The sequence below is a fragment of the Anas platyrhynchos genome, chromosome 9, assembly GCF_047663525.1.
Source record: "Anas platyrhynchos isolate ZD024472 breed Pekin duck chromosome 9, IASCAAS_PekinDuck_T2T, whole genome shotgun sequence".
NCBI lineage: Eukaryota > Metazoa > Chordata > Aves > Anseriformes > Anatidae > Anas > Anas platyrhynchos.
Window position 1 is genome coordinate 1,494,212 of NC_092595.1, and position 65,773 is coordinate 1,559,984.

Sequence of the window (65,773 nt, forward strand, 5' to 3'; positions counted from 1 at the left end):
CCTTTCTGCCCCGCTGCCAGTACCCTGCTTCCTTGTGCTGCCCCTGATTTTATCGTTTCCATGCTGCTTTGGAGAGTTTCCGTCCTGTTAGGGCTTTGCACCTCCTGACCCTGGCTCCCAGGTAGCCTTCACCTTCAAATCCCTCCTCCAGACATCCTTTCCCTGAGACTGCTCTCCCAGGACGATCTCGTCCTTGTGACATTGATAAAGGGGAGGGGGGGGGGGGGAGCAAACCAAACAAACCTCGCAAACAATGTGTCTTGAAAACAGGAACTAACACGCTGTGCACGCAGCACCAGAAATAACCTCGCTGCCGCGTGCGGTGCAAACCCTGTCCTTCCCCTGACCCCTCCCTGCACGTCTCCTGCCATCTCTCCTCGCCGTCAGCCGCCGCCGCTCTCCTCCCGGGCTCTGGGCACGGCTCCCGGTGCCCGTGCCCGCGGCTCGGTGGCACTGAGCGGCCGAGCTCGGTCCTGCCACAACTCCCAGCAGCTTCCCCGGGGGTTCTCAGGCAGCGCTGCGAAACCGCCTCGCTGCGCTGCTCTTTGTACCGAGCACACGAAAGGGCAGCCCGAAACTAGAGGGCTAGGATAAAAATACCGCTTTGCTTTTAATCGGGACGCTGGGTTAACCGGGAGACGGTGCAGGCGCTGGCAGAGCTGTTCACCCTTGCACTCGGTGCCCGGGTCCTGCTTTGTGCAGAGGGTGCTCGTGTTTATTAGCCTTTTTCCCTGGCTGCCCGCCGCCGTGGACTTTGCTCCTCCGGGTTGGGATTTGCAGGCAGCGGGAGGCTTTCCACGTGTGTTTGAGAAGGTACAAAGCCTGCAGGAAAACAATGGAAATAGCTGGCTGATGACTGCTGCGTGTCACGCACTCGTTTCTTGCCCGGCGGTTTGTCCTTGGAGCTGCTCACGCCGCCTGGAACCTGCTCTGCAGCGGCGGCGGTGATGATGGGGGCTGGTGCTGGGGGCTGGCACGCACACCGCACCGCCGCCACGCCACGTGGGGAGCGGGCCCGCTGCCCCCGCAGCCATCGCACACCCCACGGGGCCAGGCCGGGGGATTGGGGGTCTGGGGGGGATTTTGGGGTGGCCTCAGAGCAGAGCGAGGCGGGGGCTGCCTGTCCGGTGCTGCGTTTCTCTGCAGGGCCCCCTGACTTTGAGCAGCCGGGGCTGGGGGCAGTGAAGCCCCTGGCAGGCTCCCCTCATCCCCCATGACAGCCTTTTCACGGCACCCCCACATCGGTCCCCTTGCAGATCCCATGTCAGTTTCCCCACAGACCCCATGTCAGTTTCCTCACATCCCTTCATCTCAGCTCCTTCAACCCCATATCAGCCCCCTCATCCCCATATCAGCCCCCCAGCCATGTACCAGCCCCCCCAGCCCCATATCACCCCCCCAGTCCCATATCACCCTCCCATCCCTATATCACCCCCCCATCCCCATACAACCCCCCCCAGACCCATATCACCTCCCCCATCCCCATATCACCCCCCCATCCCCATATCCCCCCCATCCCCATATCACCCCCCCAGCCCCATATCACCCCCCCATCCCCATATCCCCCCCATCCCCATATCACCCCCCCAGCCCCATATCACCCCCCCATCCCCATATCACCTCCCCCATCCCCATATCACCCCCCCATCCCCATATCCCCCCCATCCCCATATCACCCCCCCAGCCCCACATCACCTCCCCCATCCCCATATCACCCCCCCAGCCCCATATCACCTCCCCCATCCCCACATCGCCCCCCCAGCCCCATACCACCCCCCCAGCCCCATATCACCCTATATCACCTCCCCCATCCCCATATCACCCCATATCACCCCCCCCATCCCCCACATCAGCCCCCCCAGCCCCACTCCCGTCCCCTCACCCCCCCGGGGCCGTGCAGGGAGCGGCGGGGCGGTGCTGCCCGCCCCGTTGCGTGCCTGCCCCGTTTCCCAAGCAGCGCGGGCTCGGCACGGCAGGGCCCGGCTCGGCACGCCACGGGCGGCCCTCGCGTGCGATCCGCCGGCCCCGCCGCCGCCCCCCCGCCGCTCCGGCGGCACGCAGCGCCCAGCTGCCGGGGAGGCGCCGCCGGGACCGCACCGACACGCGGGGGGATGCTGCACCACGCCGCCTGTGGGCAGAGCTTGGGAAGGGGGGCACACCGGGACACGGGGGGCACCGGGGGGCACACACCGGGACACACCGGGGCACCCCGGGACACCCCGGGGCCGTTTCCCCCCCGCTGGGGCTGTGCCTCCCCCCGGGGGCTCCGCGCATCCCCGCACCACCCCCGGACCCCCACCGGGGGCTCGGCGAGCCCGGTGCCCCCCCCCCGGCTTCCCCAAGGCACCGGGGGAGGGGGGGAGAACGGAGAGAACCGAGAGAACCGAGCCCCCCCCCCCCCAACATCCCCCAGCGCGCTCCCGTTGTCACCCGCGCGGGGGCGCGCCCGGTGGCCGTGCCCGCGCCGTTGCCGCGGTGACAGCGCCGGGGCCCGGCGAGGAAATGGCGGCGGCCACGGAGCGGCCCGGGGCAATGCACCCCCTGCCCAGGGGCATCCGAGAGGTACGGGATGGGGGGGGGGGGGGCACTGCCGGGGGGGCTCAGCCCCAGATAAATGCCCCTCAGGGCTGCTGGGAGCTGGGGATTCAGGGAAAACCAAAGCACCGGGAATTTAAAAAAGAGCAAAAATAGCAAAAAGCGTGCGAGTCCCGCAAAAGGAAAGGGCGATGGGAGTGGGTTTGCGTGCTGAAGGCACACTGATAACAGTCACACGTTGTCCTGTGTCTGCAGCCTGACATTCACCTCATCCTCACCTCATCCTCACCTCATCCTCACCCTTCTCATCTTGCTTTTTACCCCAGACGCAGGTTACGGAGCACTGGAGCAGTCCCCACGTTCCTGTCCAAGGCATCGACAGGCCAAGATTTTGGGACCGGTTGCTCATGGCTTCACACATCCTTTGCTGCTGCTCATTTCTTCACCCAGCTGGCTTGCCCTGTAGCTGCAGGACAGTTGCAGGATCCTGGGCTTGGTTACAAGCCATTCTCACAATCTGTCCTGGTATTTTCCACCTTTTATGTGGACATGCTCTTATTCCCTTCGCATTCTCTGCTTCTTGGGTTTTATAGCATCTCTTTTGCAATCTTGCTTTTAGTTTGCTCCTAGCATAAGCAGGACGTGTGCCAGCTCAGCTGTATGTTGTTCTGCCGAGCGGAGCACATGCTCCCGACACGAGCACGAGCACCCAGGGGGAATACGCTGAGCATCGTGATCCCAGCACCCAGCACTCAGCACTCGCGGTTCCACAGCCGCTTCCAGCTGCCTTGCTGGGCTGGGCTGTAGGGCTCAGAGCGGGGCAAAGCAGAGGATGCAGGACGGAGCTGTCACCGTTCTGCTCTGCTCTGGAGGATGGAGCTTCAAAAGCTGCTGGTTGGTATTTAGGGAGTGACATTGCTGCCTCCAGAGCTGTGCTCCTATAAAGATGTCACAGGGAAAGGGCAGGGAGCGTCAGCCTGGAGCAGCCTGTCCTGCACTGTGAAGCCATGGCCAAGTCCTGTGTTTCAGTTTCTGTCTCCCTTTCAATGTACCTGGACGGGAAGGTGCAGGTTTGCCAGGAAGATCTTAGCAAAGCGGGAAGCAGAGCAGCAGCCACCTCCAGAAGAGCCAAGTGACACCCTGAGTCCTCCAAGTAGCAAACAAGGTTACGCCTAATTGTATATTTTATTTGGCAAACAAATGACCCTTGCTTAATACAGATCACATAATTAATTGGGCACAAGACATCCTTACACGTTAGTAGTTCTCTCACCCTAGGAGCTTAAGAAAGCGAGCAGTGCAGGAACTTGGAAGCTGAGTTACACATCGGGGCAGAATGTGCCGTGGTGTTTGACCATCCACCAAACACCACGTACATTGCTAGCAGCAAATGGTACTCGTTAGATTTGCCACATGGGCTACAGATTGAGCACACAAAGGTAACTTTATAAGCACATTATGGTAACTTTCTGTGTTGTCTTTGGACCTGGGATTATTTTCCTTTACGTAGATTCTTACATAGTGTCAGTCTCTTTAATTAGCTGAAGAATCTGTCCTGCCAACAGAGACTTTCCTTGTAGATGTGAGCCGTACCCAGGGTCATTATGCATACACTGCTTGCAGTGTTAATACCAATTTATAAGCAGCAGGATTTCTGCCTGTGCCTCTGGATGTGCACGGTAGCACTGACACGCGGAGTGGCAGGAGGTCCTGTTGTCTCGTACTTTACGAATGCTTCTTAAGATGGTGTTCACAGGTTGTGACATCTCTGTGTTCACAGCGATTTTCAGAACTTAGCTAAAGGATTTTTGCCATTTTGATTTCATCGGGATGCCAAGCTCCAGCTACGTGAGTGTTCTCAGTGCTTTGGAGATGTTGGAAGGTATCTGCCCATTGCAGTCTGAGCCCACGCAGTGCAGGCTGAAGAGCTGGGAAGCTCTCAGTGCCATGGGCCTGTGGTTGATTTGGGATAACCAGATAAACACTCCGTAGCCAATAACTCAGGCTCAGGCGAGGATCCCAGTGAAGCAGTAATTTATTTGGGATTGCATGGTGGGCGCCCCACAAGCAGGAGAGCGCCCCTCCTAGCTCCAAAACACAGTTTGTATGCTTCTTGCTGACAGGACCCTCCCCTGTTTCCCCACGGAGTGGGTAATGCAGGTTCACAATCTGATGCTTCACAGACGATTCATGGCCTTCAGCTGCCAGCCTGTTACATTTCACATTTCTTTTGACGTTTTTACTGCTGGAAGTGGTAACGTTGCTTCACTCCTCTGACTTAACACCGTGATTTTCACCTAGTTGTCCTAAGGAGCCTGGTTGTCTGCATTTTACAAGGTCGCCTGCTAAGCTTTCTTATCACTGCAAGCATATCTCGGTACCACATTCCTTCCCTCTAAACAATGCAACTCTGCAAAAACAACATTTCTATTCCCACACCGCCGTTTGTCAGGGTGCTGGGGGCTTTGTGAGAGCAGATCCCAATGCAGGCAGTGATGGTCGGTTCTGAGAGTCCTGGTGTCGGTGATCGCCAAGGGCAGCGAGGCATTTTCATCTCGTGCTGTGCTCAGAGGGCTGGGGCTGTGCTCACGAGGTGTGAGCTTTTTGGTATCCCTTCTGCAGCCAGTGTCCATGTACCTTGCCAGGAGTTTGAGGGTGTGCACAATCTCTTGCACCTCAAGCGTTCAGGTTGTAGCTAGGAGGGGCTTCCCAGTGGTTGCAACTGCAGGTGTCAAATCAATATCGTCAGACGAACAAAAGGTTAATGAGGGCTAGAGCATCAGTCCTCTCACAGGTGCCACGTTTCGTTGCGATACACCGGGTCAGTTATAGGAATTCTCTGCTCTGTGTTGCACCAGGAGCTGGCACAGCACAGCCCAGCCCCAAGGAGCTCGGGAGCAGCAGTGAGGTCTGCGTGGCACGCCGGACACATGCTGGATGTTAGCAGGGCTCGTGTGTGCAGTCAGCAGCAGTGCAGCACGCTCTCTTATGATTCATTAGTCTGCTTTAAACACAGGCAGGAAAAAATTAAAGCTACCTGAAAGCCGAGTATTACTTCCTGCTGTGGCAAACGGATTCTTTTGGGGCATGTTTTGAATGGGATACTTGAGAGCAGGGCATTCTGGTTTTACTGCAAGGCTTTTCCTATGTTATTCAGATGTATTCAAAGCAAGTATTGTTATTTTTTATTTTGCAACTGCTTTTTTTTTTTATGGAAGCTGAACAAATAATTATGTATGCAGAGTGGCTTAGCATTGCAGCCTGCATTGCTCTCTGACTGAAAACTCTGCTCACAATAAACTTTTTTTAAGAAGTGAAAATTCTACTGGGACTCTTAAAATATTTCAGTGAAAAAAATAGATAATTTCAATCAACTAACTCTTCGGTTTTGCACATACAGTGGAAAACTCCACTTTCTTCCTAGAATATCATTTGTGTGGCTTGAGTAACCATTTCTCTTCGTTTAACAGGGATTAGGCAGTGTGCTAGAAGAGGGAAAACAGCACAAGAGAAATGGAAGTAGTATGGTAGAAGAGGAGTAAAATGAGAAGAAAATGCATTCAGATAATCAGGTAGAGGCAGAATGAAACAATCAATACACAGAAATAATATAAGAGCACCCAGCTTAGTACAATGACATTTTATTTTCTGGATTATTGTGTTCTGCTAGGAGTGTAGGTTGGACAAATGCAGTGGTGGTTTTTGTTGTTGTTTTGGCTTGTTTTTTTTGTGCAGTCCTTGCTAAAGCAGGCTCGGCGTGATGGAGCAAGTGGAGGGGGAGCACGAGCTGTTACTGCTGTACCATGCCCCCGAGGGGCACGGGGTGGTGCAGGGAGGATGGTGAGTGCCCCAGTTCCTCCCCTGCACTGCACAAGGAACGTACGTGGAGTACATCTGTGTTCACGGCTCTGTTTTTATTTCGGTGGTGCACAGAAACATGTTGAAAACTTTTTAAAACAATCTCATTAATTGTGGACTTGAGGTCTGGCTTCTAAGAGTCGTGGCCATTTATTAGTTTCTTGGTACTGTCTGCTTCCAGAATCGGTGACCCGTATTCTGGGTGTCTTAACAACAAGGCACTGCTAAGTGCATAACTGCTTTTCTTTTAACCAGAACTTAGCTCTTTATTATTGTGAGGTTTGCCAGTGGAATTTGAAATACTAGCGGAGGCGAATGCAGTGCCCAAGTCAGCGTTCCCTGTCATTATTTGGTCAAGTAGAAATTATGTAAATACCTGTCACGTCATATTTCAGAAGCTTGGAGAGAAATTTGTTATTCAGAAAGCTGAAAACGGGACAGACCACTGGTCTTTTTTTTTCTTTTTCCATATAACGTGTGCTGTGCATATGCTTACAGCATCGAGTCAGACAGACCCAGCCATCCTGGCTCAGACCTCCACTTGTCCTTGGTAGCTAAAGGTAACCCTGGAATAATATTAGTTCTTCCAAAACTGAACGCAGCTCAGAGCTGAAACTGCTCCCACAGCTGCTGGAACATGGTAGTTAGAAATATTGCCTTGCGAAGTGATTTGTTCTGCACATAGCTCTGTCCTTCCTATCAGAACTGCAGCTCAAAACCTCACGGATCAAATTCATTTTTAGCTTATACACTTTGTCCTTATGAGTTGCTTTTATTTTCTTTTCGTCTTGCTAACTCAACTAGCAGGCTTTTTTTAGGATCTTTGTTTTCTCTGTTCCCTGTATCTCCGTTATCTTTTCGTTCCTTGTTTTCCCTGAGTTTCTCTGTCCAGGATGACCAAAACCACAATATTAAGTTACATTTCTTTTTAAAAATTCCTAATTTATTTTTTTTTCTATTCACTGCTTATCCTCCCAGTCACTTTTCTAGTTACAGTTCTTCATTTTCTGGTCCTTCCAAATGGCGTTTCTTCCCTTATTTTTTTCCTGTTTGCATTTGAGATGATGGCAACAGTCTTCTGATCAACTGTAAACAGGGAAAAATAGAATCTGAAAGTGCAAATGGCCATGCCCGTAATACACACTCTTAGCAGTTCCTCAGTACTCCTCTTCCAGAAAAGGTAGCTTTGTAAGCAGAGAACTAATGAAAATTTGCTTCCTGTGTATTTGTATGTAATGATCGATCAACTTTGGTGCCTCAGATGCAAGGAGAGGGGTCTGGTTCACAAATCTTTGAAGGATGGCAACAGAGAAACACACGAAAATTAATACTATTTCCCTTAGAAATTGTTCCACTCTGAAAAACATTTCGTGCGTGAGTAATTTTCAAAGCTATAAAATACTGTCTGGCTCTGACCTTTGAATTGGTGCAGCCTTAAGATGAGTGTTGTTATTTTGGCTGAGTGCAGCCAGCATCTGCAGCCTGGCAGCGCTGCTCTGCACCTGTCTGCGGGCACTGCAGCAGCTCCTGCAGGCGGTCCTGCGGCTTCAGGAGATGCTCTCGGTGCCAGCGAGGAGCTCGTGGGGCTGCTGACACTGACAAAACACAGAGATTGAGAAAGTCTTGCTGTGATTTGACCACTGTGGGCACGAAGCCAGACTCTTGAATTTAGGATGAGAATGCAGGTTCGTGTGCCCCTTCCTCTGCTTTTTTCAAGCCTTTTGGGGCTATTTGCTGTCACCTGGGTCCGTCCTGGGCAATGTGTCCCCTTCCCTCCTCCTATCAACTTAGGAATGGGTGTGAGGGAGAACAGGAGCCTTTTCCTGTTAAGTTGGGGTGTATATTGTTCATTGTGCTGTGACATGATTTATTTTTAGGCTCAGCAGCAAAATTAAAGTTGAAAACTGAAAAGTTTTAGTACTTCCATATATTTTTTTTTATTTTTTTAAATCGTAGCACCCAGTGGAATTTCTATAACTGTTTATCTGAAAGACAACAGTGGTGGTGCTACAAGAGAGCACAGTGTTCTTTTTGGGACAAGAGCCACCTTTCTGTCCTCCTAATAACAGCTCATTTTGTCCTTTTTCATTATAGTAATTTCAGTGCTTTGGAACCTTATGGTATTTATCCTGAGTAACAGTTTCATATTTCCAGGCACAGTTTGCAGCTGCCAGGAAAAATAAACTTGACTATTCAGTTCATTCAGAGCAACTGTAGCTAAGAGTATTTTAAACTGGGGCAAAACTTAGAAATCGGAAAGTAAAGTTTGGCCTGGTAATTCCAGGGCATCCTGAAATATCATTTTTATCAAGCTATATTTAAAATGCTAAAGGTTATTGAATCATGGATAATGAACCTTTTTTATTTTATTATATTTTTTTTTTGAAAGCTGTTTTCCTTCACCTAAGTATTTATGATTTTTGTAAGTCATTTTATTATAAGCCTTGTAACTGTTGGTAATTGTAAGAAAGGTTAAAGCACACTCTAAGCTTTTGGTACACAAAGACCACGCTGCCAGCTGCCACCCGCTTCCCATCTTTCATGTCTCGAAGCTTGCCAATAGCGTTTTATATTTGTTGCTTTGAGGTTGTATTTTCAGCTGTGTGCTGCGTGTCCTCTGATGTAGCCGTAATTCTCATCATTCCCTCTCAAATGCATCAGTGCTGGGATGCTCCAAGAATGGGGTAAAACCTCACATTTTCAAGGGTCATAGAATAGCCCAGGGCCCAAGGGACCTCCAAAGCTCATCTGGTCCAACCCTTCATGGGAAGGGGAGCCTAGGTGAGATCATCTAGCCCCGGTCCCGTTGCGTCCCGTTGGTCTGTGCTGGTAAGCAGGTGCTTGCGTGTCCTCTGTGGAAGTGTCAGACCTTCAGCAGAGGTCTGGTGAACTTGTTTACTCAATATCCATTTCTTGTGCAGGCTCAGTTCCATATCACTTGTAAACTGAGCATTGCTTTCTGGAAGGGAAGAAGATGAAAATACATAGGAATGATACACTGAGTAACAAGAATGTCCTGAAGTCAGGGCACATCTATCTGTTCATTTTTATGAAGCTTTGCATGCTGAAAAGCTTAGTGATTTGATCAATTACAAAAGTATTGTTCCCAATTTAATCAACTGTCTTTCAGTTCGATATCTATTACTTTGTGTTTTTAATCAGTGATGAATATTTCATACCCAGCAAACTGCGTACATTTTCCACCCCACTCAAGTGCCATACACGCTACATCACAATAACGTTCCCATCTTGAATTATTTTTGTAAAGATGACTGAATTATGTCACTCTAGTCTCTTTTCATCTTGCCTGCTTAATTGGATGTGACTTGTCAAAAACACAGTAGGTAACATTTTTCTGGCTCACACAATCAGAAATTTCTTTAAGGATACAGTTTTGTAAAACACAGAATGGCTCATTTTATTTGAAAGTAGTACATCAAGCATAACGCGGGGGTACTTCAGTTTGTAATTCCAGTGGAAGTTCATACATAGCTAATTGCATAATTGATCTGCCTTGGGAAGTTTCTGGTAAGCAAAGGTACTGCTATAGTTTGTCATTTTCCTGATGTTGAATTTTCTTTATTATTGTAATTACAGATTTGATCATAAATGTTCCAGCACATTAAATAGTTTAAACTGTTTGGAATAGAAACCAGTCATTCATTTTTCGTGTTGTGCAACTTGTTTCTCACATACAGTCTTAAAATTGTATCTCTTTCTAGATGTCTCGGGAGGAGACTGTGTGCAAATACTGTGGCGTCAGCTATTTGATCCTTCATGAATTTAAGGCGATGGAAGAAAAAGTGAAAGCATTGGAAAAGCAGATTACATTTTATGAAGGAAGTATAGAACGGGAAAAAAGACTTCAAGAAGAATTGCAGTCTCTTTACCTAGACCTTGAACACTGTCGAGCTGACAGGGAATCAAAAACAGAAAGGTCAGAGCATGTTATCTCGTCTGATGTCATTTTGCGTGTGTATGTATTAGGTAATGCTGTTCCAAAGAAGTTAAAACTACAAATGAGATTTGGCTGTCTTTTATCAAATGTAGCGTATAATGTCATGTGTAAATCCTATTTTGTAGTATTCTGCAGAAATGAGTTTTTCATTCCTTAACAGTTTAAAAACAGCCAATATATTTAAAGTGAAAGAAAGGCCTGAAGGCATTTCAGAGGTATTTCCCCCCTACACTACACAAAGGGGAAATGATCAAATATTTAATCTTATCATTTTTGTAATAAAAAATACTTCAAAAAAAAAATTCCATGATACTGGGGGTTTCACCATTCTGAAGCTTGTACTTACTGTCTCCTATCAACACTCTTTCCCTAAGAAGCTTGCAGTTCACTATCAGTATGATGATAGAGAATGCTCAATCAGTCACTTGGGTGCTGCTTGTGGCTTTCTTCCTCAGAAACGGGAGCCAGCAAATGCTGACTGGCGGTATGTGAAGGCCCATGTTAATGGGGGAAGTGTGCATTCCTCAGACCTCTGGTATGGCAAATTATATCTGTGGCTCTGTTCACGTTGACTACTGTTAGAATGATGAAGTGTAAGCAAGGGAATCGGAAACTTCTCGGTAATTCCTTGTTCATCTGAGTCAAACAGTTTGCCAGAAGCTTTTTACAGGAGCAATATTATGATTTTAGTATTGGGACAGTCCTTTTGATTCTAAAGACTCCCAGTTGGGGTGTTTTTGCACGACTGACTCACACCCAGTAGCAACTGGTCTAGGCCTGAAAACATGGAGCTTTTGGGGTAGGAAGGTACTCTCCCGAGAGACTGGAAGCTTTAGAGAAGAAACTACGGGTTGTGTGTAGGTGAAGCACTTGCACCCATTTACTTTTTGTTTTGTGAATCATTCAAATACTGTAACAGTTTAGCATAACTATTATTACGTTTAGTTAGGGTGTTTTGGTGTTTGTTAATGTAGCCAATGAAGAGTTCATTTCGACACACAAGTTCACCTAAGGTTGAACAAAATGTATATTTTGTGGATCACCCTGCTCGTACTGTACTTCAGGATCTTATTTTCACTGGCACCAAAACCTCCCTCCTCCCCTGTCCCCAGGAGGATTTCTTTGGTGTAACAGCACATTTCTGAAGAGCGCGTTCACTCCTTGTTCCTTTAATGGCTCTGGGTAGCAATTATAGTGGCAGCATTCGGTGTGTTAGCAGATACAGTGACAGCATGTTCTTCTTGCTGAGGATCATTTGCCAGAGGAAGACGTACGTTTTCATTTAGCTGACTTTTTGTAGCAAAGCTGGAAGAGTTAATGAAAATTTAATCTCTGCACTTTTTCCCCCTCAGGCTTGGCTTGATTCAAAACCTGCTGAAATCAAATGGAATACTTTCAGGAGGCTTTCATTCAGCCCATAAATCAACCATTGTGCTTTGTTAAATCAGCTGTATAAATATTCCTTATCTCCTCTCTACTATTTTGGGTCTCTCGTTACCCTGTGCCATTGGCATGAACCGACTTACTCAGTGTACTGTCTTTCTCCTGGTTCTTGCATGGTTGACAAATCGTTCTTCCCAAACTGCAAGTTTTTATCAGAAGCCAAATAAGCCCCTTTTCATCTTTGGTAGACCAAGAGATTTAATCCTTCTCGATAGGTGCAAACTCTCTCATTTTTATATTCCTTTTTGGTTAAAGTATTGCTATTGCTCCTACCTGTGGTTAACATTGAAAGCAACCTGGGAGCTTCAGCTGTTGTGGAACTCAGTTACCTGCCCTTCTGGAATTTGATCAGAAGAAGGGGAGCTGACCGTCCTGCAGGTAACTATCCTGATTCAATCTAACACAGCGCCGTGTGTTTCACCCCTGTAGTAAGAAAACCTTGTTACTGTTTGAAGAGATCGCTAACGTTACCAGAGCATCTTTGCTCACGTCTGCATGGAAGCTCACGTACTTGCATCTTTCTGAAGATTCATGCTTAAATCCACTCAGTCCTTTAAATGATGCTCACAGTTTTCCTTGCTATGGCAGACAGTCTAGCCACATAACTTGTTATGATAACTTTGTCTTGATTTAAACTTAAACTGCATAGCTTAGAAGGATACTAACCTGGCTAAATATCCTAAACAGTGTAGGTCACTGTATAAAACCTTCCCATGAGGATGCTTCTTTTTGTTTTCACCTTCAGATTTTCGGTGTGCAGTACTTTTGTGTGTCAGTGCCTTTCGAGCATCAATAGCAGTAAGACGGATGGAAACCCTTCCCACACACTTATCCCTCCACTTTCTATGCCTCCTCCCACCCCACTGCCCCAATAAAGGGAAAACAAAGAACCCAAAATCCCAGCGTGATGTTCAGGTTTGTGGTTTCATCAGAGAAATCTTGTGTTACATGGCCCTTGGGAATTTTGGAGTTCCTTTTTCATCTAGTCACTTTGGATATTGAACTGTTTGTTTAAAGATTCATTCTCCCCACGTGGTCTTATCAGGCCTGGTTTCTTATAAAATTCCAGGATTATGAGGACTATTGCAGCTATAAAGAGACCTTCCTCAAGGAGTTTACGCTTCAGAGAGGACCTTTAGATACTCCCAGGTTTTTCATTTGTCCTAATTTCATCTCTTTATCAGTGTTCTCCAGTCATTAACTAGTCTAACTGCAGTGGGTGTGCACTTTCTTGTTTCTGTTTTCCATTTGTCAGAACTCTGTTTGTTGTGTCACTATGGAGTGGTGGGAAGAAAGAAGGATTTAATCAGTGATTATGTCATTAATTAAGAAATAGAATTACGTTGAACTCCTCCCATTTTCAAGCTAGGAGCATGGTATGAAAGATGCGTTTACAATATCCTTGACGTTTCCAAATCACTTGGAAAACATAAAAAGCTCTATTAGAAATGCATAGTTTTAAAAAAAGTATCAAATATAGTTTGGGTTATGCAGTCAGTTATTCTTTTTACATGTTATTTTATCTGGGTAACTTGGGAGTCTTGTTCTTCTTTTCACTGTTTTAGGAAGCATGGCTAACTGCAGATCTGTCAGGTACTTTCAGAATATTGGAATATCATTTATCTGAAAAGAAATCAATTCATAAAGTAGTAGATGAGTACTTCACCACACTACGGGTGTTCTGGGTGAGTCTTTGGGTGCATGCTCCTTCAGGGCTTGGTGGAAAGAGGCGAGTAAATACAACAAGAGGCACTGGGTGAACAGGGGCTTCAGCAAGTCCCCACGTTTTGCACAGAGCTTTTCCCAGCAAAAGGAAATAATGTATTGTTTTTTGTATTGTAAGGGGAATACAGAGCACAGAAGTGCTGGATTTTGTCTGGCTCTTTCTGCATTAAATTCTACTTTTAGACAGCTCAAATTGCAGCATACAGAAGTAAGAGCACAAGAGCTGTTTTGTACTGGGAAGTGCCAAGTGCGTGCGAGTTTTTTCTGAAGAGAGGATATGAAATTTAATCAGGGGCTGCCTTCAACATATTTAATTGTATTTGTTTTATAGTGCAACAGTACATACTTCTTCAATTAGCCACATGATAATTTTAGGGTGTACTTATTAACCAGGAAAAAGCAGAATTTTGTATAATGCCAAAGTGTTTTAATATGTTCCCTTCAGTGCTTGCAAACTGATCTGTATATTCTGTCCTGATGGTGTCATCAGGATGACTCAGGTATTGCTCAGGCTTGTGCAGAGAGCAAGCAAAAACCTGATAAAGTTTAAGAGAGATCTTGTGTTCGCCATCTGTAAAAGCAGTGAATTTCACCTTTATATTTAAAAACAAACAAACAAGAATGGGAAAAAAAAAACCACTGACAAAGCTTGTTACAGTCTCAGAAAGCTGATCACCACTGCGCTTTGGGGAAGTGACCTCTTGCTGTTGGACTCTTGTGTTAGGGATGTTGAAGCCAGTGACTTCCCTATACAAAACATCCTCTTTGCTGACTGGTGGTAGCTCAGTCCTTGTGTCAGAGCTGTGATTGTTCTAGTTTTGTCAAATTTTCTCTATTAACATCATTAGCTGCCAAGATCAATTACTAATAAACGAAACAAGCGTGGTCACTAAGGTAGTCCGAAAGCCTGATTCACAAAGCACAAAACTCTGTGATAAGGTTTAATCTTCTCCCAGATTCCTGATAAAAGGAACTGTGAGACAGAATTCCCTATCTGGAAGAGACAGCAGTCAGTGGAAAATGCAAAAGGTAACATGAAATCTGCATTTTTGCTTCCGTGTGTTCTTTTCATAAATATTTCATTTAAAATATTTTTGTATTTAATAAGTAAAATTAAAATTTAGATTAAAAAGCAGAGATATTTGTATCTGAGAATGGTGCCACATAATGCTAAAAAGGCCTTAATAGCTGTAAAATGATTCTGGACATAATTATAAGGCTTTAAATGGTTTCTTTCAGTTCATACTCAGGCAGAAAGACTCACTAAAATCCACAGGGCTTCTGCTTCTTTATCTGTCAGAGTGAAATTGGAAAGCTCTGTGGTTATTTGCTGATCGAGGTTAACACATTTCGTGCATGTGCTTGTAGGACAAGGTGTTATTTTCTGGTGTTTTCTTTGATTACATAGGAATGAAACTCGGATGGGACCAGGATGAACTCTGGCTAATCCTTGAATACCTCTGCCCTGTGCTGAGAGGCCTATTTTTACTTTGGCCTTTGACTTGCTCTTGAACTTGACGCTGCTTTGGCGACTGCAGAAGGGGAAGGTGGCTGCCCAGGATGCGGGGTGAAAGGGGACGCCTAGTTTGGGGGGGAGAAACACCAAATGCATAAAATGCAATATATTTCTAGTTGGCTAAATTTGTGTTATGTTAGGGAAACACAAAGTATCGTCTTTTTCTCTGTAATTATGTGGTCTCTACTGTACCTGCAAGGTCTAGAAAATTTCTGGTTAAAAAGTATACACTTACTCATGTGCCTTGAGAAACTTCCCTTGAAATATGCAGGTGCAAATATATAGTATAAGTAAAAAGTCACCTATAAATTTGCCTTAACTCCATTTCTTTTCTTACGCAATTATCAAATTACTCATAACTGTAATCTCATTTATTAATCTGTTGAGTCAGATAATTCTACTGATTTATAAGAAGTTATTCCTGAATAACACTGCTGTGACAGAGACCATGTAAATTGCAGCTGAGGATGAAATCGGCAGCTGGGGTGGTAGCTCTGAGAAATAAAACCTTAGGTTTCTTCAGAGATGAATTTTGACCTGGTTGTGACAAGGCAGTCATCTTTCTGTCACTGTTTTCCCGACCTGTTCCAGAGTTTTACCTTTGCTTAACAAAAATAATCTAGGTTGTCTTCTCAGCATGCTTTTTATCTTTTTATCTATCTATCTGTCTATATTTATATATATATTTATATTTACGTTGTGTTAATAAAATAGCAATTAATGCAAGATTTGAAGTGACTGTCAGCTTACATGAGACTCGACAGAGACCTTCACGAAAAGCCTACAGATTGGTAGCCAGAGAAAACTTCCACCTGCAGTCAGTGGGCCATCTGCTAACCTGCAGTCCACAGGTGAATGATCCTGTAGTGGCAAACAAAATCTGTGAAATAGCCTGGTCTTAACTTGAATGGTCTTAAATGGTCTGATCAGAGTCGTAAAGGCGCTGTGTGCCACATAGCCTGCAAGAGGGTTGCTTTTTCAAATCTTAGCTTCTGAGAAATGCAGCTTCTTAAATTTGAACAGTCGTGGTAATTGTCATTACTTTTAGGACACTGAATATTATCTGTTTGCTGGCAAGAATCCCTTGCAACTACTTCTTTATTTTCTCTGGTATTCTTTTCATTGCCAGCACTGGTGGTTAACGTGTTATAACTCAACTCCCACTCTGTGCAGGCTTCCTCCTGTGTTCACCAAGTCTGCTGCCTGCAAAGATGGGAAGTTGATTTTCACAGTTCACACAAAATGCAGGACAGAGGACAAGACCACTGTGTTCTCACACTTCTCTTTTAATTGTGTCATCTAATGATCTATTGAATTCTTTCCTTTGTGCTAAATATCACCAAAATAATATGCTTATTTTTTTTCCTCTTGGTGATGAGAGTAGACAGTGCAACTTTCTTGCATTGTCCACATATCTTTTTGTGTGCAAACAATGGGAAAATACCAATAATGTCCCTTTGCACTTTGAAGCTGCAATTCTATGCTAACCTCACTAAATCAAATGTTTGGAGTGGGGGAAAAAAAAGTCTGCTTATTTGGAAGTTTTATTTTAAAACTATAATCCCAAGAAATTTACACGTAGGTATGGGTTAATTTTCCTAGCAAGGTAATGCTAGAATTTTTTTAAAGTTATTTTTAAAGTTATTTTTATTTTATTTCATTTCAGTGATCACAGTTGAGCCCAGACAACTTTTTAATTACCAGTTATGGTGTAACTAAAGTTCAGTTCAGTTATGGTTTTGGCAGAGCTCTGCAGATCCAAGTTTCTTTATCAGGACTCCTATTTTTTAAGTTTGCATTTTGGTGCAAATGTGTTGTAGATGATCCATCTGATAACATTAGCTGACGCACAGGAAAACAACAGGCTTTGTTGTTTATTTTTAAGCTATAAATCATTTTCATTTTCGTTTTTAAATTGAAGCAAATGCTAATGTAATGCTTGTGCCATCCTTTGGTTTTGTAAAATACTTGTGTATTCAAGTATTATTTATTTACTAGTGACAGTAAGTCACTAGTAGACAAATACACCATTTACTTTTACGGTTAATCTAGTGTGAGTAGTGTTGAAAAGGACTAGTTTTTAAATTACATGTCCCTGTCATTGTGCTTTCAGGGATAGAAGAATATACTATAATAACTGCAACTGAAAATAACAAAACCTAGTGTAAACTGCTAATGAATGTTGTACGTGATATTCTCTTTGCACATTACACAGGCAGATAGCTGGGCTCAGCTATCTGATGTTCCTGCATGGTCCCATTCATTTCATTGCAGTTGTGGGAATAACCCAGGAGTCACTGAAAGAACAATATTTTCAATTTTATTTACACTGCTAAAGTTATGCTTGACAAATACACAGGTCAGAACCACTGCTGTAATGAAGAAGTTCAAAAGGTAAATTTTAGAGGCCAAGGGGAATGCATAGGTCAGTTTATCCGTTCCTTTGGGCTGGCTGCCTGTGTTTGCTGGGGCACGAGGATGGGTCATGTCCTGTGCGTGCTACAGACCTGCACCTGGAGCTGTGCACAGCCCGAGGGGCCGCCCACCTGCAAGCAAGTGGTGGTGGAAAAGAAATGCTGGGTTGGTTCTCCTGCATCGTGGGCCCGTTTTATTTCAATATATATATATATACAGAACTATAAGCAAGTTATATAAGAACTGTAAGAACTAAAGGAGAAAGGCACATGAAGGTTGTTCAGCTACACGTCTTCCATAGCTTAGAGACGGTGTTAATTTGTAGACATCCACTGAGTGGCTTTAAAAAATAAGTACAAAAAAGTGAAAAAAAACACAAACAACAGTGTTAGCAAATAAACTGAATGGCTGTAACACATCTCTGTGTGTTTCCAGGGGCTGCAGGAAGCTGCACAGCTCAGCCCCTGCTCTGCCCGCTGCGTCCCGTGCCGCACGGAAAGGGGAAGGCTGGGAAGTCCCGCGGGCAGGGAAAGCCCCCGCCGGCCCGGTGTGCTCAGCAGAGAGGCGGCTGGTTTCGTTCCCACTTCTTCAGGTGGGAAGGGTGGTGAGGATGGGGCGCAGCCCCTCTCCCGGCTGGGTGTCACGGCTGGGTGAGCTGCTGCTGCTCTGCGGCGCTGGGCGTGGGGTTTCATCACCTTATCGGGCACCTCAGCTTGAATACTCCTGTGCCTAACCATCATCTCTGGTGTCAGATTTGATGGAAAAGCTCAAAGCACAACCCACACTGCAATTTCAAAGTCTGTTGCACGCTGTTGTGACGATGCAGGAGAAGACTTTTCGGTCTATTTAAGGCAAATACTTAAAATGTGCTGTGACAGCGTCTGCTTCGATCCTCTGCTGTGGGGATGCTGCACCCTGCCAGCATCTGTCAGATGGAGCAGCCACACCGTGGCCTTCCCACCCCAGCTTGTGGCCAGGAGCTTTCTCAGCCCAAACGCTGCTGATGTATTTTATTTTTATTTTACTTCCTGGAAGGAAGAGGGGGAGTGAAGAGAAATAAACGCAGACTGTCTCTGGTATATCATTAATCTAGCTGGGAACGTAGAAACCTAGCTCTAGCCCAGAGCTTAACTCTTCCCAAAGGAAAATACAGGAAGGGGATCCCACTGACGGGATGTTGTAGATCAGTTTGATACCAGTGTGATTGCTTGAGGACGTACAAGTAACACGTGGTGAGCACATCTTTGTGAAAAGCTTCTCTTTAAACAGAATATATTGTGTGCATTTTTGCATGATTATTTGCTGAGCACCGTTGGTTCAGCAGTACACGAGAACCAGAATGTGAAACGAGACAAAAGCAGACGAGCAGTTGGGATTCGTGTTTCGCAAACGCCTGAAACCGCGAAATAGGTGAACGATCAGAATGGAAAAAAAAAATGACAGTGCCGGTAACAAAAAGCTTGGTATTTCCTGCTGGTTGGCTTTTGGCACGTCCCCCTGCAGCCTGGAGGAGCTCGCTGTTTGCCTTCGCTGCACGCCTGCCCTGCATCGCCTGCAGGGACGAGGTGCCTGCTTGCTGGGCATCGCAGCACCAAACCCTGTTGTAAAAAAAGTGTGTGCTTGTGGAGGATGGGCAACAAGCACTGATCTGGGGGCTGATACCTCCATATGTTGGAAATGGTGTATTTTTTCAGAAACAGTTACTTTTGATATACACACCTTAATTTTAGAATGAAAATCAGCTGTGTTTTTCATAAAACATCTTCTTTCACGCCCTTGAGATTAAAAACATGAAAGTAAAAATGTGACTGTGATTTAAACAACTGAGTAGCTCTGTGTGGCCTCTGTGGATAACACCGGATTCATTAATGTATTTGTAACAGCCCCTGAGCTGATCCTGTGTGCTTCCATGTTACCGTGCAAGCATCTTTTGGGCATTATTTGGAGGGAGAGTGTTGCTGAAGCATCAGCACAGTGGGCTGAAGTTAGATTTTCTCCATTCGAAGGTCTGATACATCAATCTGAAAAGGCAATTGCCATAGGAAGGACGTTACGTACAGTGGAAACAAAAGCTGCAGGTTGGTTAATAGTGTGAGTAATACTTGGCTTTATTTGAATCTATAGAATAACAAACCTCACAAAGGAACTAAAAGCCAAACAAGATGAATTAAAAAATGTGAAGGAAGATCTGCGGTATTTCCAAGAAGAAAAGGAAGCTGCCTATAAGCAATCACAAGTGCTCAGGTAAGAACCCAAACAGAAATGCTGGAGTTGTGTCTCCTGTGGTGTGCAGCCCATTGAGGGGATTCACACTGTACGGTCACCAGAGGTAACCAGAAAGCATCACTCCTGATTGCTGATGCTGTTAGCAACAGGCTGAGTTCTTCACAAATTTCAAATCATTAGTGGCTCTTAAAAGCAAGTGTGTGCCACTTTTAACACGGTGGAGATACGGTATTTCTTACACAGGTTGTCTGTGAGAATTCAGCAAAAGCCTGGATATATAGGATTTATGAAATATTGCTCTGATTTCTCAATAAAAAGTAATTGTACAATTTCATTTTTACATATAAGTTTAAAAAGAACATTTAGAAGGGTGAAATTTCTTACAAATTCAATGTTCAACATACTTCATTCACTGAATTGTTGTAACTCAATATACTATAAAATATCACATAACAGAAAAGTAGTTATCTGGTTTACAAATAATTAAGATATTTTGTCACGTATATTTGCTTTTAAAAATGTGTGTCTGGTATTACTTCTCTGTCTTGCAGAAATACATTGGAGCACCATTGCTCAACTCTGAACAAGGCTGTCTCACTGTTTCCCTTTATCAGAAGTGAACTAGAAAATATTAAAGAGGTCGTGTCCAGTAATCTAGAGAGCTGGGCTGCCCTGAAAGAAGAAATTTTTGTCCAGATAAAAACTGTTAGCAAAGAAGCTTTGACAGGTAAATTATCACATTGCAATAACTGGTCAAGGTGAAATATTTTTTGGTAGTTGAGTGGACCACAGTAAATTCGAAGGTAAAATCAATTAGATAATTTCTAATTCTAACATTTAATTTGGGCAGAAGCAAAGTAGTACAAAATGTCACGGCACTGGGAATGGCACTGAGCTAGTCTGGCTCCTGCAGGATTAGTGTGGTGTGCTGCTCGCTGGGGGCTGACACAGAGGTAATATAAATACCACGAATGCTTGGATATGGAACATAAATAATGTAAGTTCTTATTGTGTGTAGATGGGATTGCAGTGCAAAGGCGCAGAGATATTTAATTTGCTGTGTGTTTCCTGCTGCCAGTTTTCTTCACATCTCTTCCCTTGAGCAAGCCACTGGTGTAGGCATTGGGTGGGCTCCAGAACCGGGACCACTGCAGGGAACAAACCTGCACCTGGCACCTACCGACTGCCTCCTGCTGTGCCCAAATAACAGCATCTAATCCCCAAATACCACTCTTTATCTGAGGGGACTTTGGAACTGAAAGGGGCATGGAGCAGCCCATGGGCTGAGAATAATTCGGTTGGCCCACAGCCTGCTTCCTGCTCAGACAAGGGCAGCCTTCAGGAGGAGAGAAGCTGGGAGCAAGTCACAACTGGTGGCTTGCTCAGGAAGGTCGTACCCAGCCCTCGGGCTGGCGGTTGGACTTGAGAGCTCAGATTTATCCTTGAAAACCGTTTTTGCTCTGCCTCGGCTAAGAGATTAGTTTTGCTGAAAAAATTATGCATTAGTGTAATGACAGACTGCACCATCCAGAGCATCCCAAAAGGCCATGTGTTGGCTTTTGCAGCTTTAATGGTCTTTGGACATAATTTCCATGTACGTGTTCCTGTCCCTACAGTTTTTCAGTGTGTTCTGTATTAGCTGATAAACCAGTATTTGGTCTGGAGCTTAGTTTTATCGGGGTTTTAAGGTAGGCAAAGGAGCAGGTGAGCTGACATCACCCTTTCTGTCCTTGTGAGAAGGACTGTGAGGTCACGGTGGGCAATGTGCATCTCCCAAATCTCTGTGCTGGTGAAACTGTCTGCACCCTGTTGTAAATGCATAGCTTAGGTGACACCTACACGCACGGAGTGTCTCAGAAAATAGGCAGCACCATTTTAAATAAGAGCTCCCCACTTGCCGATTCCTCCTGTGAGATTAGAGGTTGTTTTTAATGTGTTCAGCGTTTGCTTTTCTCATACAAGGAAGAAGTGAGCGGGGCAGCTGTGCCGAGGGGGCTGCATCCCCTGGGGCATCCCCTCGGCCCTACAGAGTGCTCGGGGTGCTCAGGCTGTGGTGGGAAGGTCTCTCTGTGGTGCTCAGCTGCTGTGCCAACAATCGGGTTAAATGTCAGCACCAGTATCTTGCATTTTGATTCATGACTTCATCTCCTAATTAGGCTGAGCACAGAAAGTATCGTGTGTTCCTACGAATTCCTCTCTTCCTGTGTTCTCTGTGTTCTTTCTAGTTAATCAGGAGAGCATGTACATGCCTTTCTGCAGACAGTTTCAGGTTCAAGGAGTTTCATAACATTGCAAAGCATCTTTTTCTTTTGCTTTACTGTTATTTGCACCAAGATTTTCAAAGCTTTTCTACATCGGATTTTCAGAAGAAAAATGTTGCATAAAGTGCTACTCCTTATTCCTCAACCAGTTTCCTTAGTTAGTTTGAAAAATACACAACAAGTTATAAAACACTTGTGTATGTAAATTATTTAGCTTTGGTTAATTAGTGGCAAATAGGAAGAGGTATAAGAAGTTAAAATCTTTGGGAATTTACATCATTTAGTCCAACAATAAGTCAATGTAAGTGTCAAGCACTTAGACAAGATAGTAGATAATGAAAATGTAATTTAAATTTTGCACCTGGGCAATATAAAAATACGTAACAGCTGACGTAATGGTATAATTAGGCTTCATCTAACGAGAATTGTCATCACTAATATAAATAAAAGTGATATAAGTTCTTTGGACAACTGAACGTTTAGGTCTGTAGTTGGAGAGGGCATACGAAAGAATTGCAACTATGGGAAATGTTAAAGGGCACTCATGGAGCTAAGCTAAGGTCAGGAAACATTGTAAAAATGTAAGAGATCCACTATTCCCACCCCAATTTCCTTACGCACCTTGCAGTGAAAACTACCTGGGAAGCTCCCAGGGGACTGCTGCTTTTCCAAGTTGAAGGGCTGATGAAAGCTAGAGTGAAAAAAACTGCCTTTAGTGTAATGGATTGCTTTAACAGCAGAAAGGAGAAAATAATTTGTAATACACATGCCCAAATATCTTCTAAACCAAAAGTTTCACACTGAGCTTTAGCAGAAGCTAACCCCTTTGAGATATTTTCTCAAATTAATTTCAAAACGAGCTTGCAAATGTTTTTGTATGTCAGCAATGTTTTGTGTCTCTCCTCAAGATAAAGTCTGGGTTCAAGTATTTGTCACCTGCGGTTATTTCATTTGGAATATATATATTCTAATTTGGTATTATGATCTTAGAGGAAATAAGTATTATTGCTTAGAATAAAATTTGTATGCTTGCCAGTCATATCTGTTTGGCTCAGCACAGGTTACCCATGTGAAGATTTATTGCACAGGGTGCTTTCTTTGGCCCTCTGCTCTCAGCAGGAATGTTCCTTTTTTGGAACTTTTGGGTAGACCTGTGCGGTGTCAAGAGTTGGACTTGATGATCCTTAAGGGTCCCTTCCAACTCAGGATATTCTATGATTCTATGATTCCTTATGTCGGTGGCTTACACCGACCCCTGCCCAAACTAGGGTTACTGAAATCCTGAGGTCTTAATTCAGGTGAGTTGCTTTTTAATGAAGAAAGTAAATTTGACAACAGACTATATGATTTTTTTTCTCCTCAGAAATACCCAAACTGAATCAGAGGTTAGCAAAATCCCAGAGAGAGAATGAGAGTCTTCAGGAAAAGGTGAAACATCTGACACTGGTGGCTGACACGGTGGAGCTGAAAACTCAACAGCTTCAAACTTCTCTTCAGCAAGGGAATGAGCTACAAAGCAGATGCCGTGAACTGCAAAAGGAAACATTAGGTAAGAGAATGTTAATATTCCAAGCAAACTTCCAAATAAAATGAAATGCAAAAATATTTAATGTGTTAGTGCGCTCAACAGCAGAACTCAGGCCCTGATAAAGCTTGGATGGTGCACGGCCAGGAAGACAGCATGGCAATCTGAAGTCTGTTACCCTGTTGGAAACACAAGGTAGTTTTGAATAAGAAATAAAATTAAGGAAGGGAGGAAAATAATGCAGATGGTGGGAGTACTGTTATGCTGTTACCTGTCAATATGTAAAACATCAGGGAGGTGCTCTCACTTTGATTGGGAAGGCCAAGCTGATCTATCAGCATCAGAACTGATGAATGTTAGCCTAAGCTAGTCTCTTTTCCCCTAGATCTGTTGAACTTGAATCTGTCTAATGATTTGCCCTTGGTAGTTTGTCTCAAGAATGGAGAGTCCTCTTGAAAACTGTAAGAAAAGTGGTAGCACTCGGAATTATAGCGTCTTTTAGCTTTGTTGAGACAATGACTCATTACAAGAAGATTATTGTGTATTTATGTTAGTATCTCTTGAATCTGTTGTCTTTGTAAATCAGGATTGTGTTCGTGGTGCTGGCTCAGAGACATTTTAAGACATTGAGAACATATAGAGGTTGTGCTGTTCCACACATGGCTTTGAGTCATCAAATTGGCACTGTAATTACCTCGCTGCCTTATGCACAGTATGTAATTTCAAATCTAAAGCAGTAGCTCTCGGTGCTAGTCATGATAAAGGAATTTCACTGATCCTTCAATAGCAGTGATAATATCAAACGTGAAACTGAAGAGGGGAAGAGCGCAGTGACTGTGGAGGACTCATCACCCAATGAGTTAGCGAGCCAGATTGCTGAGGGCAGGCTTCATTTCTGTCACTGGATAACAATACTGATAGGAAAGCTTCAGATCTGAATGCCAGATATGAGCAGATATCTGAGCAGATGCGAGCAGATAACTTTACAGCCTTCTCCAGGCACCATCCACACAAGAAATATTTTTTATATATCTTCCTTTTTTGTGGTATTTATTCACAGAACTGACTTTAAATGAGTACACAATCAGTTAGACTTGGCTCTGAGAAGCTTCTTCTCTGTGGACTGTTCACAGTGTGCTGTTTTGTCTGTTTTTTCTTGGGGAGCTACGGAAGTGAACATAGTGATCCAGTGTCTCAGGATCTTGTCCGTGACGTTTTCTGGTAGGCTCATTGTCTGATCATAGCTACATCCTGTTTCTTAATCCTCTCTTCAGAGTAAACTCTGGCAGGCAGGATCTGGGGGGAGGGCTGCCTTAAAAGTGTTTAATTGTCAGTAATTAGTCACAGTAACTCATTCTGAAGATCTAATTAGATTGGAAGAAAGGCATCAATTTTATTTCAATTTCATTTTTTCAGGAGAATCTTGAACACAGTGAACACATCTCAGAAAATGTGTACCTTTTTTTTTGGCTTATGTGTAAAATCACTAGGTGAGATTTGAAGAAAGCATGAAACAAAATACTGGGAGTGCATAAATGGTAACTGCTGTGTTGTTTTTTTCAAGAAAAGTAACCGATATTATCTGTACACACGCATATATATATATATAATATTATGTGTCTGAGATAAGTGCTTGGGTTTAAAAAAATAAATAAACCAAAACCCGAAATAAGTTCAAGATAACATCACTTAAAAAGATAGAATTGAAGGCCTTAAGTAGTTACATAGGTTTACCAAATCAAGTTGCTTGCCCCAAGAGCGTAAGGTTGCCTGTGTTATGTTCTACTTGAAACTATTTAGAAAAAAATGCTCAAAATGCATTCATTTCTATAGAAGAGACAAGTGTGTTTCTTCTCCATTAAGAGATTTATGTTTTATCAAAATAATCTGTGTACATGTCTAGCTGCCAGGTTTGACTATTACAAAACCACAGTCTAAAACTTGGAAGTTGTATACTTCAGAATTCTTTCTTTTTTTTCTTTCTTCCTTTTTTTTTTTTTTTTTTTCTTAATATGTTTTTCTGTCCATATATATTCTGAAGAAACCGCAGAGATTGAGCTCGGAGGCTCTCGCAGTGCTGGAAATTGCTCGAGCAGGCAGTATCACTGAAAAGATAGCCAAGGTGACTGGCTCAAAAATAGCACAAGAGTTGCAGATCCTGCAACAAGACTCACAGCAGTGATTTATTAAGTTGATTAAAGCTTTTCTTTCTCTACTAAAAGGGTAGCGTGGATGGAAGGTTTGTTTGGTCCTTAGTGTGGTCTTGTGCCATGTAAGGAAAACGTCCTGACGTGCATTAGTACCGCAGTCTGGGTGTTCTACTGAAGTGCTGAGAAATTGCAGTTATTTACAAGCCAGCTTGAGGGTGGTTGGCCCCAGTACTCTGTACAGAATCTGGGCACCACTGCTTTGGTCCCTGGTTGCTGCCTGATGGAGTAGGGTCATGTTTTGGTCACATTGTTGTGTTTTCTAAGTAGCAGTGGATACAGAAGGCTTGTTTTGCCCTAATACCTGACTTTCTTCTGTGTTCAATATAACCACCAAACTTATTTTCACTTCCTTTTTAGGAATAACTTATCCCCTAACTTTGTATAAATAAGCACAAATAACGGTACCTCGTAAAGCAGTTACAGACCGTTTATTACTTGTCTTTCTCTAGAAACCTGAGTGGGTGTGCTAACTGACTGCCTTGAGGAAAACATAATTACGTTTGACATGCGTTTTTCAGGTGCAAAAATTAGTTGAAATAAAATAATCTCAGTGCAGAAATAGCTCCTTCTCAAGTGCACTTTGACATTCCATTTGTGTTAAAATGCCTTTTAATTCTCTGTACAAAATAAGAAACTCGTGGGCGGCACGAGTTAAATTGCCACTGGAGCCGTACAGCCCATTGTAGTTCCTTCCTCAGGGTAAGCACTGAGAACGCTCCTGCTTACATTGCTCAGGACTGAAGATTTTGCCTTTTGTAAGGTGCCACATTCAATCTATCTCAGATAATCTCACACGTTGCTGAGTGAAGTGGCTGTATGTGAGAGCTCGGTAGTACACATGCATTCTTGGGAGCTGCAGTGTCGGCACTCGCTGCTGCTGGAGGAAGTCTAAAGCCCGTTTAATTCATCGTCCTGTCCTTGCCACTGAAAATGGCGTGGTTCAAAGGAAGGTACAGGAACTCTACAGCAGCAGTTATGAGATAATCTGTCATCCTTACGTGTCTCGTCCTGATCTAGGAGGTCATTGAATCTAATAAGACAATCTGTTAAGCTTTGAAATATGTGGCTTAATATCTTTACATAAGGCATATCGTCACATTTACTCTGGTATGAAAATTACATGGGGTTATCATTAGAGTTCCCCTTTCAGTTTTGTAAAGCTGTGTACTTCACGGGTTCCTGTAAATAAAGAGTTCCACTGGTTGTTTACATGCACCGGAGAAATACATTTTCTTGCTTAGTTTTCCCACATTTTAACTCCATGGAGAATCGCCTTATTCTTGTGTTAGAAAATGAGAGGAAGTTGTTCACAGTCAACTTCTTTTAGGTTAACCAGCGTGTAATATATTTTTGTGATACTTGCATGGCTTTACGACCCATACTCTCGAAAATCTGAAGTTAGTTCCTTATGTTAGTACACTGCACCAAAACGTCACACCAAGCAGTTATGGTTCTGTTCTAGCTTTTTGTCTTTAATATGCATAACATCGTACGTTAACTGTAGGATATCTATGCCACATCACGAGCAGGTTCAGACTGGCTCACACAGGGCACCTCTACTTGTGCTGAAAAAAAATGATCTTTAAGCTTACAAAGAAGTTTCTGTTCTAGAGGCCCTATTGTACTCTGTGGATTTTTTTTTTTTAAATATTGTTGTATAAGTCTACCAAGATTGCTCAACAATTCCTAATAAAAGATCATTGTTTTCAGTTGCTTGGAGTATTACCAAACTTAACTAATCAATGATTTTTGAATAGTCGTTGCACAAAATGGGCATAGCTTTCACAAGGATAAGATGGGTGGAAATGTCATTGGATTTTATGTTTCAGTCTTACTATGCAAAAACTTTGTTGAAGAACCCTTGGACCTTCAGTTCCTTGAGAAAGGACTTTGAGCTGGGGGGTTTGACGGTATTCTTGACGCAGAGGGCCATGTTGAACTGATGTCTAAGCCTCTGACAGCATTAAATATCTATTTATTTCTGTGGTGGCCAAACTCTGGTGTTCTGGCCCCAGAAGACCGGGCTGAGCGATTCTTTCCCACGTGTTGCATGTCACTGTGGTGCTGGGCAGCGGGACTGAAAGCAAGGAGAGATGCAGTGGAGACCAGCAAGGAGCAGGAGTAAAGAGGTTGGGGTGTCGTGATGGGGAGCCCAGGGAACTGTCCCGTCAGTAAGCCAGGTAATGTGTAGTTATAAAGCATGAAAAAGCCATCTGGTATTAATTTTTTGTTCATCTTAAGTACTCGCCACAGTCACTAATGCAGGGTTTGTGTGTATCGTGCGTGCATCCTAGATGGCAGCATGGTCAGAGCCATTTTCCTTTCGGTTTGAGACCTGCAGTCTGCTGCCCTGCTCTCCTGAGTCATCCCCGGACATCCCCAGTTCACAGAAGGAAACTGGAGCCGTGTCCTAACAGAAGTAAGTTGATCTGAGTAGGATAGCCGTGCTGCCTGGGAGGAGGGTGCTGTCAGCAGGACGTGCGGAGCAGCTGAGGGGCTGCTTCCCCAGGCTTCGTGTCGTGCAGCAAGGACACAGCTACCAGATGCTGTGTGGTTTAACGCAGCAGGTACAGGAGGAAAAGTGAAAGAGCTTTTCCTTTTTCCCCTCTGGCCTCGCTCCAGCTGAACCTCACGGCTGACATGTTCTGTTGCATTGTGTATCCTCAGCTGAGTAACAGCCCCCACGCACTTCACTGAGACTTCAGATTTTAGTTTCTGTTCCTCTATTGCCAGTGAGCCGCGGGAGGGAGGGCAGCAGGGAGGGAACACGCAGAGCAGGCTTTTGCTGGGGGCTGGAGTTTCGCTGGAGCAGATCCGAGATGCCAACAGCAGTGGGGCTGCAAGCCAGCCCCTTCTCCACCCGGACACACGGCTCCCTTCCACCTGCAGCCCATCACCGGGAGCTGATCACGTTCTGTCGAGTGAAATTTTTGATGTAATATGCCCCCTTTGTCTGCTTCTGATTAAAATTTTTACTCTGTCCCCGTAAATCCCGTAGCTTTATACCTGTATTGGCACTGCCGGTGGATTTTGTTTCTAGGTTTTTGAGTTTCGTACTCCATATTTATCATCTGAGGAGCTGCACGTTGTGGTTTCTCTAACGATGGAGCTGAATCCCCGTCTGATGGCTGGCTGGCAGCGACTGTAATCGCTACCACGTATGGGACCTTGTGAGCGTGCCTCCTTTGGCCTTTATCTCTTCCATCCTGCCTCTGGGTGCCTCCGGGAATAAGGAGTGCTCACAGAACTTTCTTCCAAGCTTTATTAACCAGATTTGGATATCTTCAAATAAGCTTGTTGGCCTCTGTAGGAAATTGCAGAGTAGAGACATCAATCAGCCGCCCAGGCGGTGGGTGTCGCGTCTCGGGGCAGAATGTAAACTTACCGCTAACTCTCCCTGAGCTCCTCCCCACAAAAAGAGAAAAAGATTCCTTTCATCCAGACCCCTTCTCCAAGTTAATGCGGGGAGGACATTTATGATTAATCTCTCACCAGTTACACTGCTCGTGGAAGTCAACTCTTATTATAGGCTGCTGGAGATTCCTGGTTTTGATGAGAGACAAACTGGGATTTATTGAACTAAGTTGGCATTTCTCACTTGGGTGTAACACCAGTGAAAGTAAAGACATAACGCTTGAAAGAAAAAGCCTGAAATGTTAGAATATTTTGAAAAAGCTTTATCCGTGTTTACATCTTCATTAAAACTTTTCCACTGTTAACATTGATAGGAGACAGAACCAAGAGCTGCCATCCAAACTTTTGTGATAAAAATAAAGCAACTGCTTGTTTTTTTCTTCTTGCCTACTTCAGAAGAATATTTTAGAAGTTGCTTGTTTGTGTATATAAAGAACCTTGAAGACTTAGTGCTGTGCAGAGGTACTGCTTCTCCCAAGCAGCCTGGAAAGTGCACTACTGTGTGATCTCTCCTTTTTGAGTGTGCTCAACAGAGAAGAGGGGCTAACAAAAGAAGGGTACACACTGGGTTCACTTTAAAGTTATCTCAGCAGTTAGTGCGACTACGGATTCTCCAGCATCTCAGCAGCATAACACTTGAGCAAGAGGGTCACCGTGACCGCTGCTCGTCTTGCTGTGCTGTTTGACTCACTATTTACTTATTTTGCCTATGTCAGGTTTCGTTTTCAAACTGTGTACGATACAAACTTGAAATAGCAGGCGTTTTCTGGAGAAAAACATAAATACAATGTCATATGTGGAATCATTCATACTGAAAAGTATTAATGAGCTAAGATCCCAGCTAAGCATGTCAATGTGTTACGTGAGGCATTATTTTTAATTTTTATTAGTAACAAAATGTATCAGTTACTTAATAATAAATCAGTTATTAATAAGCAATAAAATGTGGATATCTAGGACTTTTCAAGGCAAAAAGACTGTGAGCTCAGGCATTTTTCTTTCACACTTTCTGAATTGCTCAGTAACCCACAAATCCATAGGCAGTTGAAGAGGTCTGTCTATACAGAGCGCATTACTGGATAGGGGTAATAAAGCTGGATGACTCGGCGATGATAAAAATCTGTTTCTCTTTCCTTTTGAAATAGAAAGCGTGATTTTATTCATGAAACAAAAATCAAATACAATGCTATCTTACCATTGTATTAAAATAAACTGGTAGGAACAAACAAAACATTTTTATTGTCTCAGCTGATCTTAGTGAAAATCAGTTCCAGTCAGTAGGTTTACACCACGTAGTCAGTGTGTATGAGATCAGTCTGATCTAGAGGGTTCATGGCTTTTGGTTTTCTTTTTCTCTTTTTCTTTTTTTTTTTCCCCCACAAACTTTTGAAGCTAATATCCCTTTTTGGTTTAGTACTGAAGTAGTTCTGTGCTCCAAACAAACAAACAAACAAACAAAAAAAAAACACACAAAACCACAAACAACCTGGATATATTATGTGTTTTGAAAGGGTTTTCCTTTCTACAACCAACATTATGAGGATTCTTTTTTTGTATATTTTTAGTGAATTGTAAATTATTGCATGTTTCGTATGATAGCAGTCATTTGCAAGAGCTGAAACTAAACCTTAGTTTCTACTATTTCTTCTTGGTTCTCCTGCTTCTCGTGACTTTATGAAAATTACCTTCATGAGTTATATTGTGCTGAAGAGGTGATTTGATTGCTGATCTCATTCCACTTTTCAGAGTCGTGATGCATCATCTGGTTAGCTAGAGATGACGGGTCTTGAAGAATTCTCAGCTAAGGGCAAAGTCTGGTGAATAATTGTCTAATTAAGTAGACTGAAAAAAAATAAAGAAAAAAAAGATAATGCCATGTGATAGTGTCATTGTCTATATTCCTGGGCTTAGGAGCAGTGGAGGAGCTGCAATAGCACATGCTCCTAAAAGATAGGAGCTAGTATCCCCTGCTGTCATTTTTATTGCCAGCCAAATCCTTTCCTTCACTTAATCACAGATAGAGAATATTTTTTCTTCACAAAGCGATTGCATAACCCATTTATAGTTGCAGATTTACCTCTGTATGGATTCAAATTGCTGGCTGTGCACATGAAATCTGTCTCTTAAGGCTTTTGATGCTACTGCTTGATAGTCTATTTAAGTTGCTAAATATAAACTTAGCAGTGGTCTGCTGACATAATAAGACTAATGAGAGATGATAGAAAAATGCAGGCAGCTGTAGGAGTAACAGGGAAGTTTAAGTGGGGAATGTTAACACTCCTCGTGGAAAGGAGGAGCGGTATTTTCATGTACATGAAGTGTCTCCAACAGCACTTTAAAGACTGCTTTGAAAATCCAAAGAGAGAATAGTTTCCTGTAGTTCTAGGTAGGCTGCAGTTCAAGTATCCCCTATTCATGCCACAAGTACTGTTGAAATATTTTTCTATTAATTCCAGCTGCGATACTAAGAATTTGAAGGGCCGGAGCTGGGGAATGCAGTTTGGTGTTTGAACAGGCTGTGACAAGCGGGTTAGACCAAGCAATGGCTCATTAGTGCTTTTCAGCAGCCTTTTGAAATGGAAGAGGAAATACATGACTGTGATGGAAGGAACAGCGTCCTCTGCTCTCCAGCGAGGTGTCTGGATCGTGATGTGCTGGAACGTGGTTTCCTTACAGAAGAAGGGCCGCTCTTCACTCCTGCTTCAGGAAAAGCAGGAGCCCTCGTTGAAGGAAATCTATTGATCATATTTTGTTTCATCTCTGTGGCCTAAGCACTGACAAAAATCCATCTCCAAGGAATTACTGTCAGAACTCTTCTTACCTTCAGTTCTCCTAGCCACTAGGTAAGGAACTCAGTGTCTAGGCTCAGTTTTGAGACATAGGAGAAGGTCTGTGGGAACAATTCTGACTTGCACCCAATTACCTCGGGTATGAAAGGGCAGGAATGTATGCAGAAACTCGGGGTTAAGGGGCGAATCCTTTGAGACGTTCAGCAAATACCATCTAGGCAGTGTCTGCCTCCAGAAGCGTGTCTGATGTGACACTGGTTAATGTGTCCCATGGAGCGGGACGGAGAGGGAGCAGGGCGTGTTGAGATAGCATTGTCTCTGGAAATAAGCACATCATAAGGCCTTGGAAAAGACTGCCATTGCCTTTGTGGTTTGTTCTTTTCAGGGCACTGAGCGATGCTATATTTGTACAGTGAAAAAATGAGAATCTGGTCCCTTCTCTTGCTTTCTTTATGCTTGTTTTATACGGGAACATGAAAGAGCTGATGTGCTGGTTCAGATCGGATGTCCAGAAAGCCCACTCCTGGCAGCGGTCAGGAACATATGCGTAGGCAGATAAGAACCAGGCACTCCTCTTCTGGCACATCCTCCCAGTTCCTGGCAGCTTTTAATGATTTAGAGCCTTCCTGGTGGCACTGGTCAGGCCTCCAGAAGGGATGTCAATCTACACGGCTGGAGCCTGTCCCTCTGCTGTTTCCAGACAGGCTTGTGCTTGTGAACCTGTCAGGCAAAGTACTTTATTGTCCATACAAAAAAAATATTTTTTTTTAGAGAACATAGTACATGAAATACTATAAATAAAGCAAATAGTTCTGTACTGTGCAGGCAAGGACTTTGGGTATTCAGTTCTCTTCTTTGTTTTCCTTAAAAAATATAAAGTGAGGTGAATTAGTCTGACAGAAATTTTTCATGCATGTATTTCATATTTAACTCACAATGTGTAGTAAATAAATGTACTTAAAATATCTGTAAAGTGTACATCCTAATTTGCTGTACCATTTATATTCTAAGAAAAAGGAAGTATTAAACCCTTTCTGACACAAGTGATCAGCCAGTATTCGGGGCCTAATAGGTTGCTACAGGGAGCAGACCGTGTGATTAATTCAGGCAGTTCGGTGCGATTCTGTTTGTCGCTGAAGAAAACCTGCACACTGGAGGAATTCAGCGGCAGGGGCTGGGCTCCAGCCACCTCCAGTCTCAACCACTTTCCCCGTTCCCAGACAGTCCCTCGCTGTCTCTTCCTGCCGGTCTCTGTAATGTCACCGAGCAGCACGTGCCCTGCTCCCCTTCTCCCCAGTTCTCTTAGGACAATATTGAGGCTCCTGCTCTTGAGCTCTTGTTCCACCCATCCATGCCCGAGAGCTGAACTGCCGCTCGCTGCTCCCGATGAGGGACGTTTCTCACGGCCAGCACCCTCGGGGAGGTTTCAGTCAGTCCCCAGCACAACAAACACTGTCTTGGTCTCAGACAGCCAGGGAGTGGCTCACGGAGTACTTGCGTTCAGGAGGATTTGGGCCAAGTCTCTGAAACAGATTAGTCGTAAAATTAGATTAATCAGACAAAGGAAGCCATATCCTGGTATCGTGGTGAGAGCTGGGCTTGTCTGTAAGTGCCCAAAGGGGAGGTGGGAGCATAGGAAGGGGCGTACGGCACGGCAAGGGACATCGGCTGCAGCCTGGGGCTTCAGGCTGGGCGTCAGGAGCAGCTTTGTCAGCAGAGCACAGCACAGGCAGAGGCTGCCAGGGGCTGGGGGAGCCTCCATCCCCAGAGCTCGACAAGACCTGGCTGGATAAACCCTCAGGCCATCTCTGCTGGCTTTGTCAGCAGCAGGCCGCACCAGCAGCCTCCAGAGGTCCCTCCCAGGCTGAGCCTGGCTGAGTCACGCTGAGAACGTGGTGAAGCTTGGTAAGAACAAAAATGCTTCAATCTGCGATACCTGCAGCTCGCTGCTGGTACGTGTGTGGGTATTTCTGGTCAGCAGGACTCGAGGGCAGCATGTGCAGCCTACACAGCCTTTCCGCTTCTCAGGGAGCGTGAAGGGGGCTGCCCCAGCAGGTCTTTCTCATCGGTGACCAGTATAATGAGTCAGAGCTTGTTGTCTTTAAACCAAAATATCTGCCAGTTTCTTCCCCAAAGCAAGCTTAGATGAAGGGAAAACAAAACTACTTTTTCCCTGTGCTGTTTTTATGTACTGTAGTGCAGTGATGTGGTGAAAAGCGGCAGTCGCGCTTGTTTTGGTACAACTTGTCTGTTCCCGGACGGGCAGTGGGAAAGGGGCTGTATTTCTGAAACAGGGGGCAGAAAAACTTCGTAGGCATGCATTTATTCTGAGGTAGGCACAGTCATTTTAGACCAGAGACTTGGCGGTACGGGGTACATTCATACCGTGACCAGCACTGAGGTAGAGCTGAGCTGTGAGTTTCTGCCCGCCAGCCCCTGAGCTGAGCTGGTGCTGCTACAGCAGAAGGGGCTCCAGCCGCCCCTGGGGTCTGCATGTCTACAGCAATGGGTGTGTGTGGTGCCCGGGGACCTCTCCAGAAACTGCATTACTGGCAGGTAGTCTTCCTTTTCTCACGTGTGCAGAAGGCACTGAGCTTTTATTTAGATGAAACCAAAGCTTTCAGAAAGTATCTTGGATTATATTTTTTTTTAGCAAGATTTGCAGGAAAAGTAGAAAATTACATAGCTTCATCATGCATGCTTCTGAACTGATATCATTGTGAATCTGTTACAAATTAGCCGGAAAATTGATGTCTTCCAGAGTGGCTGCTTACCCAACGTGGGTGTAGTTCACAATGGGTGGTTGTCTTGTTGTCTTTTTCTTTCTTCCTTTCCTTTTTTTTTTTTTTTTTTTTCTCTGAAGACTTTACTAGTTGTTGCTATTTGCAAACCAGAAACTGGGACCTTCACTGAACACTATGCCATTGGAAAGGACGCAAACTGGGTGGCTAAATTTCTTAAACCCATTTCTAGGCAGACTCTATGCTCTCTGTTCTCCACTGTGGACTGTATGTCTTGGAATTTGCCCAAACAGGAGGAAACAGCGACCAGCTGTGGTTCTTCAAGGTGCCTTTTCTTTGTGCATCTTCCATGCTGTGCCTCCTTGGTCTCTGTCTGTATCACAGCAGAGCCTCCCCTCATGGAGAATATGATACTGCTGAGATGCAGAGGTGGAGGTGAGGCGCCCTCTCCTCTCATCCATCTTTTTTACCTGCTTGAAGGCAGGGCTGGCTGCACATGCTGCCCGAAAGGTTACTGTTGACTCAAAACCTCTGCCGCCAGAGAACAAAAAGGTTCAAGAGCCACAGCTGGCCTCAAGGATGGGCCCCAGAGAACCTTCCTTGCTCTGTTATTTCATGAAATAGGCATCTAGTCACCAAAGAAGGTCTCTAATTATTACATTTTTGAAAGGAATGTTCATAGAAAAGAGTAAAGTTTTGTTAAAAGGTTAGTTTTTCTCTGATAAATACAGTGAGGTCTTATCTTATCTTGGTCAAAAGACTTGCTACACTGAATTTCTGAATCTTTTTTCCCCTCCCATAATGAATAGTTTAAAAAAAAAAAAAAGGAACAAAACAAACGCTAACAGTTCTTTAAAAGGAGGGACTAATGACAGTAAGAACAATCAAACTATTTTCTAAGGTTTCACCTACTAGCCAGTAAAAGCTGTCTTTTCTTGTTTGCTGACTGGAGTATGCTGGCCGGTGTCTGGAAGGTGGCTAGTATGCACCTAAGAATTCACAACACCAAACTGCTTTTGATGCTATGAAAAATTACTCTGGAACTAAGATTGGTGTCTGTGGTAAGATGTAACGTGAATCACAAGGATAGATAATGTTAAACACAAACAATACTGAGATGTATTTGGACTGAAGATTCTTCAAAATGTGATGCTACTTAAAATGTTAAAACGAGTATCAATACTACAACGCAGGAATGCTTTTTGTTCCGTGTTTTACAATAAGCTTTATTTTCCTTACTGGAGAATGCTTTTATAGAAGTATTTGAATATAGTGTTTTCTTTATTCAGTAAGTTTTCAGCTGAAGTTTCCATTTGTGTTACCATTCCCCATGTTAGTTTCCTCAGTTTTCCTGTGTCCTTCAAACTCGGTAGAAGTCTGTGTTCCGTAGTCCCTGTGGGTGTGGGTCTGGTCCCTCAGACTTTCTACTAACAGCTCCTGTTGACTTTGGTGGGAACTCTCTCTAGAGAAGACTTGCAGAAACCAGCTGTATAATTGAATCCATTTATTCCCTCATGAGAAACTCCCGTCCAATGCTCAGTCATTATGAAAACTTCTCTAAACAAATTGAGTACAAGAAGAAACAGAGCTGAAAGACCACCCAAAGTACCAGAACCAAAATAACCATTATCCTTTTCCTTTTTTCTCAACTTTTGTCCATACTCTCCCATCTAGGAAGAGAAGGGGAAAAACACACACAAAAAACAGTTGTTTATAATTGCTCAAAATGTTCTATAATCACAGAATTAAAAAAAAAATAATCATCAGGATCAGATGTTTATGAAAAGCTGCTCTGTAGCAGCCACCCCCATGCAAAGAAAGGCAAAGGGCTTTCTCCTTTTTGTGTTGTTGATCTACAATAATTCGATCTTTACTTAATCTGTTTTAATAAAGCAGTCACATTGCAGCAGAGTTTGTTGTTGTGAATTCTAGATCATTCCCACATGTTCTGTCTAACATCTGCTTGGTGTTTGAAGCCAAAGTTTCCCCTTTTTCTGTAGGCATCCAGAGCCATTTGCTTCTTAAGCCAACGTCGGGATGACTGACAGGAAATTAAAGTTGAATTATGTAGCTTTGGAGAAGTGTACAGAACAATACATTACAACAGAATGCCCAGTTGAAGAAAATGAAGTAAACGAAAGTAACTGCAGGTGGTCTAATCTGTCCTTCATGTGCTTGGCCATGACTTCCCACCCTTGCAGAAGGCCACGGTGCCAGGGGGGAGCCGACACGTCGCGGCCTGGCCCGGGGCCCGTTGTGCAGTTCTTGGTGCAGACAGCAGAACTCGGGTTATAACTCAGCGACTGCATGACTTGCATGGCTGATTACAATGGGGGGTTTGTCATAGACGTTTTTAAAACAGCTGAGAGGAAGTTTTGGCAAGAGCACTGTCACACACACACAGTTTCTGAATAGCAGGACGTTGTTGGAGATGTATCTCTAGGGGTGCTGTTCGACAGCAAGCTTGGATGCTCGGTGGCTGGGAACTGAGGGAAAATGTGGTTGGCCTGCCAGAAAACTGAAACAGTGAGAGGACATTGGGAGATTATAAACCACTGGCTCCGTGTTTCTGACAAGCAGCTATGTTGTCCCTGCCATTTGTCATGGCCCTGCACCCGTACCATCATACTTGGGGCAGCGTTGAGAGCAGCTCCATGGAAGAGCTTCAGAAGCCTTCCATCAGCTGAACCCTAGTCTAAGCAGGAAAAGAGGAGGTACCAGCCTCCCTATCTCCCTGCCAGGAGTCCAGGTCAACAGTCTTCAGCTGCTTCTTATTGCAGAGTGCTCATCCTTGGTCATACCCCACTTAAAAGTGATGCGATGTGGAATACCGAGAAACTGTAGTGTCTGAAACAATATGATTATTTTTTTCATCAAAATTCCTTCCTAATGCCTGCAAAGCCACCGATTGCTTAACACAAAAACATGCAGCTATAGCATGGTAAGGATGGCTGCGGAGTGCGGATGAAAAAGCATTGAACCGGGTTTCAGCTGAACGGTTTGAGCAGGGTTGCGTGTGCTGTTAAATAGGATTACTGCCACCAAGCAGGGGGGCCGGCGAAGAGCTGCGTGAGGAATGCCTCTTCAAAGAGGCGACCGACTGTTCCTTCCTCGCCTCGAGCTCTCCCAGCCGGGCTGCTGCCGCGCCGCGCTGTGTTTTATGGTGTGAACATGCTCTGTGTCTGCTGCTGCTCAGAGCACTGCTCTGGGACGTGTTCATGCAGTATCCTGAGAGGCTTTGGCCCCCCCCCAGTCAACTTTATGCCCACAGAAGCAGAACCGTGCAGGTCCTTGCTGCTCTCGGTGCTGTGCCTGCACAGAACTGCTCTGCTCTTCTGGAGAAGCAGCACGGAGCAGGCCGTGGGGGTGAGGAGGCCGCGCGGGATGGAGCACAAATGGAGTTTTAACTGCTACCAGACCTTAGCTTGATGTATGTGTGAGGCTTAGTGTAACTGCTGCCAGACCTTCCCGTTTTTCGCTTCTTTTCAAGAATGTCGTGGGAAAACAGGCCTCACCACAAAGCTAGAAATGTCTCCTTCCTATGTCGTGAGGAGAGTTCGTCTCCATGGGTTTCTTTTTAGTCAAAGTGCCAAGGCGTGGTGTTCTCAGGTACAGCTGTACCTAGCTGCTCCTTTTGCTCCTGGGGGCTTCTGAAAGCCTAATGTACTCTGTAGTCACTGAAGCGTTAATACAAATAAATTCTCATTTACATATTTTATAAAATGTGAAAAAAATTGCATTACATGGAGTTTGAGGGCAATGTGAAGGTTGGCAGTACCTCACAGCAAGCTGTGTACCTGAGCATGCCTTGCTGAGCAAGGGAGACCTCCCGTGTCCGCAGGGTACCGAAAGGTCCTCTGCTCTGCTGGCAGTTTTCTGAGGACTGCCAAGGAGGTGGGGTGGTGATGATTCACCTGGACGTGGTCCATCAGCGCCGTTCCCGGCTCCAAATCCTCTCAAATACATCACTTGAACAACAGATGCCAGAAATTGTTGGAAAGCCAATAATGTAAATAACTTAGATATTTCTAGGAAGCCCTGATTTCCAGAAAAGTTTCTGTGTCTTAGATGATTCTGTGCAAGGGATTTGTAAATATCTGTGATCAGTAATGTCTATATTAAAAACCAGCAAACATTTGCTCTACTCAAACATAAGGAATGTGTTTCGTATTTGTCAGCTAGACATTGCAACAATATTTAGAGAAGTGGTCTTAAGCTTTGAATTCTGTTTTATTTAATGATTTTTTTTTTGGTAATTATAAGGGTTCTTAGTAGTAGTATTGTTGTCTCAATTCGCTTAATCCAAATTATCAGTAAGTTTAAAATGTTTTTTCTTCTCTGTAAATAATATCAGGTGTAGAGTGCTTGCAGACCTCTTCCATGAAAAAAAAAAAAAAAAAAAAGAGAGCACTGGTTGCAGATTCCCCAGCTTCATATTATTCTTTCTACAACTTTGAACTAAAATATTTCAGATGAAAATCTGCTCTATACAGAGAAAAACATAAGGTACTTTTTGTACCGAAATGTTGCACCAGAGACCTCTGAAGACCTCCCTCCCATCTCTGCCACTGCTGCACCCTGAGGAAGAGGGGTGAGTGCACGGGGCAGAGCCCGATGCTGCTGCGCCCCTGTCCTCGCCTGCTGCACAAAATCTGAAAATCACCTAAGTGCAGATGATACTGCTGTTATCATACCTGCTACCACAGGAAGCTTTGCTTTCTATGTGCTTTTTTTAAGAGTCTTGCGAGAAATGACCTTATTGTAATTTTTCACTTCTTCAGTAGCACTGAGCTTTCACTCAGAGCTTCCACCCCTACTTCCAGACATGAATTGCTCACATAATCTCAAGAACACCATTTATTTTTTGTTTCTAAGAAACAGCGTATCATTATGGACTCTTGGATTTCCAAATCTGGGGCAGGAGAAATTCCACGACCATATGCCATTTTTCCATATTTGGTTCTGTTAACGTTTTATGGGTTAATACACTGCAGAAGGAAGGAAATTCCTACAGCTGCATTGCAAACATAAGAAAAAACAATGACTGGGAGTGAATAATTTTAGACCTTCCCTCCAGTTGTCTGTTCTCATGGCACGCTGTTGCTTTCTTATTACATGTGTAGTTCTGTGGGGGGGTATCTATACATGCTATTTATCTGTGTGATGCTGATCTAAGATATACAGGATGATTAAATACGCTTTTTAAGTTTTCTCATGAAAACTGGTCTTTCCAATCTGTTCAAAAGTTGCCTTTTCTGTTGTGTCTCATCTTCCATGGTTGAATTGTTTCAAGGAGACAAAAAACAAATGGGGATGACATCACGTCTGAGGCAGCTCACCATGGGCACAGCGGAGAGCTATCAGCATCCCCTGTGTGCTAAAATAAATGAATCGAGTAACTCCAGGAGGACCTACAAAGTCCAGATCTGTTGGCTTCTGCCAGTCAGGGCTTGCAATGAGCAGCAGTGCTCAGTATGAACCTTTCTCACACATTTAAACATTTAAAGGCACTTTTTTTTTTTTTCTCCTCTAAATATCTACTTACACTCTTCCATTTGCTCACTTAATTATCAGTGATCTCACTGATAGGGATCAGAATAGAAGCTGATTCAACATTAAAGGACTTAGAGACGTGGCAATGTCTCTAAGCATTACAAAAATAAATGCAGCAGCACCGTGTCAGTATTTTTGTCTTTGAAATGCATAAACATGATGATAATAGTATGTTATACCAAAAATATTCCATCTGCTTTGTCTTCAGGGGCAGAGACCTATATGCAAAATTATTCATAAATTCAGGGGACATACTATGAAATATGTTCATAGTTTCAGGGGGATAAGCTTATGATTTTTTATGGGGAATAATTTTTATGGGGAATTCCAGCCTTACAGGGCTGGAAGCTAATAAATCAAAACGTTATATAGGAGTAAGTTTGTCACTTTTTCACTGAAGTGAGCCTGTGCAGGAGAAGTGATACTTGACAGCACTTTGATCTTTGCACTGTATTTTCTTTGGAAGTAGTTTGGTTTTGTGTGTGTGTGTGAAAAAAAAAAAAAAAAAAGGATAATTAATCTAATGATATAGATGAAAAGGACTGGGATATGTACTGAAACAAATGCAATGGCTGCTTGAAACTGGTGGGTGATGTGTTCTGAAAGATAACGTTTAGCTAAGAGAGTATAAGACAAAATATATAGTAGCACTAAGTCAGTTTCAATATTTTAGATGAAGTAGCATTAGTGGTTTATTTTCCTATCCACCTTCCATGCTTCTGCTCTGCATTATGTACAAATGTGTATATGATTGAACACACTTGTATTTACATTTGGTTGAATTTGATGTTTCCTGGGAGAATAAAAAATAACACAGCTTCTTGCTGTTCAAGCCAGCCTGTGCTCAAGTATGAATAAAAATTGGAAGGCTGTTCTGAAATGAAGTGTACAGCAGCACAGCAGCGCTCCAACCTTTTCAGTAAACATAATTGTTATTCCCAAGAAAATAAAAGCATCTGGCTTGTAAGCAGAGAGAAATCAGGTATTACAGATCACCAAGCTGCTTGGCACAGAGGTGGGCACAGGGACGGGCGGCTCTCCGGCCGGAGCACCCGCATAAAGCATGCTGTGCCTAGAAGGGAATGACCTGAATGCCGTGTTTCCATTGCAGATTTAACCAACCAAGTAGAGACAACCGGACTCAAGCTGCAGAAAGTAACAGCGGAAATGGACCACTACAAAAAGCTGCTAATGTAAGGTTTCTGTTTGCTTGTTTGTTTTGCCACTGGGCATACAGCTGTGGCTGGGCACCTGCTGCAGAGAGGGACCTGTGCTGCTGCCTGTCTGAGTGGTCTGTGATGGCTACGGCCAGCAGAGGAAATATTTTATATTTATATTACACAGTCTGTGTTTCTAACCAACTGATTTAATGTGGCTCTCTGAGGGAGGGGGCTTGCTTTCTCCAGCTGTGTCTAAGGACACAGCAAAGAGGAAGGTTAAACCAGCTCAGTCTGACACTTCATGTAATGCACACGTGTAGGATACATTTTGTGAAACCCACATAACTTCTGGACTGAAAATGTGCATGGAAAGCAGTCTTTCACATTGCAAGTTGGGGATGGAGGGCAGGGTGCAGTAAAGCTAATCAGAAACGTTAGTGTTTAATCAGTGACTACAATTTGTTTCCCAAATGTAAATTTACTGAGAGTATTCCCCATGCACCAGTAAGTTATGATTTGTATTTTACTGTGTTGTATGATTTAAAATAAGAAAACACAAAGCCTGAATTAACAGAGAAGAGAGAACATGTCACCAACCATTTATCAGAGCTAACCGAGGAAGAGAGAGCCCCCCTGCAGAGCTGTGCCAACCCACACCAATTACTGAGCTTATCTGCTTTATTACCCTGCTTTATTTTCCCTTCTGGGTGGCTCTGTGGGCAGCCTTTTTTGCCCAGCAGTGGAGAAGGGAAGGTCCCCCCGCTGCAGGGGAGGCCGGCCGCTGGGGCACGGGGCACTGCGAGCTCCGTCCTCAGCGCATCCCGATCCCGAGCAGCAGCTTGGGACCCCGGGGTCCCCTCAAACACAACTGTTAGAAGTACACAGAGGTCAGTGAGAGCAGTCACCACCTTTAAAAGCCAGAGCACTGGGGGTCTGAGTGCTTTCCCGTGTTTAAAATCCACAGTGCTTGCATAGAAAACAATTCAGCCTGCACAGTACACTAGTGAAAATAAATGTCACTGCTTCAAATATGAAGCTCGAGGGTAGGGCACAAGCATGGACAATCTTGAGACAGAGCTATCATCAAGCTTTTTCTATATTTTCCTGAAATTCAAAGAAGGATTCTTGTCTGAGGCGTACTCTCTGTTCTCAGCCCCTATATTCACAGGGGCTGATCATAACACAGTTGCAAATATTTGGAATGCTTAGCAACAACGTATTTCAATGATAATACAAGTATCATGTACAAAAAAAAAGATTTAATGAACAGAGTTAAATAAACAGTACAGTGTTTCTAAATGTAATATTAAAATTTCAGTGTAATATGGGTGTAATTTAATAAAATAACATATTCTATATCTGTTTAAGCATAAATATGAGGCTTTGCCATGGTTATTAATTGATGAAATGGTGACATAATGAGAAATAACCTTCAAAGTTTCCAGACCTCTTGCATACTAAATTGTTATTTGTTCCTTTTTGTTCATATCTTGCTTGAAACATTCATCAGTGTTGCAAGCTCCCACTTTGTTGTTTGCAACAATAAACTTTTTGTGATCCTGGGTTAGGCTGGGTTTACACTGCAAGTATAAACCGTGTTACTTAAAAATGTTAGCTGGAACTAAGGGAGTTTTGTTGTTGTTGTTGTTATCTGCATTTTAATTAAATAGAAAATGCAAGGTAGATAATAGATTAATTAATGATGTTCAGGTTATTGCGTGAGTAAAGACTGTCATTGCTTTGCACAAATTAACTTTTTAAAAACATTTTCTTAGGATGAAATCAACAGAACTCGATGTCTGTCAAAATGAACTGAAAAAAATGAAATACGAGAATGGAATTTCTGAGTCAAGGTAAATGCTGAAACTATATCTCATGACATGTACATTTCTGAGCAATAAGAGCAAAAATTTTATTTTATGGTTTTAATGCAGCTTCTATACAATCTTTTTTTTTCTCTTTTCAGTTTCTATTTTTGTGTTCAAGTCACTAGATTTAACTTCATAAGGAATGAATACTTTTTTTTGTCTAACATTTTCTCTTCCAGGTACAGATTATTTCATCTGCTTAGTTTCTGTTAGTAAATGAGGATGTGATAACTGTGGTGTTGATACTGCTTTTCTCTTTTCATTTCATCTGTAGACTTACAAAAGAGCTCAAGGAAAAGGAGGAATCTCTACTGATTTCCCAACAAGTATGCAAACATTTACAGGAAGAGGTGGCTGAGAAGGAGAGGAGAGAGGAAGATCTAAAAAGAAGAACCAGCCGATCAGAAAGTGAACTGGAAACACTTAAAGCTCTTCTTCAACAAACAGAGGAGGAGGTGGTGATGTTGAAGCAAGAAAGGTAATCAGAGCTGAGTCACCACAGATAATCGCTATGTACACTCACCCTAGGTTTTCTTCTTGGACATCTCTAAAAAGTTAAGCATTCCTCCTCTGCCAGGTCCTCACCCCTCTGGCTGTTACTGGAGCCTGGCTACGGGCACTGGGCAGACTGGGAGAGAGGCGCTGTGCCCAGCTGTGTCCTGCCCCTGCCCTCGGCCATCTGCTCCTACAGGCAGGACAGCCCAGAGCCCTGTCCCAGAACTGTGGAATTCATTGGATGGGGTTTTTAAATTATTGGAGTATAGGCAAAAGCTGAATAGAACAAACAATGCCTATAAAGAAAATAAAAATAGGAAAAAAGAAACCCAACAGCCCTGCTTTGCAATGCAGGGCAATCCTGCTCAAGCTTAATCAAAACACCTATTTGTTGCCGTTGTTATAGTTGCTATTTGTTATGTGAGCCTGTAGAGCAAAAGCCCTGGAGACTTTAAATTCTTGTAACTTCTGTTATTAGCAACTTGCAAGCGGTAACAATGCTGTAAATACTGCAATATGGCAGGTTATTGGGTATGGCTGAGAATTCAGTGAAGTGTATGGACAGCTTCCTGCCAGTCTAATCTCATTCTGAAGGTCCTCAGCTGCTGACAAAGCTAGCCTTTTCCCTGTAATTACTTTTCAGATGGGGAAAATAAAGCACTGAGCTGCAGAGGCTTGTTGCTTCCTGGAGTAGTATCCGAGTGCCTTTGTTTTAGACTTCTCCACTTATCAACCTAAATCCACATTTTTTCTTTAATTGCCTTGAAAAATCTACATATTTGGTTTATTCCTAACATTCACCGAGTTGTTTTTAAAAGTGTCTTGCTACTACATTTGCAGTTACTGATAAATTAAATTGTCTTTTATTAACAACATAGAAAGTGCTGTCCCTTACTTACGACATGGCAGTACATTATTTGTTTGATTTGGGAAAATACATTTAGAAATGTGGGTTTTGGAGAAGATAAGGATTTTTTGAGATAGTAGTGTACACAAGAGGCATGAAGCTATTTTTACATCTAAGGGGTTTCAGTATTTACTGTACGTGAGTACCTGCATGAAAAGATACTACATGTTAATTTAAGAATATTTTCAGTTCAGTGAGTTGTTCCAGTCAGTACATTGCTGATAATCTAAGTTACAAGAATTTAAACTCTCCGGGGCTTTTGCTCTACAAGCAAAACATAACAAACAGTAACAATAACAATAGCAACCACTTGGTGGTTTTAATTCAGGAGCTATTAGATTTTAAAAAAATAATGATAGTAATATCCTGAGTTCATTAAATACAACAACTTGTTTTGAGTGTTATAAAAGTTAGTATTCATCTTAATTTGACTTGAGCATTATGAATATATTTGAGGTTTACACATGTATATATGGAAGAATGATCAACTACAGTATTTTCTTTAAAACACAAATTTCAAAAACTGTGTGACAGCAGTATGCAAATACAAAGTAGTGATTATGGTTGTGCCTCTGGGCTCCGGACAGGATTGTTAGGCTTACTGCACAGAATACTAAACAAAGAGGAAAAGATGAGCCCTTGCCACAAAGGCCTTAATTGAAGGAAATGGCACACCACCAATCTGGGCAGAGCACGTATTTACATACGAGTTTTTGTGGTTTCTAGGGAGTTAATGCTGATTTCTCATCAGAACAGAACAGAGCAGCTGCAGGAAACATTAAGACAGAAGATGCGGAATGAAGATAACTGGAGGGAGAAGGTAACGCTGGATGTGTAGTTGGCACAGTTTCCATTTCTTCTTTTTTCCAGCTCTAGTCAGCTGTCACAAAGCTGTCCCGCCAGGCAGATCCCTGCCTCCTCAGGTGCAGACACGTCAGTAGGATTCTTTGTGCCAGAGGTCTCAGTGGGTGATCTCTGCACAGGCTGGAACTGGACCTAAACGGTGTTGAGTGTGAGCGTTTACAGGCGTGGGTGCTCAGACTGGATCTGGACTGTCGGGGAACTGAAACTGGGGGTGGCTGTTTGGGAAACAAATCTATAAAATAGCAAAAATGTCCTCTCCCTAGAAGGACAGGCATTTGCAAATCAAAGCAGAGCCAAACAAACGAGCTGTTGTAGCGTGTTAATTCCGGAGCTGTCACAAGCTGTGGAAGAGCAGGAAACTCAGGGGTTTGATGTGAACCCCTAGCTCCTGCAGCATCGGGGCAAGCCTCACGTGCATGGTGAGGAGAACGAAACCCCTAAAGCAGCATCCATTCACACGAGGTGGGCTCATCGCCACAGAAGAGAGCTAGGGAGCTGTGTGTGGAAGTCCCAGAGCTAGGAAGGCCTCCAGCACATGAGAGGCGCCTGCTTTTCCTGCTGCCCTGTGCCATCAGCTCCTTTTAGGCAGCAGCGTCTCTACCACACAGGCTCCTGCTGATGGCTGCTGTTCTTACGTGGCTTCCCCTCGGAGCAGAGCTGCGTGGAGGTGAAGAGTGAAATACCTCTGCGCTGTTTGAGAAGACCTCACACTCCTACAAGTTAGCTTCTCTGTGAAAGGGCCCAGCCTGTGTGATTTTAGTCGCTGGTTTCTTCAGAAGCCTGCAGAGCCCCCCTCACACGCCTCCCCCCAGGCTCCTTTGGCAGTTCCTTCGTGGTGAGGGCAAGAGAGAAGGTGTGAGGGAGAGCGATCGACCTCCCGTGTGTGTGTGTGAGACTTTATACGTGCCCGTCTGTAGCTGATGGGGGAAACAAAAAATACACACAAAAAACAAATGTAAGAAATTATTTAAAAAAAATGTGAAGGAAGAACTGCAAACGGTGTTGAACAATAACTCTGACATTTCTGATTTAGGCCTTACATAATTGGTGACTAAAATTACTGTCTTTTTCGGGTTTGGTTCAGGATGTGATAAGTATCTGAAAGCTTTATTTAGGCTCAGGAAATTTTTTGGACTACCAACAATTAAGATCTGTTACATTTCTTTTAAAACTTCTTAACCTCTGTGTGGCAGGATATAATTTTGGAATGAGGTCACACTGTCTGCATAATCACAACGTGTTGTTCAGCGTGACATTAAAACAAGATAAAGGCTGCTGCTAGGAGGAGACAGCAATTACATCTTTGGTATCACAGCCATTAAAATGCGGTGAACGTCAAGTACTCTAAGGATGTTCTCATCAGACAGGAGTCAGAAATGTGACAAAGTTATCTTTTCTTGGGTCAGTGTGCCATTGCCTAAGTATGAAGTGTTCTGGTTTTATATGTAAAATGCAGATAAACCTTAAATTGTGGTGGGTCAAAATTTTTTCTTTTACAAACGACTTTAAAATCGATGTAAGCATTTGTGAGTTTTTTGATATGTAATTAATGGGGAACACATAAGTAGTTTTAAAGCAGTTGGTAGTCATTATGCTTTCTTTGGAGCTCACCTATCGTTTTATTTCCTGTTGTGGTTATCAGCTACTGGCTTCAAACGTTAGACGTGAAAAGTGCTTGCATAAGCTTCGGAATGAGCTCAGGTTTTTGTACTGCTTGTATTTTTCTAGTCTTAGTCATCAAGTAGCCTCCAGCTCACGACTTGCTTCTATAATAATATGTAGAGTTAATAAATAAGTTTTTCTGTGGTTAGAAACCAAACTCCTGTATCTAATAAATACAGACGTATCTTCTACGTTATTGCAATAATAATAATAATAATAATAATCGTGGTCTATTCTGAGGGTCTTACAAATGTGCCAGTGTTAAACTAAATCTCAGGGGGGGATTTGTGCCCATTCAATGCCCAGAATTGTGTATATTTTGATTTTTAAAATAATTACAATATTTCTAGTTTATCTTTTCCCCCCAAAGAGTTAGAGGAATTTGTAACACTCTTGCTCATAATTAGTGTACAAAATTAGATTGCTATAATTAAGCTCATTCTGGGCTTTTAATAATTTTAAATAACTAGGATAGTGCAGTGCTTGTTTAACACGACTTTTATATTCTTTCAGCGTACGACAATTAAGGCCATTAGAATGCAGCCTGCAGCAGTATAATATTAGCAAACCGGCTTAGGAAAAAAAACACTTCAAAACACAGCCGTCAGTATTTCTTCCAGAATCCAGGCTTTTATTTTGAGGCGATTATTGCTGGATTTTCAACTTTAAATTCATAACACTTAATACATGAGATGCTGTAAGGACTGGGATGTTTTACCCACAATTTGTAAACCTTTCACTTACTCGTCTCCACTTTTGATGCAGAGCTTCTCCAGTGTATATACCATCCGAGCAGTGCTAGAACATTTGAAGAACAATTTAAAAAATGAAAAAAAAATAGTGATAAGTGAGCCGAGGTGGATAAGAGCTCCCATCCTCCAGCTCTGGGAAGCGATGGGTCCATGCAGCTGCCTGCCCGTCGGGCACCGGCCGGTGTGGGGGGAGGCTCTCGGGTATGCTCCTTCCCCTCTGTTTTGGTGCTTGTGACAGATGTAGTGGACGCAGGACACATTAGGGGACAGGGATGCAGTGCTAAGATGCTCCATACCTCCAAATTTTGGTTAGCACCTGCGGTATGTGTGTGCTGTGAGCAGGGCCCCTGGGAACCAGCAGAACCTCTGCGTATGGCACGTCGTTATCTACTGCGAACGGCAGAGCGTGCGTAGAAAATGATTTCATAAGCCAGCCAGTATTTTTTATTTTAGTTTTGAGCTTACGGTCTATTTTTAGCACAGCATATCTCACTCACTGTGAAAAGTTTCATTTTGCTGCGCTTGGAAGTAATAACGAGCAGAGGTTTACCTCCAGAGCAAATGCTTCCAGCAGAATAACGATCTGTTCTCAGGGCTAGCCAGGGATTTTGTGAATCAGCATTTCGTGGTGACCCAGAGTGAAGCCTGGCTGCCCGTGGGAGGCTCGTAGCACCGCTGGAGACGCCGTGCCCTGGGCAGCGAGCTCCTCGCGGCTGCCCCTGGGGCTCGGAGCTGGAGGGGCAGTGGGGTTGGGGGAGCTCTCGCTGGCTCAGGTGCTTGCAGGCGGTCGGATGTGGTTGTTCAGCTCCCAGCGTCTCAGTCTGCCAAATTTCACACCACTCATTGCAGTACTGTGAAATGTGAAAAATAAATCCTGAGATGAGTTGCACCACGTCGTTAAAATGCGCTTGTTCCCTAGATGGAGATTGATCTGGCCAAAGGTGAAGCACGACACAAAGAAGCGATTCTCAAAGTCAAGGAAGAAGCAAGAGTGGAACTAGACATTGAAAGGCAAAAACAGCAGGAATTGATCACAAAATATCAGAGAGATCATGAAGAGCTCCAGAAGAAGGTGTGTGACACTCGAGGGAAAAATAGTGTGGCAGTGGATCACGTAAACCCTTGAAAAATAGTATGTGAAGGAATACAATCTTCTTTATGTGTAGTCCTGTGTCTCGATGATGACTTTTTCCTGATCTTAGGATATAGCAGGTGTTTGACATTTTGGAAAATGGAACAGGCTGATATGTAGTTACTGTGGTTGTGGATGTTTTATCAGATTTTCTCTATCCAGAGTTCATCTGTGTCCACAAACTGTAGCTGCTAACAACTGACAATGTCGTATTTTAAAAGCCTTTGGACTGTTTGAGACTATGACAGGTTGTCACAGAACCATCTGCACTGCTTTATCCCTTCCTAAATGCATTCCTCACCGACGGGCTAAGGTCCAGTTAATGCCTTCCCTTGTTTGTTGCATCACACACAATTGGCCAGTGCTGTTACCCAGACATAGAGTGTTTGAGGTTTCATGTAGAAACCGAAAAATGTGCCTATTGCCTTAGTTTTCAGAAGATTTGACATGTCACTTGAGAATTCTGGAAAAATCAAATAAATTTGATGAAATTATATTGTTATTTAAAATTCATTACATTACACAGTGTTTTAAAGAACAATTTATCACAGTTTGCTTTACAAATATGATTTTAGAACCCAGAAGAAATATTGGCTTGCTGTAAAGAAATTAAATTTCCCCATTTTTACCACTATTTCTCTGTTTGATCTTGGTCATATTAATTAATCTCTGCTCTGAGGGAGTTTTGATACACTTAGAGCTCTCTGATATCCTCTGAGAATATAATGTAAATTCAAAGCATTTTCTTTGTCTCTGAGGACCTGCATGCTTGCATTTCTACTTTTTTTTTTCCTGAAGTCATTTGTCTAATAGTTAATTCTACGTGTCTAAAGATAACCACTGAATGTAGACTTATGCAACATTTGTCGTGCAGATACCTGGATTAATATCAAGTGCCACCAACAGCTTAAGGATGGAGGCAGAAATTCTTGAAAAGAAGTTACAAGATGTCCAGATCAAACTTGCAGAGAAAGATGAAGATAAAGAAAAGGAAATTCAGGACCTTAAAAGAATAATTACTGAACTTGAATTTCAGCTGGAGATGGAAAAGAACAATAATGAATCATTTCTGGATAATATGAGGAAAGAAATTAAACACAAGTCAGATGAACTGGAAAAATTAACCCAGGAGAGGACACAGCTGATTCATAATTTGAGTCAAGTTCAAGAAGAGGTAGGAACATGACCAAGGAAATGCCTTGCTATTTTTACTTTGAGACATGTGATTTCTAGAATCATTCAAAGCATACATTTTTTCAGACCCTGGTACACACTGGCTTAAAAACAAAACAAAACAAAACCTTTAAATTAAAAGATTTATGAAACAAATTCGTAGTAATTTCATCAATACAAACTATCACAAGATGTGTGAAATTTTTAATTAGACAAACATTTAAAATATTATTTTATTTAAAGAAAACATTTTCAGGTCTTTTAAGATCCTTCTTTCTTAGACTGTAGCCTCACATCCCACTATACAAATAAGTAAACAATAAAGCATTCTTCAAGGTTCCTGAGCAGAAGACATGGATATTTCTCATTTGGGTTTGTCCCACCTCCAACCAGTAAATCCACATTCTGTAACACAATTGCATAAAAGTGATCAAATATGAAGAGAAATTTGCCTGCTGGATATTCTTGCCACAAGCATTTGCTGAATGTTTGGAGTATTGTGGGAAGGGAGGAGAGGGAGCTGTAGTGCTGCATGAGAAATGTGAAAACAGTGGAGTCAGGGACTGCAGATAAGATTAGACTGGAATGTTTGAAGTAATTAGTGGCAGAAGAAATTTGATAAACAGTGAAAATGAAACTCTTCAAAATGAATTAGGTCTTGGGTTGATGTTTATTTCATGCATGAGAGAGGTTCAGAAGCACTGTGTTGGTGGCATGGGAAGGATGTTGGCAGTTGTTCTGTCCTGTACGTGTGGGAAGGGCTCTTGGAAAGGCGTGCTCTCCAAGTATTGATCGGGAACTTTGGTGTGGTCAGGAGCACACTGTTACACCCTGCCGTGAGCTTCCTTCAGCTCCACTTATGTTCTTAGTTTTCCCACTCCGAAGCATAGTTCTTCTTCTCATATAATGGTATTAGGAAATGGAGAGGTCAGAGTGGCTGAAAATCAAAACTGGTTGTAAAACAGATTTCACACTAGGATAATCTCTCAGATTTTCGTGGTAACACTTCCCAGATCAGTTCGTGGACTATCAGTGACATCTGAGTGGCAGAGAGACCAAGGTCTAACTTCATGTCATTAAGCTGCCTGCAAAATTAGATATTCAGAGAACAAATTATTTTAGATATTCCCATCTCTCCTACTTCTGCAAGCAGTTGTGTTCCTCCTCCTACCACTCCTTCACCTGCGGTAGGTACAGAGGCTAGATTTAATCTAATCTAATTAGGTTCTAATCTAACTCAAGTGGTCAACAAAGAACTTCTATTTGCTCCATCATTTTTCAAGTTTTGAAGGGAACACACATCCAAAAAAATTAATAGTTTAATAATAGCCTTTTCTTGGCTAAACAGAACCTACCCCATTCCGGTTTGGTAGCAACATGTTCCTGTTCTGAATTTACTGATGCCAGTATTGTCCCTTCCAAACATCAAAAAATTGCCATTGAGATTATGCTTCTTACACTTTTTTTTTTTCTTTCCCTTCTATGTATTCACTGTCATCTCACTGTAGAGAATTTCAGACAGATGTTTGTCCTCACTTCAGAGTGGTATGTGGTTTGACCCTGCCCACCGCTCGTAGTTTCAGCACTAAAAAGGTCTACATAGAAATGTTTGTGTCCAGGCAGTGGGGCTGTGCACACCCCAGATATTCTCTATTTGACTTGCTCATCATTCTCTTTGTCAGAGACTGTCCTCGTGGTGGCTTCCCTTCCGTCCTCGTGTACCTCCTGGAGTCAACAGCAACTGCTTGCTTAGAAGAGCGCAGTTAGGAACGTGGCTGTTTTTTGCTTCTGTCAGGGGTTCTGACTTTCACGAGTCCACTTAGCATGTTGCCCTTTGTTATTTATTGACTTTTTATTTCAGCTGGAAAACAGAAAAGTTAGCATCACAGATAAGTTCTGCATAATATACTGACTTGGGGACCTCTGTCATACGGGAACAGCTTCAGTTGTCTGCTCGAGGATCACTACTAGTCATTTACCACTTGGGTGTCAGTAATCACAGTGAAAAGTTTGTGAAAACCACTAGATAAATAATCGTTTATCAGAATTATTTGTGAAATAATAATCAATAAAGTCACAAAAAATCAGTTCACAACTGCTTAAACACAGAGGATGATAAGTTCTGGGACATCTTATCATAATAAAGTGGCAATGTAGTACTGGGACTCTACGTTGCTGTTTCCTTTCCAAGAGCAGGATTCCCAGTTCCCCTAGTTGGATGACAGGCAGGACATCAGAAGTAGCTCCTGATAACCTACCTCACATTTTCCATTGTCTCCTGAGAGAATGAAGTATGTATAAATGCTGATGTATGTCCTTGGAGCAACTTCCAGGGGAACCAAAATACTGGGAAGCACCGACGGCTCTGCACGCATCAGTGCCCTCCAGGCACCCCTGCCTTGAACCAGAGGACTTTAATGGGCAGACTTTTTCCCTAATGGCATTTTGTAAAGCGAGTGTTTGTTTCTGTTTGCAGAACGCTCTTCTCCAGGAAACGGTGCGCAGAGAGTGCGAGGAACGCTATGAGCTGACTGCCGCTTTGACTCAAGCCAGGGAACAAGTGCTGGAGCTAAAAAAGCTCAGTGGAAACTTCCCGTTATCGCCGTGTTCCCTGGCTCAGGGCAGCCTAACCTCCTCAGCTGCCCTGCTTGGTGATTACGGACAGAAAAGCCGCCCCAGCCCCAGCTCGGGGAAGGAAATCAATCTCTCCGGACAGTTCGGTATCTCCAGAGCCGCTAAGGCGCCCACCTCCAGTAAGCGTGGCGGCAGCGTGGCTCTGCCAGCCCTCAGCCCGCCGCATCCTCCCAGAGGCCGGGCGTCCTCCCTGAATGAGCCCAGGAGCAGGATTGCTGCGGTTATAAGGAGACAGCTGAGTCAGCTCTGACAGCTGCATGCGCATACGTAGCACACGGGGAACTATTTCAGAGCACAAATGTCCATTTACTTGTGGGTCCTGGGGTCAGATATTACTGGATGCAATTCATGCTTTCCTACAGATTAAAATGAAGTTAAATTATTATATATTTTTGATGCAAATGTTTTTTTTGTCCACTGAATATCAGTGTAATTAAATGCTATCTACATTTCGAGATGAGAACAGTATGAAGGAAAAACATTGCCTCTCCGAGAGGAGCAGATCTTCAGGAGGTGTAATTAAAATAATTGCCAATTTCAAATGCTGTCTTCCCCAAACCACTTTGTTGGATTTTTCCTCTTTTGTATGTTGTTCTGTGTAGCTTCATTGTCTGTTTCTGGTGTAAAAATGTGTTTTGATCGGTTCGAGTCAGGTATTTGCAGTTGCCTAATGGAGCAGTGGGGTACTTGCACGGACTTGGGAGGCTCTGGTGCTGGAGCACACAGCGTGGACATGCGACGAGTCCTCGTGCTCGCTGTGCTGACCAGTGGCAGGCACACACCTTCCCTACTGCTTCTGTGTACGAGTCTTCTCCTCGTGCTGGCTGACAAGGAGGTGAGGACTTCCTGGCGATGCTTGTGGTGGTTGATGTAATCTGCAGTGCAGCACTGGGATTTGATGTTGAAGTGCTGCGGAGATGCACGCAGTGATGCCTCTGTACTGAAAGCAAGGGCAGAGCACAGGTGGGGAAAGCAAATTGTCCCGTTTTAGCCCTTGTATAACAGAATACCCCGTTCCACCTTGTACCCATTCGTGCCGTGGTGCCCCTGGAGCCACGCACGCAGGGCAGACCCCAGATCTGGGCTCAGGGCCGCTGCTGTAGTGCTTAGGTCCTGTAAGAGCAGCAGCTGTAAGGACTCACTGGGCATTGAAATACTGTAAGAAAGGAGTAGCACATAAACTAACGGCAGCAGCCACGGAAATAATATTTCTAGCAGGAGGGAGAGCATAAATCATGGGCCCAAGCAGTCGGGAACAGATATTTCCCGTATTTCCCCTACCTGACAGAAACCCAGGGCCCACGCTGCTAAGCAATAGACAAAGTGTTAGTATGAGGAAGCCTTGTTCACCAGTGACAAGCTTTTAAAAACAAATTAATTTCACGTAGTGAAAGAAAGTTTACAAAGCATTTCTCGCAACGGAATGAAACGCAGCAGCGCAGAACGCCACGGAGAGTGCAGACACCTAATTATATCCCCACATTTTCAGGAAATAAAGCTTCCTGGAGGTAATACATCTTGTACAAGTGGTGGCATTTATGAATGGGTTTTTCTTGTGCTGGACCTTGTACTCTAGGACTCACGGCACAAGGGAATAATGAAAAAAAAAAACAAAGTTGGAACAAATCTGTCTCTGTGGGTTCCTGACCCGCTGACTGCAGGAAGCCAGCCATCCTTTCACTTCTCAAGGTTGCAAGAAAATGTCCTACAGCAACGGGTTGTCTTGTTCTGGCCTAATGCAAAGGCTTCTGTTTTCCTCCTGGACAGTGCTGATATTGTTGCCAGATCGGGAGCAGAGTCCTAAATCTTTCCATGAAGCACTAACCCCGCTAGTAGACTGCCACTTTGCATTGCAGGGTACCCAGTACACCCGCCTGCCGTGTTATTGCCACATTTACCCAAATTTATTTTTAGCCAGTAGTCATAACTTCCAGGGGAGTTTCAAGCATTTGGAGTCTGTGGGGGCCTCCGTCTGCCCTCCCTGCCGGGCCTGGTTCCTCTGGTCAGAAAAGCCAGGGTCAGCAAAATTGGGCGGATGCTTTAGAGAAGGCTTCGTGCAGGCATCAAGCATCAAACGTAGTTTGGCCGCGGGCTGGTGGGCAAGGAAAAGCTCGGTCCCAGCAAGAAGCCTGGGCTCGGGCTGCCCCCACCGTGCTGCCTGCCTCACCTTGCACGCTCAGATTTAAAGCTCAGGCTGGATCTCGGTGTGGGTCACTACTTTTCCATTAAGTTTGCCCCAAATCTCTGCGTGCTGCACAGGTAGAAATGCAGAGAGAATCAAATCCAGTGCTGGTGGCACGGAGCTGCCTCGCTGCTGCTTTGACAGGAGGTGAAATTAGTGCTTGCCATATGTACCGAAGTGTTTGCCATCTGTACCGTAGATGTAAGTGCTGGCCATATGTATCAGACATACTCCTAATATTACAAAATAAAGCAGTGATGTGCCTCATGTCTTGGAAATGATAAATAGCCCTTTAACCGAGTGAGTGTGTGCGATCTGGGATCGCAGCCTGTGGCTTGCACATGGAGTTTTTCCATGAAGGAATAAAGCAGACTCCAGAAAAAAATCATCTTGTATCTTAGCAGCATTGAGAGTATATGAAAATAGAAACCGGAGCCAGACCCCATGCCATATATCATTAAAATGTATTAATCAGAAGAAAACATAGACAGTCGTGTGTGTGTGTTGGTTTTTTTTTTTTTTTCACTTAAAGAGACAGTTGTGCTGTGAGACGTTCTTTGCTTTAAATTCTTGATTTGGCTCACAGTGTTTTATAAATTGAAGTATGCTGCATAAAGCACTGCACATTTTTTAACAAAAGAAAGAGCATAAGAGTGAAATTGGGGATATTTCCTATCAAAAGCCACATATCTTTATTTTAAGTTATTTAAAATGGGTTCTTACTTACGCAATGAGAATTTTGTGCTAGGTTTTGTCTTTATTTGTAGGTATTTAAGTTTGTTCTACTGAAGAAAGAATAAATTCCATATGCAACTCTAATGGTGTGAAATAATACAACCAAATATGTTTAGCACTTATGTGGCTTTTTTTCATCCTCAAAGCATAGTACAAAATTAATTTTGATAGGATAATAAAAAGGATACTGCACAAGATTAATGTTGAAGAGGTTTTAACACCGGAAATATAATTTGTGTGATGGAAAATATGAGCATCTGGCATTGCACTGCGAACTGTTCCCAGATAATGAAAAAAAAAAAACCCTTCCAAGCAAACATGGCCAGTTCCAGCAGCTTGTTTTCGCTCGTATCTCAGGAGATAGGGCCTATCTTCTGAAGGGAGCAAGCGACAAACCTTCCCTAGCTGCAGTTTTCCATCTGGAGCCTCGGGTTGCTGGTGAGCTGAGGTCAGTGCCAGGATGTGGCTGGGTTTCTTCCCAGTAAGCCAAAGGCTGATGGCTGCGTAGCCTGCAAAAGTAACACTTTCTGTTTGATCTACATATACGGGTCTGGTTGTAACCAGGCAGCTAAAACAAGCCCAGCTCCATCAATATTTCACTGCTACGTGTCGTCTTGAAGTTACGTCGCCGTACACAGCTCGCACCAGCTGGTTGTGGTTTGCCTTACACAAATTGAAACGGGCAGTCCTCCACAGCGTGCTCTTAATCAGTAAGAGATTAAGAACTTCAATAAATAAATAAATAAAAACCTGCTTTTAAAACATATTAAGACCAAAAGTGCCTACAGCTCGTATTATACCTTATTCCATCACTGCTCGTGGGATAAAGCCCCCTGTGCGTGCTCCAAAGCTCCTGTCCTGTGCCGAGGCAGGTTTCAGTGATCCAGCTGATGCGAAGGCAGCTGCCCTTCTCTCTGGGGGTGCCTCAGGAGACGTCCCTGTGAAGGGGCCAGCTGCAGGCTCTGGTCGCCTCCTGGGCACGCCGTGGTCTTTAGGGACCCGTGGGCTTTCCCCGCAGCAACAGGCTGCTCGGGGCTCTGGCACAGCCAGGGCTGGAGCCATGGAAGCGAAGCTGGGTGGGCAGGAGGGAGCGACCACAGGGCTTGAGGCTGAGCTGGAGAAAAGGCTCCCAAGCCCACAGGGAGCTGAGAGCAGTTTGGGGTGAGCATCGTGCCGCGATGGGGTGAGCATCGAGCCGTGGTGGGGTGAGACCTGCTCACCTGCTGCCCCCAGCAGCATCTTCAGACGTGCCCCGCGGGGCTGCCCCTTGTGCCATCTGAGCGTCTGGAAACTGAAAGGGAAGCGGGAATGACTGGCAGGCTGGAAAACCGATGTCATTATCACACTTAGATATGAGCAGGCTGTGGTTTGCCTTGCGTATGTTGCCTTTGTTCTTGGCCTTTTCGCTGTAGGTTTGTACCCTGTCGCCCTCTGTGTGCTTTGCTCCTTGCACGACAGCCACAGTGAGGGAGGTTTTGAGATTCGGCACTGATCTACGTGCAGGGCAGCTTTGAAACAGGGCAAATGGAGAGCAAGGAAAGCCATTCATTTTCGTCCCTGTGCAGCTGTCTGTGTGCGAAATGTCAGCGCATCCCCGTTTTTATGGGGCATGAATAAATAAACATTCTGCTTAGCTTTTTATGTATCCCATATTCGCTGTCACACACTGAACAAAATTAGGCACAAAACGGATGGGCTAATCCAGAAGCCATTCCAGTCAGGAAGCTCGTTTATTGCCCCAGAAAATGTCCCTGCCTCAGGTTCGAGCGCGGTGCCAGCCGTGTCACAGACCCATCTCGTGCTGTCCCCTCCCCGTGTGGGTCATGGCCCCGTGTGCTGGGGCTGTGATGGCCAAAGGGCTGTGCCAGGGCTCACCACGGAGGCCGGCTGTTCCCTGCACTCCTGTGACCTGCACTGCCCATTTAATGGGATGTTGAGTCAGGCTTGCTGCTTTGAAATCCATGTAGCTTTATGTATGTCCCCTAAATCAATCCATTTCTAAATGTTGGAAACTTGTGGATGGTGACACAGCATCATTTTAGCCTGCGCAGCCTGGCTTTGCTGGTTCCTCAGCCCCAGAGTTACAGGAACTGATTTGTTTGGGGAGCCTCCTGTTTCCAAACATGTTTCGAGTTGATGGAATATACCCTATTTTGACACTACTTTTTTCATCATTTTCTCTTTCCCTTTTCATTTTGTTTATTTATTTATTTTTAAAGGAAACACACCGATTTCAAGCAGTGACTTATTTATGGTTTAAAAAAAACAAAAGCCTGGAATCCAACTCGCATGTCAAACACTCTTCTCAGCTGTAGCACAATTTCGTTTCAGCGAACCTGGGCAGTTTTGCTTTCCGTTTCCTTGCCGGCTGCCCTCCCGGTGCCGTGGGTCAGGAACAGGAGCTCGTGGTGGCCCCGGAGCCGTGCCAGGGCCGTGGTCTGTGCCAGCGGCTGCTGGAACCGCTTCAAAGCTTCCCAAGGAGCTCAGCGCTGCAAACGTCACAGGGAGATTTTGGATGAAGCTGAAGCCGATCGCAGCGCACACGAGGAAAGGCAGCCGCAGTCAGCAGCGTGCAAAAGGTCTGTAATGATGCAAACAACGTTTGGACAAAGCACAGAAGGAGATAGCTGAGCAGATAGGTCAGAAAGCACAACAGGCGTGTGCTTTTAAGAGGTCTCTTCGGGTCTGTTTTGGAAGCAGCTTGCTCTCGGCACAGCCACAGACAGAGGAGTGGAGGTTCAGCTCCTTTCCACAGCCATTATGAAAAAAAGCAACAAACAAAAATGGGAATAAATGGGGTATCTGAACAGGGTTTTGCAACCGTGGAGCTTGTGACTCTTGCTGGCGTTTTTCTCCTTTTCTTCTCCCCCTTCCAGGCCAGTGAGTGTGGTGCCATCACACAGGGTTCGCACAACCTGGCTGCTGCCAGCTAACGAGCCAAAGTTTCCCTGGGTTTCCTTATCACTTCCATCACCTGGGCACAAACTGAGGCTGGTTTGCCCAAAGTGTCTTGGTGGCCACCTCCCTTGGCACCAGACGCACTGCTCTCCGTGGGGGGAAGCCTCTGAAGATCAGGAGCATTCAGCCACTACGGTGACAGGCACAGAGCGAGAAGTGCAGCGGTGAACACCCGTGGAGGCGTGGAATAACTCAGGGTGGGCCCCGTAGGAGCCACGGGATGACATTTAGCCAGGGAAAGTTGCAGCACAACACAAAGGAAAATGTCCTCACGCTGCGTCGTGGTGGCCATGGGAGAGCCTCCACAGGGAGCTGAAGCCGCCCCTGCTCTCTGAACACTGGTTTTCATGAATCATTGGCTTTTATGGAAATCCATTTAAGCACCCGTTTGTCCAGCTGCTTCCTGTGCATGTGAGGGATTGCGCTAGCTGCAGGATTTGGTTCAAGTTACCGGGGCTGAGTGGTCGCTTTAATCATCACGGCGTCCTGAACAAAGAGCCACATGTGTGCTCTGGGAAAAGGACCCCAAAAGGATCACCAGCAGCCTCTGAAAAGTGGCCAGAAAGAGGTCAGATGCTGGGGCTGATCTGCGGATGCTGTGGGTGTAACCAAGTAGCAATATTGCCTCAGCGCTTTTATAGACCGCCAGTTGCCAAGTTAATTATATTTGCTGATGTCTTTTTTGGGTTTTGTTTTTGCAGATTCCTTCTAAAAATAGCAACAGCACCTCCTCGGAGGGTTATGGAAGCAGTTGCTGGAGCTAGAACGAGGCCATAATTCATCTGCTAAATGTGGACGCGGGGAGCACTCGGGTTTGTAACTCCTGTGCTGTAAAGCCAAAGAACAAAACGCTGAATCTGGAGCCCAGGCTCTTCTGTGAGTTAGGATCCACAGAAATGCAGGGGAACACTTTCCTCTGGCTCTCCTTGGGCCAGGATGCCCCATACCCGCTGTGCTGACATCTTCCGAGGGAACCCCCCCTTACCCAAGGGGTCCCCTAGGAATGGAGGGGTTACACTGGCATGTGCACGCCTCCCTCCTGGCCTCACTTCGTGCCTCTGGCTGGGAAAACTTTGGGGCTCATTCAGCACAGTGGTGCCTGCCAGCCTGCCAGCATGGCTGGGGACACGTGAGGTGACATGGGGAGGCTGTCGTGTGGCACTGCTGACCCCACGAAGTGCACGGATCAGCGCTGCCAGCACGGTGCTGACGAACCCATAAATCTGAGCTCAGCAGCTGCTGAATCCCACGACTCCTTTTCAGCCCTACAAGGTGAAACCACCCAATGCAAAGGCCGAGGCTCTGGGTCACTTCCCCAGCAATGTAAGTGATGCTGAGGGCTGAGGCCAGGGGTGGGCAGAGTGCACCTGAGAACTGTTTGTTTTGAGGGAGGTCCCACGGGGCTGGGGAAACGAGGTTGTTCCTGGAGATGGAGGCGTTCCTGGAAAGGCTGGCCCAGCCTGCTCGTTCCGCACCATTTCACTCCACAGCCCTCAAGTCCCAGGTGGAGGAAACTGAGATTTCCACCTGAAAAGCTGGAAGCCCCGGAGCATCCTCCCCAGCCAGCCCTTCCTGCCGCCCTCAGCACCACCAGCGGGGGCCAGCAGGATTTAAGGGTTGAAGGGGCTGCGTGGGCTTGATCAGGCCCTGGGCCAGGCCCAGTTCTTGCTCACACAGACACAAAAGAAGTGAAAATCCCCCAAATCCTGTGCACTGGGTGGGCAGCCGGCCCGTGGGACCATGGTGCAGGGGGGCCCTGCTGCTAACGATGCTCCTGGTGCTAACGAAGCCCACGGCAGGCCTGGTGCTCCCACTCCCACCCCCCCAGACACGCTCCAAGCCCACGCCGTGCTCAGACGCTTTCTCACCATTTACCTTTGCTTTCGCTCAGTTGCCATGGAGCTGCTCGCATCATTTCCTTTCCTTACAGCCCACCAACATCTGTTGCTTTTTTGCGTTTTCTCACACCGAGAACTTCACCTCCAGCCTGCCCGGCCCCGCTCTCACTGTGTGACCCCGTCCCCTCCCCACCGGGCCCCTGGGCAAAGGGGGTCCCAGACAGAGCCCTCCCTGTGGGGGACCTCACGCTGCTAGGAAGAAATGATGCTTTTGCCATTTTGGGGACAATTTGGGTCACACCATAGTGTCCACCTGCTCAGGCCCAGGGGGCTGCCAGGCACGAGGAACGTGAGGTGGCTGTGATGCCCGGGGAGCTGCTGGGGCCATGTAGAGCAGAGCCCACCTCCTGCCCTTTCCACTGCGAAGGATGAAGTTGTTTCTGCCCCACAGCCCCCACACCAGGTGCCTGTCTCCTACTGAAATACCCCTCGTGCTATGGGGTCTCAGCAAGCTCCTCAACAAGGAGGCACTGAGGTTGGGAGGCTCCCAGGGGCCGGGTGTCCCTCCTGGTAGGCACCCCGTTGTTCCAGCCCTTCCAAAAACCCCGTCCCCTTCCTAAACTCTCAATCTTGAGGCGCTGGGGGGGTGCAGCGATCCCTGCAGCAGGTCCCCTGGCCCTGCAGCTGCCTGGGGAGCCCAGACGTAGGCACAACCCCGAGCCATGCCGCCTCGATTACTGCATCCAGACAGAGGGCCTCAAATAGGAACCATATGCTGCAGATAATATCTTTGTTTGTTGCTTGCGGTTTCCTTGATGGCAAACTACCGTGCTGTAATCCTGTCGCGTCCAGCTCATTTGGGACATTGCCGTGGCTGGGAACAGGGGACACGGGGGCTGAGGGGGGCTGAGGGGGGCTGGAAGGGCGCTGCCAGCCCCCGCTGAGCATTGGTGGCCCCTGGCAGGGGTGCCCGTGGCCATGGTGTGGTGTTTGTCAGCCCTGCTGGTGCTGTGGGGCCGGGCGGCTTCATGCTCGGGGCCTAGGCCCTGGCACATGCCCTGCGTGTGGGCTGCTTCCTCCCGAGCTGCTGTGGCACAGAAATCCTGTGGGTTTTAGACACAATTTCAGCTCCTCGGCCTCTGAACCAGCTTTAAAATGAGGCGGATGCTGGCTGCTGGGCACCTTTGTGTGCGTGGCTCCTGCTGGATCCGTGCAGATCTGCACATCCTACATTGCGTGGGCGCTTCAGGAGGTTGTGGTGCGTCCCTGGATGGGCGTAGTTGAATCTGCACAAGCATTCAAGTAGATTCACTCGGTTTAAGATCATTTTGGAGTGATTTCATTTCTTGATTCCTCATCAGTACGAGCTAAATCAGCCCAGGCCGTGTGCCACAGCTGCACGAGACCGCCCGGCCTGAGCGGGCCCGGCTCTGACCACACAGACGGACATGGCCCCTGCTCAGCTCAGGGGCAGGGGGCAGAGGCTGCACGAGGCCGGCACCACCATCCCCCTGCATGGACACCATCCCTCGGGAGAGGAATGGGTGGTCTGGGACAGGGTGGTCTGGGACGGGGTGGTCTGGGATGGGGCTCGGCCGTGTAGGAGCTCGGGGCCACGTTCCCGGGAGCAGAACGGCTGCAGCAGCCTTGGGGCCCTGGGAGCAGCACCCTCCCAGGTGTGCTTTGGCCACGTGGGTCGTTAATTGCACTGGAGGCAATTAAAGCATTCCTGAGAAATCCAAGCTGTCTCGGCAGCAGGGCGCGGGGGGTGTGCTCGTCTCCCCAGCCATAAATCTGCTGCGATGGCTCCAAGGGCCCAGCGCACCCCTGGAGCGCAGCTCTGGGAGCTCTCCCGCTGCACGCTGCTGGTCGCAGAGCTGTGCAGCCCCCGGCTGTCCTGGTGGCTTCCCCTGGCATCCCAAACGAGCTAGGAAAGAGCTGCAGCCCCACGTCCCTTCCTTTTCTCTTCAGGGAAACCCCTGCCCCATGGAGTTACCCCTACCCCAAACCCACTCCCCTTAATGAGCCCAGCATTATCTCGCGGCTTTCATTTAACTGCAAGGGAACTCTGCATGAGGGGCAAGAGACTTGGCTCTGAGTAAACTTTCATTTTCATCTTCTGATGAAATTCTTCCCTTAAATCTCAGTGCTGCTGGGGGTTGTCAGACCGCAGTTGTTCCCCAATGCCACCACGGCACGAGCAGTGAAGTGCTCTGTTTGCGGTGGCCCTGCTAGAAGCAGCTGCTCTGGGACCCTGCTGGGGAGCAGATATTTGTATTATTATTTGGAAAAGGGCAGAGCTACCTGCTAGTATTCATGGAACTCTCCTGCCGTGCTCAGTAAGACACAAAATCACTCCAAGGACCATTAAAAGACAGGACAACGCCAGCTTCAGTGCTCCTGTCAGCACAAGAGCTTATTCAGTAACTACTGAGGCTTTACAAAAACAGACAGCCTACAAACAAACAAAAAACAGTGAAGAATTTGTTCAGATTCAATTAAATAGAAACCCAGTTCTCGTTAAACTCAGGTGGAAATGAGATGTGCCAATCCCAGTTGGGAACAGCAGACTTTTAATTACTCAGGAAAACTGTCCTGGGAAGGGCAGGCGAGCCTGCTGTGAGCGAGGGCTTTGCTGGCTCTCCCTGCAAAGCCAGGGCAGTTTGGAAAATGGCTCAAAGCAACCTAAATCCATCGCACCTGCCCAGCTCTCCTGCAGGCAGCGGTGCTGTGAGCATGTTCCCAAGGCATGGCACACCTTATGGCCCGGCACAACACGCAGGGGCCAGAGCGAGCCACGCGTGGTGGGGAGGCCGTGCTGGGCCGCACGGCTCGGGCAGCAGGGAACATCTGCGTGCCCGTGTGCGTGAGCGTGTGCACGCACAGGGATGCTCGTGTCCGCTTTGCAACACTTCCACCTACAGAATAAAACCCAGAACGGCAGCGGGAGCGGCCGGCAGCCCTGGGGGCAGCTGGGCTGCAGCGGTGCTCAGGGATCCGGCTGGGCAAAACCTCAAGGGATTCTCCCCTGGGAGAGGGATGTCACTTTTTGCCATTTTTTTTTCCCTTCCACTGCAATATCAAGGCGTATTTTTTTCAGGCCAGCTTTTCTGATTTGACTGTTTCCTTTTCAAAACGCCCCGCTGGTCGGTGGCCAGGCAGGAGGTGGGGATGGAAAGCTGTTTCCTTTGCACAAGTGTTTTTTCCTAAGCGGGGCGTAGATGCTGCTGCTCTGCTGTGCCTACCCCCGAGCTCTGCGTGGACACACATCGGCCCCGCTGCAGGCACGGAGCGGAGCAGAGAGGGGCATGGGGTGGCACCACCCTTGTCCGTCTGTCCAGGCCTGCAGAAGGACCGTCAATCCGTCCTTCCCCAGAGCCTGCAAGCCCTAAGCACAGATTTAGGAGCAGGGAGAGAGCGACAAGGACCAGAGAGGGAGAGCCGTGAACACGGCCACGCGGTGTGCTGAGGATGGCTCAGGGACAGGCTCCTCCTCGGGGCTGAGCTCCCAAACATCTCCGGCAGCAGCAGGGATGGGGAAGGATTTCCTGCAGAGGGGAGCGGTATCGCTGCTGTGACTGGTGTCACAAACCTGCTCGGAGCAATTCCTGTGCTGCTCCTGCCCAAGCGGGGAGGTCAGGCCAGAAGAAACCCTACAAAGAGAGAGCTCGACGTGTGGTGGGCCACGAGCCCTGTGGTGCCCCACGCCACGTCCCCCTGTCCGTCTGTCCTCCCTGCCCACATGCACCCTGCTCGCTTTCCAGGCAGCAGCTTTTGACTGGAGATGTCCCGAATCCATCACGCCCCACAGTTTTCTGGGAGAGGCTAAAATCCCGAGGGCTCCTTACTGGGACAATTTCGATCAAGAACATGCTTGAATTTGTCATGGTTTTGTTTTCCTCCCAAGCCATCCAGATCTTCGGCTTCCAACTTCTGGATTTACTGACTTGAAATGTTTGCCCCCCCTTTGTGGAAAAAATATCCAACACCTTTTAGCGTGACCCCTTGCCAGCTTTCTGAGGAGAAGCAATGCTGAGGGAGGGACAGACCCCAGCAAACCGCAGGGCTGAAGAGATCAGCCGGCTGGACTCTTCCCCATCAGTTAGCTCTCGTGGGTCTCTGGAGAGGTTTCAGAGCTTCAAAGTTCAGGCTCAGCACCTTATTTCTCTCTCAGCAGCGCCGCCAGCACCAGCCCATGCAGAAACGCTCTGTATTTTCCAGGAAAACGCCCCCATTTCAGCACACCGTGGGCGCTGTGCTTGGCGCTGGGTGCTGGCAGGTGGCCCCGCAGCCCCAGCTCCTGCCTGCCCAGCTCCTGCTGCCCCCGACGTGTTTAACCACAGCCCTGCCGTGTGCTCCTTTGCTGTTTCGGTCACACCGCGCAGCTTTCGGCTCCCGCAGCACTTTTCTGTCGGACCAGAAGCGTCCCAGGCAGGGGGCTGCGGTGCTCCTCTTCCTGCTTCGCCCTGGCTGCCATCTGCCACTCGGCAAGGACGGCGCCCGCCCTGTGAGGGGGAAGCAAATTTTGGCCTGCCGGCCATCTGCTCCCACCCGGCCACCTTCCTGCGGGACCGCGCAGCCGCCGCCTGTGCACCGGAGGCAGCGATTACTAAAAATACTGGGAGGACGGAGAGGAAGAGCACCAAATACCTTTTATTACTTCCCATCTGTATGCTTGATCACCGATTTCTTTGAGGTCCTGGTGCTTTCATCTGTCCTGGTGAGAGAACGAGCACAGTAAATCAAGCATAAAGGGATGGGGAAGAGGGGAAGTTGTGCTGTGCTGCAGCACAGCTCGGGATGGGAAAGCCATTTCGTTTCCATCCATACCCAGGGTTTCAGTTCGAAATATCGCCGTGGTGGAGCATTCAGGAGTCTATTTTTGCTATAAAAGCATTTCCACTCCGAAGGGTGAAGGTGCTCTCACAGCCAGGTGTCAGTGGTGGGCCACCAAAACCATCACACCGCTCAGGAAGAAGTTTCAGCGGATGAAGTGTTCCCATCAGTGACTCGAGCACACACCAGAGACTTGGAATTTTATGAGAGCATTTAAAAATAACACGCATTAAAGAAAAATGCTTTTCAGCTGCTGAGATTTATGAGGAGAGCCTGGAGGCTTGCAGGTCCAACAATGCTCCAGCTGTTCATTTTTGTGATCTGAACCTCGAGGAACACCTAACAGCACTCCAAAATCCTGGGAGAGCTGGCTGTGAAAATAATGCAGGGCCATCCTTACATGAGGCT

General features: G+C 45.3%; 1 protein-coding gene across 9 annotated transcripts; it reads left to right on the forward strand.

Annotated features, from left to right (window-relative positions):
• Positions 1-2,424: 2,424 nt before the first annotated feature.
• LEKR1 (leucine, glutamate and lysine rich 1) lies at positions 2,425-53,203 on the forward strand. 9 transcript variants are annotated; one of them, XM_072042277.1, is made up of 14 exons: positions 2,426-2,562; positions 2,862-3,974; positions 6,006-6,107; positions 10,116-10,330; positions 19,575-19,694; positions 20,228-20,403; positions 23,301-23,486; positions 41,281-41,362; positions 43,105-43,182; positions 43,472-43,675; positions 45,326-45,419; positions 48,797-48,949; positions 49,884-50,183; positions 52,659-53,203. In XM_072042277.1, the coding sequence occupies exons 3-14, from the start codon at positions 6,090-6,092 to the stop codon at positions 53,064-53,066; spliced, it is 2,034 nt and encodes a 677-aa protein (XP_071898378.1). In that variant the 5' UTR covers positions 2,426-2,562; positions 2,862-3,974; positions 6,006-6,089; the 3' UTR covers positions 53,067-53,203. The 9 variants fall into 9 exon arrangements, with proteins under 9 accessions (XP_071898379.1, XP_071898378.1, XP_038039643.1 ...); XM_038183715.2 differs by lacking the exon at positions 6,006-6,107 and having other exon boundaries at positions 2,862-3,060; positions 3,155-3,429; XM_072042278.1 differs by lacking the exon at positions 2,862-3,974 and having other exon boundaries at positions 2,425-2,562.
• Positions 53,204-65,773: the final 12,570 nt, after the last annotated feature.

What these genes read in the sequence shown, in the direction of transcription:
- LEKR1 (XM_038183713.2), top strand. Translation starts at nt 2,503, where the DNA reads ATGGCGGCGGCCACGGAGCGGCCCGGGGCAATGCACCCCCTGCCCAGG. An exon ending in TAGCAAAGAAGCTTTGACAG is followed by an intron (nt 20,404 to 23,300) that starts GTAAATTATCAC and finishes TTTTCTCCTCAG; the next exon opens with AAATACCCAAACTGAATCAG. An exon ending in CACTACAAAAAGCTGCTAAT is followed by an intron (nt 41,363 to 43,104) that starts GTAAGGTTTCTG and finishes ACATTTTCTTAG; the next exon opens with GATGAAATCAACAGAACTCG.